Genomic DNA, 72089 nt, shown 5'->3' with positions numbered 1-72089 from the left:
ATACTTGACTTATACTGACAGAAAAGTCGGTAACACTTTACAATACGGGTGCACTAGTAAGCATTAATTCATACTTAACTAATGCACAGATAATCATGAGTTAATGTATGACTCATGAAGAACTAAACCATTAATTAATTATTACTGCATCAGCAACAAATAAAGAGTCTATATGATTAATAGATTAAGTAATACATGAATTGCTATTAATTAAACGTGTCATCGTGTACAGGTCCTTCTCAAAAAATTAGCATATTGTGATAAAGTTCATTATTTTCCATAATGTAATGATAAAAATTAAACTTTCATATATTTTAGATTCATTGCACACCAACTGAAATATTTCAGGTCTTTTATTGTTTTAATACTGATGATTTTGGCATACAGCTCATGAAAACCCAAAATTCCTGTCTCAAAAAATTAGCATATCATGAAAAGGGTCTCTAAACGAGCTATTAACCTAATCATCTGAATCAACTAATTAACTCTAAACACCTGCAAAAGATTCCTGAGGCTTTTAAAAACTCCCAGCCTGTTTCATTACTCAAAACCGCAATCATGGGTAAGACTGCCGACCTGACTGCTGTCCAGAAGGCCATCATTGACACCCTCAAGCAAGAGGGTAAGACAGAAAGAAATTTCTGAACAAATAGGCTGTTCCCAGAGTGCTGTATCAAGGCACCTCAGTGGGAAGTCTGTGGGAAGGAAAAAGTGTGGCAAAAAACGCTGCACAACGAGAAGAGGTGACCGGACCCTGAGGAAGATTGTGGAGAAGGACCGATTCCAGACCTTGGGGGACCTGCGGAAGCAGTGGACTGAGTCTGGAGTAGAAACATTCAGAGCCACCGTGCACAGGCGTGTGCAGGAAATGGGCTACAGGTGCCGCATTCCCCAAGTCAAGCCACTTTTGAACCAGAAACAGCGGCAGAAGCGCCTGACCTGGGCTACAGAGAAGCAGCACTGGACTGTTGCTCAGTTTTGCATGTCATTCGGAAATCAAGGTGCCAGAGTCTGGAGGAAGACTGGGGAGAAGGAAATGCCAAAATGCCTGAAGTCCAGTGTCAAGTACCCACAGTCAGTGATGGTCTGGGGTGCCATGTCAGCTGCTGGTGTTGGTGCACTGTGTTTAATCAAGGGCAGGGTCAATGCAGCTAGCTATCAGGAGATTTTGGAGCACTTCATGCTTCCATCTGCTGAAAAGCTTTATGGAGATGAAGATTTCATTTTTCAGGACGACCTGGCACCTGCTCACAGTGCCAAAACCACTGGTAAATGGTTTACTGACCATGGTATTACTGTGCTCAATTGGCCTGCCAACTCTCCTGACCTGAACCCCATAGAGAATCTGTGGGATATTGTGAAGAGAAAGTTGAGAGACGCAAGACCCAACACTCTGGATGAGCTTAAGGCCGCTATCGAAGCATCCTGGGCCTCCATAACACCTCAGCAGTGCCACAGGCTGATTGCCTCCATGCCACGCTGCATTGAAGCAGTCATTTCTGCAAAAGGATTCCCGACCAAGTATTGACCATGGAGTGCATAACTGAACATAATTATTTGAAGGTTGACTTTTTTTTTTTTGTATTAAAAACACTTATTTTATTGGTCGGATGAAATATGCTAATTTTTTGAGACAGGAATTTTGGGTTTTCATGAGCTGTATGCCAAAATCATCAGTATTAAAACAATAAAAGACCTGAAATATTTCAGTTGGTGTGCAATGAATCTAAAATATATGAAAGTTTAATTTTTATCATTACATTATGGAAAATAATGAACTTTATCACAATATGCTAATTTTTTGAGAAGGACCTGTATTAATTCCTTAATAACATATTTTATTAACTAATAGTGTAAATTAATGTGTTAATTACCACAAGTAGTCAAAGCTACGCACTTCAACTTCCAGTTGTCTGCTTTAATTAATCATTAGCTAATGATTTGCAAATCTATCATTATGTTATGACTTTACTTGTTGAGGCACATGACTATTAACTAATTGTTAAGTAATATGTCATTATGGTCATGAGTTTTGTCATCCCCACGAAAGGTCTGTGGGGCAGTTGCACATGCAGTGAGTGTAATGTCAGAGAGTGTTTGAAGGATGGGTAAGTTGGGCCGCACACAAATATCAGCACACCAGAATCTGAAATACTGACGCTGTTACACCGTGTTTAAACTGGACGAGACCATTACAGCTGTCTACACTGGACATGACAGACCATTGGATGTCCATTTGTACGGTGGCCGAGAGAGCTCAACGCGCTGCAACTGAAGAAAACACATGCAAATAGAAAAAAACACATGCAAATAAAATAAAACGCATGCAAATAAAAAAAAAACACATGCAAATAGAAAAAAACACATGCAAATAAAATAAAACACATGCAAATAGAAAAAAACACATGCAAATAGAAAAAAACACCCGCAAATTAAGAAAACATCTTCATCAGTTTCACAACACACGTGTGCTCCAAATACTCACAACACCACCAAATACAAACGCGCTGCAAAAGCTCACAACACAAATACAGAAAACGCGCTGCAAATAACACAGAGCACAACGGAAATGTTTCCAGAGGAACCAAATAAGTGACGAACCCGGCTGGGACGTGCTGGCATCATAGACAGGCTGGCATAGATATCCATACATCTATGCGTCCATACATATAGTTTTATGTCTATATGTATGGACCCTCTTGAAAATGAGATGTTGCATCTCAAGGGGCTATCCATTAATAAAATTGAAATTGAAATTAATTTCCTCATTTTTTTCACCTGGGATGTTCCCATGACAACGCAGCACGGCGTCTTACCACAGAAATATAATGACGTTAACATAACGGATGCAAATACATTTTTATTTTTAGTTTACAAAAAAACTTTTAAAATATGCGTTATATATCTGTGTGTCTCAACTTTAAAATTTTGGACCCTACATTACCTAACATTTCTTACGAAACTTTTCTTTATGAAAATGTAATAACATGAAACAATTTGTACAGTGTAACTGATGTTTAGATAAATATCTTTCCTTCATGATTTTCTTCTTTATCTTTTTTATTTATTTATTTTAGTTTCCTGCTCATTGTTCTTTTCTCATTTGTATTCTGATGACATTGAACACATTGTTAATACATTTTGTACATTGTAGCTATTGTATGTCATAAAAAAATTAATCTCTGTATGTTTTGCACAAATAAATAAATAAATAAAGTATAATTTTAAGCTGTAAGCACCAGCACGCATAGATTTATGCATAGACATAATAAATACTGTCTATGGATTTATGGATATCTATGCCAGCACGTCCCAGCCGGGTTCGTCACTTATTTGGTTCCTCTGGAAACATTTCCGTTGTGCTCTGTGTTATTTGCAGCGCGTTTTCTCTATTTGTGTTGTGAGCTTTTGCAGCGCGTTTCTGAATGGTGGTGTTGTGAGTATTTGGAGCACACGTGTGTTGTGAAACTGATGAAGATGTTTTCTTAATTTGCGGGTGTTTTTTTTTATTTGCATGCGTTTTTTTCTATTTGCATGCGTTTTATTTTATTTGCATGTGTTTTTTTCTATTTGCATGTGTTTTCTTCAGTTGCAGCGCGTTGAGCTCTCTCGTCCACCGTACATTTGTCCTTCATAACAGAAGTAGCACAAGAGCTCGGAGTACGTCAGAAATAGAGTGGCATCAGTTTACTGTCGGGTTTTGTTGTGTCGTGTAGCATTGTGTCGCATCCATTGGCACAATGCATTGTGTCGCATCCAGTGACACAATGCACAATGCTATCACTGATTATAATGGGTTCTAGTTTCTTTGTCCGGTCTAGACACAGTGTTATGAAATAGCAGAGCCCGGTCGCATATTCTCAGTGTTCTTCCTTTAAATCCTAGAGCTCAAGCTTAACCTGACACACTCCTGTGCCATTAACTGTTGGATGCGGCAGTTCATCTGACACAGTGGAATCCTGGTTGTAGAAGGCGGGAAATTGAAATCCATAGTGTCAAAACCAAAATTACATATTACTTAAAGGGATACTCCACTTTTTTTGGAAATAGGCTTATTTTACAACTCCCCCAGAGTTAAACTGTTGAGTTTTACCGTTTTTGAATCCATTCAGCCGATCTCCGGTTCTGGCGGTACCACTTTTAGCATAGCTTAGCATACATCATTGAAGTGGACAAGACCATTAGCATTTCTCAAAAAAAAATGACCAAAGAGTTTAGATATTTTTCCTATTTAAAACTTGACTCTTCTGTAGTTACATCGTGCACTAAGACCGACGGAAAATGTAAAGTTGCGATTTTTTAGGCTGATATGGCTAGGAACTATACTCTCATTCCTGCGTAGTAATCAATAAACTACTGCTGTACCATGAGTTCAGCAGGCGTAATGATATGACGCAGCGCCTGAAAATAGTCCCCAGCTCGGTAACTTCCAACGTGACCGGGACTAAGTGCCTGCGCCTGCTGCACTCACGGTACGGCAGTAAAGTTTCTTGATTACTACTCAGGAATGAGAGTATAGTTCCTAGCCATATCAGCCTAGAAAATCGCAACTTTACATTTTCCGTCGGTCTTAGTGCACGATGTAACTACAGAAGAGTCAAGTTTTAAATAGGAAAAATATCGAAACACTTTGGTCATTTTTTTTTGAGAAATGCTAATGGTCTTGTCCACTTCAATGATGTATGCTAAGCTATGCTAAAAGTGGTACCGCCAGAACCGGAGATCGGCTGAATGGATTCAAAAACGGTAAAACTCAACAGTTTACCTCTGGGGGAGTTGTAAAATGAGCCTATTTCCAAAAAAAGTGGAGTATCCCTTTAACAATTAGTTAATAGTCATGTGCCTCAACAAGTAAAGTCATAACATAATGATAGATTTGTAAATCATTAGCTAATGATTAATTAAAGCAGACAACTGGAAGTTGAAGTGCATAGCTTTGACTAATTGTGGTAATTAACACATTAATTTACACTATTAGTTAATAAAATATGTTATTAAGGAATTAATACATGATGACACGTTTAATTAATAGCAATTCACGTATTACTTAATCTATTAATCATATTAATTAATGGTTTAGTTCTTCATGAGTCATACATTAACTCATGATTATCTGTGCATTAGTTAAGTATGAATTAATGCATATTAGTGCATCCGTATTGTAAAGTGTTACCGAAAAGTCCAAGTATATTTGGCATATACTTGTTGATGGAGATATACTTAAAAGTATAATTAAGTATTCTAAGTATTCTTGGCTTGTACTTGTGTTTACTATGTTGATTGAGTAGCTTATTAAATACTTTTTTTAAAACATACACACTGTCTTATACACTAACATTTTCAAATTTATATAGTAACAAGCTTTCGAGAGTAAATAAAATAAGCATGGAAATGAACCTGATCTTGTACACGATAATAATTACCCTTACGAACAATACGTTTATTCAAGTGTTCTATTAGTAAACTTCTTTTCAACTAAAAATAAGAAAGCATACTTTCAGTCTACATTTTATATACTTCTCAAAAATATACTTAAAATTACACTTAAGTGTACTTGACTTATTGTCAGGATTCCACCAGCTTCACTCACTCCTCCCACTCGTTCACAGTCCCCTGAGTTTTAATCACCATCACCTGCACCTCATCAGTTCACCTCCCTATCCACCTTTTTCCTGGTTAGCAAATTTACCCATGATTCATAGCGGATTTGAACCAGAAGTCGTTTGTCATTTTCCGGTTCGAAGCTTGTGTACGTTTGATAGCTTGTAGCCTGCTGCTGTAAAAGCCGGTGTTTCTCCATGGATGAAGCACAAATGGACAAAAAACGGAGGTGGATACACACCGTGGATTTTTTAACAAGTCGTGACGACAGTACCGTAACAGTCCCTCATCCATACCTTCTGACGGAGTGGCTAGATGACATGAAGCAATGGCCCGATGTTAGCTACATCGACGTTGTTAATTACCTTTTATTTTCTGAAGGTGTTGATGGCGAAAAATGCGTAATTACAAAAGCACAGAAGCATATACTTACTTGCATAGTAACAAAATAGGTACAGTATTGTTGAAGAAACACAGCGGCTTTATATTTTTGAAGGCAGCAGTAGAGCCCAGTCTGAGTGTCAATAAAGCTAAACATACAGCATGGGTTATGCTGAGGGAAAATGGAGTCATTGAGACAGTCGGCTGCTCTTGCATGGCCGGGTTAGGGAAGTCATGCCATGCAGCAGCTATTCTTTGGAAGGTAAAAATAAAAAAACTACATATGCACAGCACTTGACAATGTACTTTTACACTTGTAATTTAATATACTTATGTTCATGCTTACTGTATTTGTTATTTATCCACTTACTATTAACATTACTATTAATAATAAAAAATAACCAAGACAGTATTGATGCCATTATTGCAGGTGCAAAATGCAGTGATTGGTGGAAAGACAGGGCTTGCATGTACAGATGAGCAGCGCAGGTGGAATGCAGGGACAGCAAAGAACCTTGAGCCTAAATGTCTGAGTCAGATTAACTTCAGGCACCACAAGGCAGAACAGCAATACAGTGTTGGCTGTAGTCAGTCAACCACTCCCAAATACACCACATCATGTGTCACATAAAGACTTCAGAGACAGTGTTGACAAAGCCCCCCTCCAACCACTTTTTGTCCTGAAGAACACTTTATTCGGGAAGTGTTATAATGCCTCACCATCAGCAGAACAACCTAGTGTAGTGGGACATACTGCTGCGTCCAAATAACCTAATGCCTTCGGGCGTGAGTTCAATCATAACGACGCGGGACCATATAAAAGGGTTTCGAGTCACCGTTTATGTGTGGGTGTCGTCTGTGTGGTGCGTCATTGCTCGGGCACCGCCCCGCCTGGTTCCTCATCCGTTCTCGCTTGGAACTTTGAGGATAAATCGTGGCTGTGGGCTGTTGGCAGCTGCTACTCCCCTCTGACGTTCCCCTTACGCGGTCCCGTGTCTGTTGATGCGTTGAGCTTGAGGATAAATCTCAACTGTGGGCTGTTGGCAGTTGTTACTCTCCTTTGGCGTTATGGTGTGGTCTTGTGTGCGCATGACATGGACACGCGACTGTTATGAAATGAAGGAGGAATAGACTGGTCAGTGACACCTGCGGGGCAACGCTGTTTGACGCTGCTGCTTTATACACTCGGATTCCTGCTGTTTTGTACGTCCGGACTTTTCCCGGCAATAACATTTCGCATCAACACTTGCGCTCGATTTATGCGTCTTGTGTGACGTCTGCTCTACAGCACTCGTCCTTGTGATCGCTGGGTTGTTTCTCCAACTAGTCTTTCAAATGGTGTGATTTGCTGTTTATATATATATATTTTCTGTGTATTTATTTATGAATATTCTGGTTTGTTGATTTAAATGTTTATTTGTGTGTTTTCTTTTGTAGTTAAGTGTCCTTGTTGTATGTTGAGACCAGTGCAGTAATTTCTGCTCTCATTACAGGAGCCAAGGCTTCAAGGCAGGCCGCTGGTAGGCCTGCTGTGCGTTCATGCTTGACCGTACTGGAGTGTGTGTGTGATACCTGTGCACAGGGTGGTAAGAGTGATTATAGGGGCCTTGTGCTCACTAAAGTAGTGTACTTGCCATTGTTAAGCCTCGGCTTCCTCCTTGACTTCTTGAGTGTTGAGAGTGTTGCATGATGACCCAGTCTTTTCATGTTGTCTTAAGATTGTTGTTGACTATAATAAATCTTTTGTATTTTTGTATCCACGTCTCTGGCCCTTCCTCGATAATAACGTTCCTGTGTGTCCTTTTTGTGGGTTATTAAATTCATGAGTATTAACATTTCCCTGTTAAACAGGGTGGCGTAGTCGTGCATATGTAGAGGTAGTCATAGAGCCCCTCAGCTACAGCGCCCCCCCTAGATGGATAAGTGAGGAGTTGAAAAAAAAATAGCTAGAGGAGATTATAAAGTTGTCGACAATACTTCATCGAAACTCAAGACGGTGTATGTAGCGTTTAGGATTCGCATACAACTGGACTTTTCTTTCATTTAAAATTATCACATAGCCTACACTGTTGTTATTGTCTAATTTAAAACTGTTAACTAGGCCTATGTGTGGTGTGAAATTGTCTGATGTGCTAGACGAAATTGCATTGTTTTGTGGTAACGTTAGCCATGTTCTGTATAGGCTATCGGCTTTTTGACAGCTTCGGCTGTTGTCCTTGTCTTAAGGCAAGCCGCCAAAGGCAATACAAATTTGAAAAAAGTGTGTCTATAATGTGATTGGCTAAACTGATTTTATTTCGGGTGCGGGTCGGGTCTCGGTTCTATTTTAAGCGGGTCGGGTCGGGTTGCGGATTTTAATTAGTGCTGCTGTCGGAAAACGGTTCAGATGCGGTTTTAAGCACTGCGGGTACGGGCGGGTGCAGATTTACAAAATCGGACCCGTGCAGCTCGCTGTGACAATATTATTCAGCCACATCAGATACACAATAACAAGCTTAGCTGTAACTCATGCAAGGCCAAAATGTACAAGGCATACGTTGAAGTTAGTGATGCTCAAGCAGCTCAATTAGAATTAGAAACCAGAGAGCAAAGTGCCTCTGATTTGTGGCACAATTGTAGAAAAATCAGACTCACAGCAAGTTCTGCAAAAAAGGTTCCCGGCCATGCAACCACAAGCAGTGACAAATTTCTATGTGAGCACATATACCCCTCATTTCGTGGTAACTATGCGACTAACTATGGAAAAGCAAATGAATGTAGAGCTTGCCAAGAGCTAAAAGAAGAGGGCATGAGCATTACTCATAGGGGCACTGTTATAAGTGTCCAAGAACCATGGCTCTCTGCCAGTCCTGATGGGGTCATTGACTCATGTGTGCTACTGGAAGTAAAATGTCCAGTGCCAACCCAGCCCTCACTTACTGTACAGCTTACTCAGAAATGCAGTGATGTCAAACTAGTAGATGGAGAGCTGCAATTGCAGAAAACTGGCAGTAGGGGATATTGCATGCAAATACAGCTCACAATGTTTTGCACAGGTCTAAAATCTGCTACACTTTTGATCTGGACACCCAAAGAGCATGTTTCCCTTTCAGTGCAGTATGATGAGGCATTTGTGAGGGAGCAAGTCAAGCGATTGAGAGGTTTTTATTTCTCACGTATGCTACCTCGGCTTGTAGATGAATATGCTGCAGGACGTTTTAAGCTAAATAAAAGATACATTGAGGTAATGGACAAGGTTCAGTGAACATCTGCACATGTGGCATAACCTTACATGTGTGCCATACATTAAGAGAATCTGAGTAAAATTTGGAATACCTTTAGACTGTGCAAAGTAAACATTCTTTCAGTGTTAAGCAAAAACATGCTGCCAGTCTTTATTTTTTTTAATTAAGATATGCAATGTGATTCCAACCATATATTTTCCTATAAAAAGAAAAACATTCACACGTCATATTTGAAAAGTTGATAACATTTAATATTGTAAGTAGTTTAATATATATACAGTATAATACCCGTTTGTATTCAGATCAGACTCAGGTTGACACTTGTAGTTCTGAAAGTTAAGTTTGCACAACCTAAGGTAATGTTTATGTATGTTTAATGTATGCCTTAGTTTGATGTTGTTATTGCATTTCAGAAAATGTTTTCTTTAAAAACAATGTAATATGGCACTTAATAATAAAATATGTTAATAAAAATGTTTCCGAAAATTAAACTAGCTCTTCAATAAAACAAAAGTATTTCTTATCAGATAGATAAGAATAGGTAGATAGTAGAATCCTTAGCTGCAGCCCTAATTTCGAATAAGATCCTCCCTCAGATTAACAAGAGCTGCACACACTCTTAGAATCTTGTCAATTTTAGGAGCCATAGTGATCGGAACAACCTGGGACAGTATTTTGTAAACTTTCAAACGCCGAATTGCTTTTTCAACATGAATTCTCACATGTGCAATTCGTTCAGTACTTGTCACTCTTATCCCTCTGTTAGCTGTCTGAGTCCATAGTGATAAATTTGTCACTGCATCGCCCTCCATATGCTGCAGAAATTGAACATAATTAGTCCACATGGCGCAAATTTATCTGAGCTCATACAACACTGATATGTCAAACTAACGTTTCATCAGCATGTACAGTATTAAGAACTTAAGCAGAACACTAACGTCTGTAACGTTTTCTTTTTAAAATGGTGTTTATCTGAAAAATGTTTCAGCCGTCCGGTTCTGCGAAAAGGAAATAGTAGTAACGTTAAATTAAAAGTAAGTAAGTTTTGGCTTACGTTATGTCATTTCAGTTTCCAGCCCAACGTTATATAACTAGTATTTATATATATATATATATATATATATATATTACTGCATAAAACATGGAATAACTGTAAAGTTACAGTTTAACTTACGAGGTCTGCCTTCGATGTCTTCATTGCTGCTGCTAGCCGTTTCCGACACAGTTAGCCGGACTAGCTTTCTCCTCGTCTTCGGAGGTGGTCGGTCGTAGCCCAGATAAAGCTTTGGATCAGCAAAAAAGCCACGATGTTTTGCGTTCCTCATTCCTTGGCATTCCTTCGAAGCTGTTGATGTTCGAAGCAAGACGTTTCCGACAAAATCGAATCGGTTACCTAACGTAACCTCGGTTCTTTCTAGAAGAGGGAACGAGTATTGCGTAAGCTAGCTTACGCTGCGGGAAAGATTCATCTTTGCTGAGATATTGAAGCCAAAAAATTATTTCATAATTTGTATCCATACACAACGCAGTTCCTCTGCGGCAGACCTAGAGCAGGCTAGCTAGCAGCTCATTGGTTCGCTCAGAGAGAACTGCTTAAGCCTATGGGAGAGCGGGGCTGAACCCGCTTCCAATGAGAGGCGCCCGCGCGCTCATTGCGTCATGGCCCGCCAGAATGGGCGTGGCCATGGTGTATATAACAGTCTCTCCCAGGCTTATATGTTGATTTATTTCAGCGTGAAGCGAAACGCTAGTAGCGCAAGCACGGCCGGGAACGCAATACTCGTTCCCTCTTCTAGAGAGAACCGAGGTTACGTTAGGTAACCGATTCGTTCTCTTACGAGAGGTTCTCTCGTATTGCGTAAGCTAGCTTACGCTGCGGGAACACCTGGTCAACGCCGTGCGCGCTATGAATCCACTCATGAATCCCAGGGTGATACCGGGGGATTTTTAACGTGGAGTGAATGTATTATGAGGCCGGCAGAGCGGGCACATGAAGTGTATACATAAGCATGTATGAGGCCGGCAGAGCGGGCACATGAAGTGTATAAGCATTTAAGGAGAGCACAAGGGGCAAACCGGTTGTGTGAGGGACTCCCGGTAATGCAGCTTCTTAGGGAGCTGGTCGTTTAGACAGCTAGTAATTTTGCCTGCAAGGCGGGAACTTCCAAGTTGTAAAATCTGACAAAAGTGGACGGGGAGGCCCATCCCGCGGCCACACAAATGTCATGAATGGAAATTCCACAGGACCATGCCCACGATGAGGCCATGCCTCTAGTGGAGTGCGCCCTGATGCCCAGAGGGCAGGGCAGGCATTTAGATGCGTAAGCAGAGGCGATAGCGTCTACTATCCATCTAGACAGTGTCTGTTTAGAGGCGGCCAGACCTTTGGTGCGCCCCCCAAACGACACGAAAAGCTGCTCAGCGCGTCTGAACGCGGCATCGCGCGTAGTGTACAATCTCAGAGCCCGCACCGGGCAGAGGAGATTGGCGTCGCGCTCACTATCGGATGAAGGGGGTGGTGATGGCGCAATGGATAAGACACATGCCTTTGGTGTGAGAGACCCGGGTTCGAATCCACTGTGAGACACCAATGTGTCCCTGAGCAAGACACTTAACCCCTAGTTGCTCCAGAGGCGTGCGACCTCTGACATATATATAGCAATTGTAAGTCGCTTTGGATAAAAGCGTCAGCTAAATGAATAAATGTAAATGTAAATGTAAATGTGAAGGCAGAGCCGATAGGGAAATAATCTGAGCCCTGAACGGGGTACCAATCGCCTTCGGGACATAGCCATGTCTAGGTTTGAGAATGACAACAGAATCATTCGGACCAAACTCGAGACACGCGGCGCTGGATGAGAGCGCGTGAAGATCCCCCACGCGTTTTACTGAGGACAGAGCCGTCAGAAAAACGGTTTTGAGCGAGAGGTATTTTAGGTCCACAGACTCGAGCGGTTCGAACGGGGGTGCTTTCATAGCTTCGAGAACTATAGAAAGATCCCAGATAGGAACCGAAGGGGGGCGCGGAGGGTTCATCCTCTTAGCTCCCCTGAGGAAGCGGATGACTAACTCGTCTTTGCCCAGGGACTGAGCGCGTCGGGGTTCAGAGAACGCCGCGACGGCTGCCACGTAAACCTTGAGAGTGGAGGGGGACCTGCCCTTGTCCAGCATCTCTTGAAGGAAAACAAGCAAAGACGGCACCTCGCATGACCGTGGGTCCAGATGTTTGTCGGTGCACCATTTTGAGAACACAGACCATTTAGACGCATAGAGCCTTCTCGTGGAAGGTGCTCTAGCCTGTATGATAGTGTTTCTTACTCCTGGCAAATCAACGAATAGTCGTTGATCACCCATGCATGTAGCGCCCAGCGCTGTGGATGGGGGTGCCAGATCGTGCCGCGAGCCTGAGAGAGGAGATCTGCTCTGACTGGGATGGGCCACGGGGCTGTCTGCGACAGCTGAGTGAGCTCCGGAACCCAATTCTGACTCTCCCAACGCGGGGCTATGAGGAGCACCGAGTGGCGTGTGTCCCTGATCCTCTGAATTACCTGTGGTAGCAGAGCGATCGGAGGGAATGCATAGAGCGGGCGGCGAGGCCATTCCTGGGCTAGCGCGTCGTTCGCTCCTTGAGAAAAATATTGGGCAGTGAGCGTTCTCTTCTGACGCGAAGAGGTCCACCTCTGCTCTGCCGAATAGCCGCCACAGTATTTGGACCGTTTGTGTGTTCAGGGACCATTCTCCTGAGGAGATGAGGTTCCTGGACAGTATGTCTGGACCGTCGTTCAGATGGCCCGGCACATGCGTCGCTCTGAGCGAGAGCAGGCGGCTCTGAGACCAAACTAAAATGCGGTGTGTCAGTAGGAAGAGATTCCTGGACCTGACACCGCCCTGACGGTTGAGATAGGAGACCACAGCCATGTTGTCCGAACGGATCAGGACGTGGTGTCCCCGAATGAGCGAGAGGAAGCGCGAAAGCGCGTTCTCGACCGCAAGCATTTCCAGACAGTTTATGTGTAAAGGGCTTTCCTGTGTCGACCAATGGCCGAAGGCCGGTGAGCCCTCGCAGACTGCACCCCAACCCGTGTTGGATGCATCTGTCGAGATGACTTTTCGGCGAGAAAAGGTCCCCATCGTGACGCCCTGTCGAAACCATTCTGCTACTGTCCATGGCTGCAGCGCCGTGAGACATGTCTGCGTAACTCTGATCAGCTGGCGGCCCGTGTTCCACGCGCGGTGGGGTACACGGCTGTTTAACCCTCTGGGGTCCAAGGTGTTTTTGGGGTCCTTGAGATGTTTTGACATACTCTGACATTTGTGCTTTTTTCAGTTGCTTATAAACAAATTACTGGCAAAGGTGTAATTACACTCTATTTAGCACAAACAGGGCTACCATAATGTGTTATCAACATGTATGTACATGTTTGTATTTTTGAGAGAATATTGTTTATGCGTGGTTATTGAAAAAACTAAAACTTAAAGTTTCTGAAATAAGGCCACAAAACACATACTAAATATCTGTCCACAAGACTTTTGACTAATGGATGTTGTGGCCTAGAGTTTTTTCTTCAAAATGATCTGAAAATCATCCTGCCTTATCATTCACATAAAACAATAGATTGGTTTAAATTTTAAAATGACACTTTTTGTTTGGAAAGGCAATATGCGCAGGGGTGTGACCTGCTGTGATTCACACCTGAGAAGACAATGGGCCCGCATATTGAGCGCATAATGGGGCTGCATACTAATGACCCTTTCATTCAGTTGTGTCACTGAGCCACAAGAATGCAATGACAATATATATATATATATATATATATATATATATATATATATATGCCTATATAATACAAAATTGGTTCACAGTTCCAATTATTTATTTATTTTTCAAATTGTGCTTGCAAATTGTATAATATCAAATGTAAAAAAAATTAGTAATTGTGCAGTTAATTATCATACTGTTTTTACAGAAAGTTTGGGAATGTATCCCAAATGTGTCACTAATAAAACACAATACAAATAATTTAAAGAGGAGGCTTATATTGAGCTTTTAAGATTTACCTAAGATTTATTTATATGTAGCCTACATATATTTTTGCTATTTTAATAAAAAGGTTACAATTACAACAACAATTAAAATTTAACTATATTTCAAATGTAATCTTTCTTTGTATTATATACTAAAGTATACATTTTATCATACATATTTCACAGTTGCGGATTAATTAGTTTGAATATAGCTTACAATCGAACAAATACTATAATAACATCTTAGCAAACAAGCTTATTTGATGTGGCAGTATTTTACAGTAAAAACGACATCTTGTCTTTCATATGTAACATATCGTTTTTATGATTAGGACATATAAATGTTAATTTGCAGTTTAATACGTTGCTTATACAAAAATATTTTATTTCAACATATTTCAGTCGATTTTTACTCATCTCAGTATTGGAATATAGTTAGGTAAAAGCTGTTCATTCATTCACACACAAAAACGCGATTCAAACAGTCTTTTTGTTTACAGACACTATTCCATATCGCGATTAGCACAAAGCACTTGAAAATAAAGAATGTACCTATTTCCTCGGCTGGATCCGTTGCTCCTCCAAATGAAACTACCTGTAGCCTACTTCTGAGGTAATTTTTTCCAGGATTATTATTAAGATAGTACTATTATTCCTCACAGCGTCGTAAATCTGAGTCTCTTTCGGTGGTTATCCAGTTGATGTGGGCGTGGATCGCCTCAGAGCATTTGTGTTTGAATAGAGCGCGCGCTCCGTGGGCGTGGTCAAATTAACTTTAATGAGCTGAGACGGGAACGACTATCATCTCTCTCTTTTCGTACAGATTACATAATCGTACAGATTTTTTTTTAATATAAATTACTTCATTTAAAAGAAGACAATTCAGGCTTCATGCCTGTGTGCCTGTATACCTGTTTGACTGAGTATTTGCAGAGTTACAGATGATTTTTCGGACGCGTTTCAGAATGGACTTCACTGACAGAGAGAACGCAGAACGCGCATCATGTTTATTTTTCTTTATTAGGCGAAAAGCACAACACTTTGTTTTTATTATGAGGTTCCACAAAAAAAAATACAAACTTAACAGGATCGAATGATGTACAACACTTATATGTAAGATCAAAATTAACAGAGTAATTTGAGTCTCTTTTGCACTGATAAGGAAAAAAGTGAGCTGGTATCGCCGGCGAGACCGCCGACCCCAGAGAGTTAACCAAAGCTGAAGCGGACGCATGTGCAGAAGGCCCAGCTGAAGCACAGCGGAGGCTGAGGCCATGTAACCCAGCATCCTCTGAAAAGTTTTCAGAGGTGAGCGGGTGCCCATCTGAAACGAGGCGGCCAGTCGCTGTACACTGCGACTCGCTGTGTAGACAGGCGAGCCGTCATCGTGACCGAGTTCAAATCTATTCCTAGAAAGGAAATCGATTGACTGGGTTGAAGGGAGCTCTTTGTCCAGTTGACAGAGAGGCCCAGCGTTTTCAGATGGTCGAGGAGAACTGCGCGGTGCGACAGAAGCTCCGTCTGTGATTGGGCCAAAATCAGCCAGTCGTCCAGATAATTCAATATGCGCAGCCCCTGGCTCCGCAGGGGGCGAGCGCCGTATCCATGCACTTCGTAAATGTGCGGGGCGCCAGAGATAAGCCGAACGGGAGAACGGCGTATTGATAAACATGACCCTCGAAGGCGAAACGTAAGAATGGCCTGTGACGGGGATTTATCTGGATCTGAAAATAGGCGTCTTTCAGGTCTAGAGAGATGAACCAGTCCCCCTGGCGCACCTGCGCGAGGAGTTTCCTGGTAGTGAGCATCTTGAACGGTCTCTTCATGAGCACTTTGTTCAAAGACCTGAGATCTAAAATCGGTCTGAGGCCGCCGTCTTTCTTGGGAACCAGAAAATAACGGCCGTAAAACCCCGACTCGGTCATAGATGGTGGGACTCTCTCTATGGCGCCCTTTTGCAACAGCGTCGCAATTTCTGAGCGGAGCGTGCCGGCGGCCAGCGGGCTGACAGTAGATTCGAGCCGCGCGAGCGCACGAGGCGGGCGGCGGCGAAACTGTAGCAGATAGCCGTTCTTTATAATGCTTAGTACCCACGGGGAAATGCCTGGAATGGCTTCCCACGCTTTGGAGCATGCGGCTAGTGGCCGAATGGCTATATCGCCCTGATTGCTGCACATAGCGGGCTGGACACAGTGTGTGGGCGCGCTTTGAATGTGTGTGGCAACGGGATTTGCACTCAGAGAGGAGTCTATGGGCCGTGAAACAGAGCGAGCAGAGAGGGGACACGCGCACGAGCTCGTGGGCGTGTTTATCTTCTCTGATATTAGAGCGGGCTGTGCCCGTTTCATGTGATGGGGCTCTGATAGAGACACGGGATATGTTATGCTTGTGTGTATGGGTGAGCACATGATTGTGGGCACATTTTCTACACAACTGGCAAATTTTCTCTTTTTGAGATTTCTCTGGGTAGCAGTAAAAACGGCTTTTTGTCGCTCGCAAACGGGCTGGGACACCGGCTTGTTTGTGGCGGTCAACACTACAGCAGTCGGCAAAATAACGGGGACTGGCAGAGGGCGAAGCTTTGACGGCGGTCCGGCCGCAGCGGGAGAGCACCGTCGTTTTCTTGACTTTGCTAGGCAGACTTCTGATGATCAGGCTTCAGCGTGATCTTAGGTCGCGGGCCTCGTGGGGGCGGCGGTCTGCGGCGGCTGTCAGAGCGAGAGCGAGGGCGGCCGCCCTGTCTGCGCTGGGCTGTTTGAGTCTGCGGAGGGGGGCGCTGTGGTGGAGCTCTGGCAGGAGGCTCGCGAGAGCGGCCCGCGGAAGAGCTAGCGCGGGGGGGCAGAAACAAATTCATCGCCTGAGTAGCTTTCTGGACCTCAGAAAAGCGATCGACGATTCCCGTGACAGCAGATCCAAAAAGGCCCGTCGGGGAGAGGGGCGCGTTAAGAAACGCGGCGCGCTCAGAATCTCCCATGTCGGCGAGCGTGAGCCATAAGTGTCTCTCGGCAACACAAAGGCTGGCCATGCATCTCCCCAGAGCTTGTGCGGCGGCTTTAGTGGCGCGAAGGGCGAGGTCCGTAGCACTTCTCAGATCCGTGACAGCGGGGGAGGGGTTTCTACCGCCTTCGGCCCACTCACGGAGAATATCGCTCTGTAACACTTGGAGGACAGACATAGAATGTAGCGCTGCGGCGGCCTGACCGGCGGCGGCGTAGGCGCGAGCATGAAAGCTCGAGGTCGCTCTGCAAGCTTTCGAAGGAAGCGTGGGGGAAGAGCGCCATCTAGCAGAGGGCGGGCAGAGGTGTGCGGCGACCAAGTCCTCGACGGGCGGCATGGCTGAGTAGCCTTTTTCGGCGGCTCCGTCCACCGAGCGCAGCGAGGCGGATATATCAGAGCGGTTTCTAGCCGAGAGCGGGGCATTCCAGGACTTCGTCAGCTCTGCGTGAAGTTCAGGCAGGAATGGAGCGGCCCGGTTGCACGCGGGGGTCGAGCGCCGATGAAAAAAGCTGCCGTCCATCCGGTTCGGGGCCTGCTCGGGTGGAGGAGACCACTCGAGACCGAGGCGTTCGACGGCCTGTGAGAGGAGGCGCATTAGTTCCTCCTCTATCCCGGCGCGGATCCCCGCCGATTCTCTCGTGGATCCGAGAGATGACCATTCTTCACTGTCTGATGCGAGCAGTGAACAGGAGTCCTTCTCCTCCGCGGCGTCATCGGAAGCGACAGAGCGGCCACTCGGCGGCAACTGTATGTCCGGCAGGGGCGGGGAGGGAGAGCGGGAAGCGGGAGGCAGCGGCGGCGGCCCGCATTGTTCCGCTGGGGGCTCCGGCGGCCTCTGGGAGCGGCGTTTCTTCTTACGCGGCGAAGAGGAAGGCGGCGCGGGAGCGGATTTTGCTGCCAGAAGTCGTGCCCGCAGGGACGACAACGGCAGGCTCTCACAGAAGTCGCATCCTCCATCCGCGAGGGCGAGTTCTGCGTGCTCGAGTCCCAGGCAGAGAGCGCAGATGACATGGCGGTCTCCGTCCTCGAGACGAGCGCGGCAAGAGCCGCAGGAAAAACGAGACATCTTTAAAAAGACGCTCGGCTCTTTTAGATATAACAGAGAAAAGAGAAGGATACAGTCGTCGGATGGCGCTAGCTTGCAGGGCGGCTGAAGGTGGCGAAGACGGCCGGCTTCTTCAGGGTCCGGGAGCTCGCTAGAGTGATGCCTTCTCGACGGCGACGGCTTTTCTCAGGACAGCAGAAGCGTGCAGCTTGCTGAAGATGAAATGAATCAACATATAAGCCTGGGAGAGACTGTTATATACACCATGGCCACGCCCATTCTGGCGGGCCATGACGCAATGAGCGCGCGGGCGCCTCTCATTGGAAGCGGGTTCAGCCCCGCTCTCCCATAGGCTTAAGCAGTTCTCTCTGAGCGAACCAATGAGCTGCTAGCTAGCCTGCTCTAGGTCTGCCGCAGAGGAACTGCGTTGTGTATGGATACAAATTATGAAATAATTTTTTGGCTTCAATATCTCAGCAAAGATGAATCTTTCCCGCAGCGTAAGCTAGCTTACGCAATACGAGAGAACCTCTCGTAAGAGAACTTCAATTTTCTTGAATTGTTATGGCAACCAACAACGGCACAAGTTGAACCTGAGCTCATGTTAACAACATTTAAACAAGTTGTAATCTAATGTTGGTACGCTAGAAACTTAACTTAGCAAGCACAGACAGTAAAGTAGAGGTTAGCAAGTAGAGGTTAGCCGCTGAACAGGAAACACAATACCGGAAAGCGGAAGTAGTTCAGCACCCATTGGTTGCTGGAGAAACAGGCGGAGATATTCAACTCCTCTTCACACACTCATTGTCTGGTCTCGTCTCTACATGACACTACAGACTATCACGCTACTTACCTGCAACTTACCCGCTACCTACCTGAGTTCCATCGATCACCTGCTAACCTTCACACGGAAGTTCAGTCTCCAGTCTCCGGTCATCAGCCTGTTCCCAGTGACTCTCCATCCGCATCTGTAAACAAAGACTCTGGTTATCCTTCAGCTAATTTCCATCCTGAATATCGTCTGCTTGCATACTCACCATATCTCTGTCTGGATCTGCAACCTGTAAATAAACACTATTTCACTTACCACCTGTTTGACTCCTGTTCCATCTGTGATAGAAGACCAGACCAACGAAATGCAGTGTCCAGCGGAGCCCGTGGAGAATCCATCTTGTGATCCATTCGCGGAACTGGTTCAGGCTGTTCGCCAGTCCTCACTTCCTTCTCCACCAGCTAATCCATAATTTGTTAACCTCCAGTGTATGTGTCTCAGCACAAGCCTTCCTCGACTCCGGCTCGGCGGGGAACTTCATTTCCACTCAACTCCTACAAAAATTGAACGTTCGTAAACGCCGAAGTCATCAAGATCTCCGAGTCCAAACCATCCAGGGTAGACCGCTGGGTCGAGGTCGAATTCGTCACTTCACCCCCACACTGACGCTCCGCATCGGCTGCCTGCACTCGGAAGAGATCTCCTTCATGGTGCTGGAGGAGTCCACTGCTGAGCTCATTCTGGGATGCCTTTGGATGGTCCAACATCAACCCATCATTGACTGGAAATCCGGGGAGGTCCTTCACTGGGGAGAAGACTGCTCGCATTCCTGTCTAGCTTCGGTTGAGAAGGTCCAGAAAGCCCCCTCTTCTTCATCTTCGGTGGGAAAGTCCGAGTTTCCCGTGTGTTCCACGTCCATTGAGAGTCCGGAGGTCCATCACCAGGTGGAGATTCCTGCTGAGTATAGGGCGTTCCAGGATGTGTTTAGCAAGCAGTTGGCAACCAAACTACCACCTCACCGGCCATGGGACTGCGCTATCGACCTGCTACCTGGAGCCACCCTGTCTAAAGGCCGCGTCTATCCTCTGTCCATCCCGGAGCAGAAGGCCATGGAGGAGTATGTGGAGAAGGCTCTTCAACAGGAGTTCATTCGACCATCTACATCCCCTGCAGCTTCCAGCTTCTTTTTCATGGCTAAGAAGGACGGAGGCTTGAGGCCGTGCATTGATTATCGTCATCTCAACTCTCAAACTGTGAAGTTTAGTTATCCCCTTCCTCTGGTCCCAGCAGCATTGGAGCAGCTGCGTGGAGCCCGCATCTTTTCTAAGTTCGATTTACGCAGTGCGTACAACTTGATTCGCATTCGACGAGGTGAAGAATGGAAGACGGCATTCGTCACGCCCTCAGGTCACTACGAGTATCGAGTCATGCCCTTCGGACTGTCCAATGCCCCAGCTGTCTTCCAGGGTTACATGAACGAGGTCTTCCGAGAGTATCTCAACAGATTTGTGGTTGTCTATATCGATGATATTCTCATCTACTCCTCATCTCTTGCTGAGCATCAGCGCCATGTCACTCTAGTTTTGGAGAAACTGAGAGCTCATAAACTGTACCTAAAACTGGAGAAATGTGAGTTTCACACCACCACTGTGCATTTCTGGGCTACATCATAGACCAACAGGGAGTGCAGATGGACCAGAGGAAGGTGGAAACTATCCGGAACTGGCCCCTGCCCTCTACTGTGAAGGATCTTCAACGGTTTCTCGGATTCGCCAATTTCTATAGATTCATCAATAACTACAGTCACATCAGTTCTCCTTTGACCTCGTCTCTAAAGGGACGAGGTCAAAGGAGTCTTACGGCAGGGCTTACTGCCCTGCCGTAAGCCCAAGTCTCTGTCCTTATCTCCTGAAGCCATCTTAGCCTTTCAACAACTGAGAGAAGCCTTCCTGACTGCTCCCATCCTGGCTCAATCCTAACCCAGATATACCGTTTGTTGTTGAGGTGGACGCATCCTCAACAGGAGTTGGAGCAGTTCTATCACAGCGGCAGGGTGATCCTCCCAAACTCCATCCATGTGCCTTCTACTCTAAGAAGCTGTCCCCGGCAGAGCGGAACTATGATATTGGGAATCGGGAGCTGCTCGCCATCAAGCTTGCGTTAGAGGAATGGAGACATTGGCTGGAGGGAGCTAATCACCAGTTTGAGGTTATAACCGATCATCGCAACCTGGAATACCTCAGAGAAGCGAAAAGGCTGAATCCCCATCAGGCTCGATGGGCTCTCTTCTTTACCCGCTTTGATTTTACCGTGTCATACCGACCTGGAAGCAAGAATTGCAAAGCGGATGCTCTCTCTCGTCTTCATCATGCTTCAACTGAAGATTCGCTACCAGAACCTATCCTCCCTCCAGCCATGATCATCAGCCCCATCATCTGGGACATCGACGAGCAGATTTCCCAGGAGAACCTTCGTCATCCCGCTCCGCCGGGAGGTCCAGAGGGGCGCGTCTTCGTACCTCTCCATCTTCGTGCCGCCCTTCTAGACTCAGCTCATTCCGCTCCGGGCTCTGGACATCCAGGTAGCAGGCGTACCCTCTCGCTCCTCAGTAATCGGTACTGGTGGCCGTCCATCTCACGGGATGTTTCCAGGTACGTTCGGGGATGCTCAGTCTGTGCCATTACCAACACCCCCAGAAGACTCCTGGAGGGCAAGCTCGTGCCACTTCCTATCCCACAACGACCGTGGTCCCACCCTGGAATAGATTTCATGACGGACTTTCCCAGATCCAGTAACCACACTTGTGTCCTCGTCGTTGTGGATCGCTTTTCGAAGGCTTGCAAGCTGATCCCATTGCCTGGACTTCCAACTTTGAGGCCGCAGAGGCCCTCTTCAATCATGTGTTTCGAAACTTCGGCATCCCCGAGGACATAGTGTCGGACAGAGGTCCACAGTTCATTTCAAGGGTTTGGCAAGCCTTCTTCAGACTCCTCGGGGTTACTGTCAGCTTATCTTCTGGATACCACCCTCAGACAAACGGCCAGACTGAGCGGAAGATCCAGGAGATCGGACGACATCTCAGGACCTATTGCCACCAGTACCAGGACAGCTGGAGCCGGTTCCTTCCCTGGGCGGAGTACGCCCAGAATTCCCTTCGGCAATCCACCACTGGGCTCACCCCCTTTCAGTGTGCCCTGGGTTATCAACCTCCACTCTTCCCTTGGTTGGGTGAGCCCTCTGAGGTTCCTGCTGTCGATTACTGGTTCCATCAGAGCGAGAGGGTATGGGACTCGGCTCACGTGCACCTCCAGCAGGCAGTGCGGAGGCACAAGGACCAAGCGGATCGTCGTTGTGTTGAACCTCAGCAGTACCAGCCTGGACAAAAGGTGTGGCTTTCGACCAGGGACATCTGCCTCCGCCTGCCCTGCCGTAAGCCGAGTCCTCGATACATCGGTCCTTTCACCGTGCAGAGGCAGCTGAACGAAGTCACCTACAGGCTTGACCTTCCTCCACAATACAGGATTTCACCATCTTTTCATGTGTCACTGTTGAAGCCCTTCATTGAACCTGTCACTTCTCCTCCCACAGAAACCGTCCCAGAGGACGTACCTCCTCCTCCGGTTCCAGTCGAGCAAGAGCCCATCTACCGAGTCCGCACCATCATGGACTCACGGCGACGAGGTCCTCGGCTGGAATATCTGGTTGACTGGGAGGATTATGGTCCAGAGGAACGGTCGTGGGTTCCTCGCGATGATATCCTGGATCCAGATCTCCTCACTCAGTTTCACGTCGACAATCCTGATTGCCCCGCTCCCAGGGGTCGTGGTAGACCTCGTCGCCGTCTTCGTCCCTCGTCTCAGGCATCGAGAGCCGCCTCGGAGGAGGGGGGTACTGTCAGGATTCCACCAGCTTCACTCACTCCTCCTACTCGTTCACAGTCCCCTGAGTTTTGATCACAATCACCATCACCTGCACCTCATCAGTTCACCTCCCTATATATTCAACTCCTCTTCACACACTCATTGTCTGGTCTCGTCTCTACATGACACTACAGACTATCACGCTACTTACCTGCAACTTACCCGCTACCTACCTGAGTTCCATCCTTCGATCACCTGCTAACCTTCACACGGAAGTTCAGTCTCCAGTCTCCGGTCATCAGCCTGTTCCCAGTGACTCTCCATCCGCATCTGTAAACAAAGACTCTGGTTATCCTTCAGCTAAGTTCCATCCTGAATATCGTCTGCTTGCATACTCACCATATCTCTGTCTGGATCTGCAACCTGTAAATAAACACTATTTCACTTACCACCTGTCTGACTCCTGTTCCGTCCGTGACACTTATACTGAGAGAAAATTCCAAATATATTTGTCCTGTACTTGTAGTCAAACTTTTGATCGAGATATACTTAAGTATAATTAAGTATTCAAAGTATACTTGGCTTGTACTTGTGTTAACTCTTTTGATCGAGTAGCCTATTAACCCTCTGGGGTCGGCGGTCTCGCCGGCGATACCAGCTCACTTTTTTCCTTATCAGTGCAAAAGAGACTCAAATTACTCTGTTGATTTTGATCTTACATATAAGTGTTGTACATCATTCGATCCTGTTAAGTTTGTATTTTTTTTGTGGAACCTCACAATAAAAACAAAGTGTTGTGCTTTTCGCCTAATAAAGAAAAATAAACATGATGCGCGTTCTGCGTTCTCTCTGTCAGTGAAGTCCATTCTGAAACGCGTCCGAAAAATGAACTGTAACTCTGCAAATACTCAGTCAAACAGGTATACAGGCATGAAGCCTGAATTATCTTCTTTTAAATGAAGTAATTTATATAAAAAAATAATTTTCTCATTTTATGTAATCTGTACGAAAAGAGAGAGATGATAGTCGTTCTCGTCTCAGGTCATTAAAGTTAATTTGACCACGCCCACGGAGCGCGCGCTCTATTCAAACACAAATGCTCTGAGGCAATCCACGCCCACATCAGCTGGATAACCCACCGAAAGAGACTCATATTTACGACGCTGTGAGGAATAATACTATCTTAATAATAATCCTGGAAAAAATTACCTCAGAAGTGCAGGTAGTTTCATTTGGAGGAGCAACGGATCCAGCTGAGGAATAGGTACATTCTTTATTTTCAAGTGCTTTGTTCTAATCGCGATATGAAATAGTGTCTGTAAACAAAAAGACTGTTTGAATATGAATCGCATTTTTGTATGTGAATGAATGAACAGCTTTTACCTAACTATATTCCAATACTGAGATGAGTAAAAATCGACTGAAATATGTTGAAATAAAATATTTTTGTATAAGCAACGTATTAAACTGCAAATTAACATTTATATGTCCTAATCATAAAAACGATATGTTACATATGAAAGACAAGATGTCGTTTTTACTGTAAAATACTGCCACATCAAATAAGCTTGTTTGCTAAGATGTTATTATGGTGTTTGTTCGATTGTAGGCTATATTCAAACTAATTAATCCGCAACTTTTTATGTATGATAAAATGTATACTTTAGTATATAAAAAAGAAAGATTACATTTGAAATATAGTTAAAATTTTAATTGTTGTTGTAATTGTAAGCTTTTTATTAAAATAGCAAAAATATATGTAGGCTACATATAAATAAATCTTAGGTAAATCTTAAAAGCTCAATATAAGCCTCCTCTTTAAATTATTTGTATTGTGTTTTATTAGTGACACATTTGGGATATATTCCCAAACTTTCTGTAAAAACAGTATGAGAATTAACTGCACAATTACTAGAAATGTTTACATTTGATATTATACAATTTGCAAGCACAATTTGAAAAATAAATAAACAATTGGAACTGTGAACCAATTTTGTATTATATAGGCCTATATACACTCACCGGCCACTTTATTAGGTACACCTGTCCAACTGCTCGTTAACACTTAATTTCTAAGCAGCCAATCACATGGCGGCAACTCAGTGCATTTAGGCATGTAGACATGGTCAAGACAATCTCCTGCAGTTCAAACCGAGCATCAGTATGGGGAAGAAAGTTGATTTGAGTGACTTTGAACGTGGCATGATTGTTGGTGCCAGAAGGGCTGGTCTGAGTATTTCAGAAACTGCTAATCTACTGCGATTTTCACGCACAACCATCTCTAGGGTTTACAGAGAATGGTCCGAAAAAGAAAAAACATCCAGTGAGCGGCAGTTCTGTGGGCGGAAATGCCTTGTTGATGCCAGAGGTCAGAGGAGAATGGCCAGACTGGTTCGAGCTGATAGAAGGGCAACAGTGACTGAAATAACCACTCGTTACAACCGAGGTATGCAGCAAAGCATTTGTGAAGCCACAACACGCACAACCTTGAGGCGGATGGGCTACAACAGCAGAAGACTCCACCGGGTACCACTCATCTCCACTACAAATAGGAAAAAGAGGCTACAATTTGCAAGAGCTCACCAAAATTGAACAGTTGAAGACTGGAAAAATGTTGCCTGGTCTGATGAGTCTCGATTTCTGTTGAGACATTCAGATGTTAGAGTCAGAATTTGGCGTAAACAGAATGAGAACATGGAACCATCATGCCTTGTTACCACTGTGCAGGCTGGTGGTGGTGGTGTAATGGTGTGGGGGATGTTTTCCTGGCACACTTTAGGCCCCTTAGTGCCAATTGGGCATCGTTTAAATGCCACGGCCTACCTGAGCATTGTTTCTGACCATGTCCATCCCTTTATGGCCACCATGTACCCATCCTCTGATGGCTACTTCCACCATGTCACAAAGCTCTAATCATTTCAAATTGGTTTCTTGAACATGACAATGAGTTCACTGTACTAAAATGGCCTCCACAGTCACCAGATCTCAACCCAATAGAGCATCTTTGGGATGTGGTGGAACGGGAGATTCGCATCATGGATGTGCAGCCGACAAATCTGCTGCAACTTTGTGATGCCATCATGTCAATATGGACCAAACTCCCTGAGGAATGCTTCCAGCACCTTGTTGAATCTATGCCACGAAGAATTGAGGCAGTTCTGAAGGCAAAAGGGGGTCCAACCCGTTACTAGCATGGGGTACCTAATAAAGTGGCCGGTGAGTGTATATATATATATATATATATATATATATATATATATATTGTCATTGCATTCTTGTGGCTCAGTGACACACCTGAATGAAAGGGTCATTAGTATGCAGCCCCATTATGCGCTCATTATGCGGGCCCATTGTCTTCTCAGGTGTGAATCACAGCAGGTCACACCCCTGCGCATATTGCCTTTCCAAACAAAAAGTGTCATTTTTAAATTTAAACCAATCTATTGTTTTATGTGAATGATAAGGCAGGATGATTTTCAGATCATTTTGAAGAAAAAACTCTAGGCGACAACATCCATTAGTCAAAAGTCTTGTGGACACATATTTAGTATGTGTTTTGTGGCCTTATTTCAGAAACTTTAAGTTTTAGTTTTTTCAATAACCACGCATAAACAATATTCTCTCAAAAATACAAACATGTACATGTATGTTGATAACATATTATGGTAGCCCTGTTTGTGCTAAATAGAGTGTAATTACACCTTTGCCAGTAATTTGTTTATAAGCAACTGAAAAAAGCACAAATGTCAGAGTATGTCAAAACATCTCAAGGACCCCAAAAACACCTTAGACCCCAGAGGGTTAAATATACTTTTTTACATAGTTTTTCATATACAGTCTTATGAAACTTACATTGTTTGAAAATATTGATTAAAATATTGATATAAAATAGATAAGTTTTTAAAACTGCGTATCTGAATTTTTGTGTAGGCTTAGGCTAGTCCACTGGTAGTGTACAAGAATTTACTTTAATTCTACTTTACTCTTTCCCCACCATTGACTGAATTTTCCAGCTATCCATGTTTTCAGTTATATGGTAGGGGGCGCTATGACATCTTCTAGTGCAGAATCTCCGGATTAAAAACACAGGAGAAGAAGAAGCTGAAACAAGTGAAAGAAGATTGCTCACGCAAATGTAAAATAACGTGATCATCAAACATTAAACTGAGTGTAAATCAAAACTGCTTAATGTTAACATGGAGAGCTGTTAGCATGGAGAGCTTACCAGGTTGTGGACGGCACCTTTCTCTGCCAGAAACTGCCTGAATAGCTTTTCCCTCACGCTACCCTTGAGGGAGGAGCGGTGAAGGGTTATGAGGCTGTCCCTCCATTGGAGCGGTCTGTCGCGACACAGGTGCACCTGTGATGCAGATGCAGCCATCTGGGGGATCCTTGTCTCCCCTCGCAGGCCTGTAAGCTCGCGTCAGGTTTGGCGGTCAGAGCTTACAAGGCCTGCGGGCAAGCCGCCTCCTCTTTGCATACCATGGCGTTGTTGCAGGTCTATCAGGCCAAAACACTCATGGACATGCACGACGGTAGTCTAGGCCGTGCGCTCATGAGTGAGCTCCGCACTGCTACCGACCTCGCCCTCCGGGGCACGAGTGTCGCAGCATGCATGGTCGGTCTAGCGGTGTCCACATTAGTGGTCCAGGTGCGCCATCGTTGGCTCAGCCTGGTTGAGATGGCAGATGCGGACAAGGTTAGGTTCCTGGACTCCCCAGTTTCCCAGGTTGGGTTGTTTGGCGACGTGGTGGAGAGCTGCACCCAACAGCTCTCTGCTGCCCAGGCGCAGATGGAGGCCTTCCGACACATCCTGCCCCGGTGGCCCGCTGCTGCCTTCACCCGTCCGCCGGGGACAGATCCTCCGCCTGCCCGTTGCCGAGGGCGTCCGCCTACAGACCAGGGTTCGCCTGCAGACCAGAGTCCGCCGGACCATCGCAGCACCTACACCCAGGTCTCGGCCCAGCCCGTCCCAGGCGCTGCCAAGCCAGGTGGTAAGCGACAGCAGAAACGTTGAACCTGGACGGGCCCCCCAGGGATGCAGAAGTTGCTCTTGGAGTGGCCACCGATCCACTCCCTCCAGCCGGTTGGAGTTTTTTAATTATGTGTGTATCTGTTCCGCCGCTGGCTCCCGGTCAGCGGTACCCATATTTTCATAAGGAGCAAACTTCTCTATTCCTGGGTCCCCAAGAGGGCCAGTCTGGCGGTGTGTGACCCTGTATAAAAGCCTTACACCCCTCAGCCCCCTCTTGGTCGCAAGCAGGCAGCTTGGTGCGGTTCGAGGACCCAGTCATCCGCCTTCTCACGCATCCCCTGCCGCCAGTGGAGACAGATAAGTGTTGCACTGCACACTAACACCATTGTTCTCCACTTTGCTGCCCCACCTTGGGTACGTCTGTGGTTTTCTGCGCCTGGTCTAGTTGTAGAAGCAGAAAGTGCTCCATAGCCAGTTGGGTCCTCAGGTCAACTGGGAGAGAGTCAAGTCAAGTCAAGTCACCTTTATTTATATAGCGCTTTTTACAATGCAGATTGTATCAAAGCAGCTTCACAGTGATAACATGAAAATAATACAACAAAGTTTGTTTCTAGAAGAAAATTGCGTCAACGTCCTCCTTAAGTAAGGCAGATCAATAATATTGTTGAATATTAAATGTCCCCAACTAAGCAAGCCAAAAGCCAAGGCAACAGTGGCAAGGAACCAAAACTCCATCAGATGACAGAATGGAGAAAAAAACCTTGGGAGAACCCAGACTCAGTCGGGGGCCAGTTCTCCTCTGGTCAACGAAGGAACAGTGTATGATTCGGGCAGCATTACAAGTCAGATTGGATCGGAACATTTAGAGTATTTATCCATTTCCATCTGTTTGGAAATCGAAGTAATCACGCCGGTATGGAGACGAGTTGTTGAGGATCAGTGCTGATGGCTGTCGTGTCGATGAGGCATTCACAGGGCTGATGAGGCTGGCACTTCAGTATGAGTTGGGATGCGTCCAGGCGCAGGTCCACCATAGAGGGTCCCTCGGGATAAACAGAGAGACTAATATTAGCGTAGACGCCATCCTTCTTATGATGTACCAAGTACATCAGCATTTACGGGACGTGTTCCCGGTTCCGGCTGATCTAAACAATGCAGCCTAATTTTGAATTAAGGAAGTCTATAGTGTGTTATGTGTATGCTAGGCCAAAGAGATGTGTTTTTAGTCTAGATTTGAACTGACAGAGTGTGTCTGCTTCCCGGACAATGTTAGGAAGATTGTTTCAGAGTTTTGGTGCTAAATAGGAAAAGGATCTACCGCCTGCAGTCGATTTTTATATTCTAGGTATTATTAACTGGACGGAATTTCGAGAACGCAATAGGCGTGAAGGACTATAATGCGCTAAGAGCTCGCTCAAGTACTGGGGAGCTACACCATTAAGTGCTTTGTAAGTAATCAGCAATATTTTAAAATTTATATGATGTTTAATAGGCAGCCAATGCAGTGTTGACAGAACCGGGCTAATAAGGTCATATTTCCTGGTTCTGGTAAGAACTCGAGCTGCTGCGTTTTGAACTAGCTGTAGTTTGTTTATTAAGCGTGCAGGGCAACCACCCAATAGAGCATTACAATAATCTAGTCTTGATGTCATGAAACGCATGAACTAATTGTTCCGCATTTGTCAATGAGAGCATACGGCGTTATTTAGATATAGTTTTAAGATGAAAAATTGTGTTTTTTTAGATACTAGACACGTGATTTTCAAATGAAAGATTGGTATCAAAGAGCACACCCAGGTTCCTAACCGACGACGAAGACTTAACAGAGCAGCCATCAAGTGTTAGACAGTATTCTAGGTTATTACGTGTGGAAGTTTTTTGTCCAATAATTAGAATCTCTGTTTTTTCAGAATTTAGTAATAGGAAATTACTAGTCATCCAATTTTTTATATCAGCTATGCATTCCGTTAATTTTGTGAATTGGTGAGTTTCGTTAGGTTTTGAAGAAATATACAGCTGAGTATCATCAGCATAACATTGAAAACTAATTCCATGTTTCCTAATGATATCTCCTAATGGTAGCATGTACAGAGTGAACAACAGCGGTCCTAGTACTGAGCCTTGTGGTACTCCATACTGAACTTGTGATCGATAAGACATCTCTTCATTTACTGCTACAAACTGATAATGGTCAGATAAGTATAATTTAAACCATGCTAATGCAATTCCACTAATGCCAACATAGTTCTCTTACGAGAGTATCTCTCGTACTGCGTAATATCTTACGCTATGGGGAAAACCTCTTTTCCACGAGATATTGAAGCCAAAAATTATCCTTAATTTTGAATTAATGTAAAACGCTGTGCAGCAGCATGCAGACATAGGCAGGACGGCTCGCGCGCCTATTTGCTGCCCTGCTGCAACAGCAGCAGCCTATCGAGAGAGGCGCTGCGTGACACCATATCCAATGGGGGCATTTCGCGCCCATTTCGTCACGTCCCGCCAGAAAGGGTGTGGTCTCGCCCTATAAATATAGCTCGATAAGGCTGGTACACTGATTTTCATCTCTTCAGCGAAGTGTACGCATCGCTGGATCCGGAGTGAGAAGCCGCGCCGTCAACGCAAGCCTTTCAGCGGGACGAGCTTCTGGAGTCGCTGGCCTCGCCGCCTTCAACTGCCGTACCTGCTGCGCTTTCCGGCGTACTATGTATCCTTTACTCTGCTCTGTGTGTATGTGTGTGTGTGTGTGCTCGCCCCGCGACTCACACGTCTATCATCTTTTTAAAGATGCCATCCTCCTGTGGCTCGTGCCGAGCCACACTCAGCGACGGGGACCGCCATGTGATGCGTTTCCTGCCTGTGAGAGGATCATGCAGCTCTCGCGCTCGCCGACGGCGGCTGCCCTCACTGCGAGCGATTGCCTACGGTGACTCTGAGGACTCGCCTGGCATCCTTCAGCGAGACTGCACTTCCACCCGCTGCAGTGCCGCGCCGTAAAAAAGCGCCGTACTCAGCGGGTCCCCGAGCCTTCTCCAGCCCGTGAAAGCTCGCCGGTTCGCCTGCCAGCTTCACCAGCTTCACTCGAGTCGCTCACTGACGGATAACGGCCGCCGCGCGCTGCCGCTTCCGCCATTAATGACGACGAGATAGCTGCATCTGTAGAGGAGACCTGCTGCTCTATCCTGGCGTCGGACAATGAGGACTGGGCGAGCTCTGTGGACCTCCCCCTTCTGTCCGCGAGTCGTCAGGGAAACGGGCCAGCATCAAGACCGCGAGCCCTAAAACCGCGGCTAGCTTTCTTTACGTTATAAGAAATCTACCCCGCCCCCCATGGGCGTGCGTCACCGGCAAAATGAGAAAAGAGTGTGTTTTAGTCCCGCCGAGGCCGGACTAATCTCCATTTCTCAAACATTTCTCAGCTCCTAGTTTGAGCGGCTGAAAATGTCATTATTGCAGCAATGAGCCTGTTGTATAACACGCACACCTGCATACAAACGCCGACACACACAAAACTGTGATGACGCTCTCTTATCTGCTTGCGCTAGTGTAGTTCTCCCTGTGGCTTAGTGGCGGAACCTGAAGCCTTCGCGCGAGAGACCCGTGTTCGATCCCGGCTCTCGCAGCAGATAAAAATTTTGTCTCGCCGCGGCCAGACTTCCACTGAAACTTTTCGCTCGTTCAGTTCCAGAAAATGCGACTGTTCCAGTGTATTTTGCAGTAAACAAGCCGGTACCACGGCCCGCTTGCCTGCACATAAAGGCCGTTTCCACGGCGACCCAGAAAAACATGTAATCATTGTATTTTCTGGTTTCTGTAAAACGAAACCAACACAAGTCTTCCTAGCCTCCTAGGAAAATGCCGGTGTTTCAGTCTCGCCGCGGCCCGACTTCCAACGAAACTTTTCGCTCGTTCAGTTCCAGAAAATGCGACTGTTCCAGTGTATTTTGCAGTAAACAAGCCGGTACCACGGCCCGCTTGCCTGCACATAAAGGCCGTTTCCACGGCGACCCAGAAAAATCATGTAATCATTGTATTTCTGGTTTTCCGGCCACAGCCGATGGTGTTATGAGTGTAATAAAATGCTCACAGCCCAGTGTTCATTTCTACACACAAACACAGCCCGCCACGGTACAGGGCTCGCACAAATGAAATCCACCCATGTCAATTGTGCATTAAATGTAGTGAATGTGCCCACAATCCAGTGCCCACAAACACTACCACGGTTTCTGTAAAACGAAACCAACACAAGTCTTCCTAGCCTCCTAGGAAATCGACGGTGTTTCAGTCTCGCCGCGGCCAGACTTCCACTGAAATTTTCGCTCGTTCAGTTACAGAAAATGTGACTGTTCCAGTATATTTTGCAGTAAGCAAGCCAGTACCACGCCCGCTTGCCTGCACACAAATGCTGTTCCCACGGCGACCCAGATAAATCACACATGTATTTTCTGGTATTCCGGCCACAGCCGATGGTGTTATGAGTGTAATAAAAATGCCCACAACCCAGTGCTCATTTCTACACACAAACACAGCCCGCAAAAATGCAGGACTCGCACAAACAAAATCGCCTCATGTCGATTGTGCACTAAATGTAGTGAATGTGCCTACGTCTCAGTGCCCACAAACACTACACACCACATGTCCCACGGGTTCTGTAAAAACGAAACCAACACGCATTCAGTCAGCTCAGGCCGACGGTGTTTTTCAGTGCAGTAAATGTGCCCGCTGTCCTGCGCCCACATTCACTCACAGACATGTTAAGCCCCACGGGGCTCGCCCCGCTCTCTCTCCCTCAGCAAACTGCTATAAGGGTTTTGAGCGCGGCCAGGCTGCCCGCCGCGATCGGCGCGCCCCCCGCCTCACACACTGTAAACACAGTGTCTGCGTTACAGCACGCCGGAGCTCCCTTGCCATCACTATGTCACGGCCAGAGCCCAGATCTCATTCTACCCCTAGCTATTCACGCGAAAGTGTGGGCACAGCTTCCTGGGGTATCAGAATGGGTGCTGAACACTATAAAAAAGAGGCTATTCGCTACAGTTCGCTCGACGTCCCCGCCGTTAGACGGCGCGCGTCGAGACGACGGTGAAAAAGTATCTCATCTACTTCGAGCCGAGATAGCGAAACTACTGAGCAAAGGTGCTATAGAACCTTTATCTCAAGCTCAGAGCGAAGGGGGCCTACACAGCAGATATTTTCTGTTACCGAAAAAAGATGGAGGTCTCAGACCCATTTTAGATCTGCGACAGCTGAACAGAGCGCTTGTGAAGCACCAGTTCAGAATGCTTACAACCAGGAAAATCATCGCGCAAGTTTGCCAAGAGGACTGGTTTATGTCAATAGATCTGAAAGACGCCTATTTCCAGATACAAATAGCGTCCCATCACAGGTGATTCTTGAGATTCCCCTTTGAGGGCCAGGCATATCAATACACAGTCCTGCCGTTCGGCCTGTCCCTAGCACCCCGTACATTCACGAAGTGCATGGACGCGGTTCTCGCACCCCTGAGACTCCGGGGCATGCGAGTTTTGAACTACTTGGACGATTGGCTGATTCTAGCTCGATCTCACTCAGAGCTCATAGAACACAGGGCCACATTACTCGAGCACCTCGAGAATCTGGGCCTCACAGTCAATCGGGCTCTTGCTCACTGTCCCCCAGTCAGAAAATTTGTTTCTGGGTACAGTGCTGGACTCGCGATCCATGACAGCACGCCTGTCATCGGAGCGCGGACTAGACATTCAGCGCGTCGCGAAATCCTTCCGCCACGGCTCTATAGTCCCGCTCAAAAGGTTTCAGAAAATGCTGGGCCTGATGGCCTCAGCAGCCTCTGTGCTCCAGCTGGGCCTGCTTCACATGTGCCCACTGCAGATGTGGCTGAAATCGCGAGTTCCGCCCTGGGCACGGACCGCTGGTCTGTTTCGCCTCAGGGTCGATCTAAAGTTTCAGCTCTGAAACCTTGGAAAGTAACCAACTGGTGTCAGTCAGGTGTGAGTCTGGGGACCACCTCGAGTGTGCAGGTGGTGTCTACGGACGCCTCCACCTCGGGATGGGGAGCGCTGCTCAAGGGCAGACCGTTCGCTGGCCTGTGGTCAAAACGGGAAAAGCTCCTTCACATAAACTGCTTGGAAATGATAGCAGTCGACAAAGCGCTACGGTGCTTCTGTCCCCAGATAAAAGGTCACCACGTCCTGGTCCGGTCGGACAACATGTCAGTGGTGGCACACATAAATCGCCAGGGCGGCGTCAGGTCCCGAAACCTTTACAGGTTGACGGAACGCCTTCTGGTCTGGGCTCAGCACAACCTGCTCTCGCTGAGAGCAGCGCATGTGTCTGGTCACCTGAATGTGGGACCAGACAGACTGTCCAGAAACAATGTCCCAGCAGGGGAATGGTCGCTGCACCCGCAAGACGATCCAACTGCTGTGGAAAACGTTCGGCAGAGCGCAGGTGGACCTGTTCGCGTCCCACGAAAACGCTCACTGTCCGAAATATTTCTCCAAGAGCAAGGACGCGCTGGCCCACGTCTGGCCCCGCTGTCCCCTCTATGCTTCCCCCCCCCCGTCTCGCTCCTGCCTCAAGTGCTGGAACGAATCAGGGAAAACGGATGCCCAGTGCTGCTTGTGGCTCCGCTCTGGACAAACCAGACTTGGTTCCCAGTCCTGATGCGGCTGACCAGCACTGCCCCGTGGCCAATACCGTTGAGGAAAGACCTCTCTCAGGCCAAGGGCTCGATTTGGCATCCTCGCCCGCAACTATGTTCCCTACATGCATGGGCCATCAACGGGTACCCGCTAACCTCCTGGAGGGAGTGTTAAACAAGATCACGCAGGCGAGAGCCCCGTCTACTAGACGGCTCTACTCCTCGAAGTGGTCTGTGTTCTCTGCCTGGTGTCAAGCTCAGGGCTTTTCACCCGTAGACTGCGGGGTCACGGAAGTACTCTCCCTCCTTCAAGAGCTGCTGGATAAGGGCAGGACCCCATCCACGCTCAAAGTGTACATGGCGGCCATAGCAACGTTTACAAAACCTGTGTCTGGCCAGTCACTGGGGAAAAACGACCTAGTCGTGCGATTCCTTAAGGGAGCTCGGAGGCTGAACCCTCCCAGACCTCCTTCAGTCCTGGTGTGGGACCTTTCTACGGTTTTGGAAGCCATGAAAGGTGCCCCGTTCGAGCCAATCCATTTGTCAGACATGAAGCATCTGTCTTTCAAAACGGTGTTTCTTTTGGCTCTCGCTTCAGTGAAGCGCATAGGGGACATACAAGCACTTTCAGTAAGCGCGTCATGTATGGAGCTTGGGCCTAATGACTCAAAAGTCATACTCAAACCAAGGCACGGGTACGTGCCCAAATCCCTCAACACACCGTTCAGGGCCCAGGTTATTTCCCTGTGCGTTCTTTCGGTTCATGATGAGGAGGAGGATGCGAGTCTCCTTTGCCCTGTCAGGGCACTGAGAGCTTATGTGTCCCGCTCGTCTGTCTTCAGACAGACCGAGCAGCTCTTCGTTTTGTTTGGCGGACGCTCCAAGGGACTGGCCGCATCAAAACAGAGCCTATCCAGATGGATAGTCGACACCATAGCACTGGCTTACACTTCTAAGGGCCTGCAGTGTCCTTTGGGTGTCAGAGCGAACTCCACGAGAGGCGTGGCCTCGTCGTGGGCGTGGTATAGTGGGGTTACCTTGCAAGATATCTGTACGGCCGCGGGCTGGGCCTCGGCGTCTACATTTATAAGGTTTTATAACCTAGAGGTTCCCGCCTTACAAGCCAAGCTTCTGTCCGTATAGAATTCAGTGCTATCTGCCCCGCTGTACCGGCCCAGATGCTGAGTTTTGCTTGTGCATCGCTCACTGAGCGATAAAACAGCTCCATGGGTGTTGAATAACCCGTACTGTTACCCATGTAACATGATGCTTGCAGCCTCTCTTCTCCGACTCTCTGTGAGTCTATGGTGATTATGCACTACATGAGCCCCGGGCTACTGCCCTTGGGACTTTGGTGTCGGATCCCAGTACGCACGGCGTCTTGCATTGTGTTCCCCATAGCGTAAGATATTACGCAGTACTCGTTCCCTCTCTAGAGAGAACCGAGTACGTTTTTTAGTCTATTTAAAAGAATGTTGTGGTCAATTGTGTCAAATGCAGCACTAAGATCAAGTAACACTAATAGAGAGATACAACCACGATCGGATGATAAGAGCAAATCATTTGTGACTCTGATGAGAGCAGTCTCAGTACTATGGTACGGTCTAAATCCGGACTGAAAATCCTCACAGATATAATTTCTTTCAGTTGTCGACCACAGTTGTGAGGATACTGCTTTTTCCAGTATCTTTGACAGAAAAGGCAGATTCGAGATCGGCCTGTAATTGACTAATTTTGTATGATCAAGTTGCGGTTTTTACACAAGAGGTTTTATCATAGCCAGCTTAAATGTTTTTGGTACGTATCCTAGAGACAGAGACGAATTAATGATATTGAGAAGAGGATCTATGACATCTGGAAGCATTTCTTTCAGTAGCTTAGTCGGAATAGGGTCTAACATACAAGTTGTTGATTTAGATGAATTAACGAGTTTGCAAAATTCTTCCTCTCCTTGAGCAGCAACCAAATTTTTCCTCAGGGAGACTACAATGCACTCCCTGTTGCGATACTGTAGTAGACGGTTGCATAATTATAATTTTGTCCCTGATATTATCAATCTTATAAGTGAAGAAATTCATAAAGTCATTACTGCTGTGTTGCTTGGACACTTCTGGGCTTGAAGCTTTCTTTTTCGTTAGTTTAGCCACTGTTTCAAATAAATACCTAGGATTATATTTATTTTCTTCTAATAGGGTTGAAAAATAAGCAGATCTAGCAGCTTTTAAGGCCTCTCTGTAAGCAATCAAGCTCTCCTTCCATGAAATCCGAAATACCTCTAATTTAGTTTTCTTTCAGCTACGCTCCATTTTTCTGGCTGCTCTCTTAAGGGCCTGAGTGTGCTCGTCGTACCATGGCGTTGGACTATTTTCTTTAATCTTCTTTAAGCGCAACGGAGCAACGCGTCTAAAGTGCTGGAAAAGAGAGAGTTAAAAGTTTCTGTTGCAATATCGAGTTCTTCTTAGCTATCTGGGATGCTGAGATGATGAAACTGATTAGGAAGATTATTGATAAAGCAATCTTTAGTGGCAGAAGTTATAGGTCTAACATATTTATAACACGGAGTCGGCTTTGCTGCTTTGGCTAAATGAAGTTTACATGAGACTAGATAATGATCTGAGATGTCATCGCTCTGCTGCAGAATTTCAACGGCATCAACATCTATTCCATGTGACAGTATTAGATCTAGAGTATGATTACGACAATGAGTAGGTCCTGACACGTGTTGTCTAACTCCAATTGAGTTTACAATGTCTTTAAATGCCAATCCCAATGCATCTTTTTCATTATCTACATGTATATTAAAGTCACCAACAATTAGTACTTTATCTGCAGCCAATACTAGTTCTGATAGAAAGTCTGCAAATTCTTTGATAAAATCTTTATGGTGCCCTGGTGGCCTGTATACAGTGGCCAGCAGAATTATCAAACATGATTTATCATTTACACTATATATTTTTACATTAAGCACCAATACTTCAAAAGAAGTATATTTAAAACTAGATTTTTTTAGTGGTTTTGATGATATTACTATAAATTACAGCAACACCTCCCCCTTTGCCTTTCAGACGAGGTTCATGTTTATAACTGTAATCTTGTGGGGTGGACTCATTTAAAGTAATGTAATCGTTTGGTTTTAGCCAGGTTTCTGTCAAACACAGCACATCTAGATTATAATCTGAAATAATATCATTAACTATGAGCGATTTTGAAGTAAGGGATCGAATATTCAGCAACCCAAGCTTTATCATTTGCTCATCTGTATTATATCTGTTTTTTATTTGTTGAACATCAATTAAATTTTTTATCTGACGTTTTTTGGATATCCAAATTTGGGGAACAGACACAGTCTCTATATGATATCTAGGTGAAAGAGCCTCTATGTGATGGGATTTATCTGACCTTGGTGACGCTAGGCCGCTAGCAGACGGTCGGTTTAGCCAGTCTGTCTGCTTCCTGACCTGGTGCCAAATTTGTCATGTTTTAGCTCTAAGACTATGAGCCAAATTACTAGAGAGAAGAGCAGCACCATCCCAGGAGGGATGAATACCATCTCTTTTTAACCCTCTGGGGACCAAGGTGTTTTTGGGGCCCTTGCGATGTTTTGACATGCACTGACATTTGTGCTTTTTTCATTTATTTATAAACATGTTAATGGCAAAGGTGTAAATTCACTCTATATAGCACAAACGGGGCTACCATAATATGTGAGCAACATGTATGTACATGTTTGTATTTTTAAGAGAATAATGTTTATGCGTGGTGTAATGGAAATTTTAGATTTAGATGTGTTTTCTACTTTTAGATGTGTTCTTTTATCTTATAGATGTGTGCAACTTTTATTAACGTTAAGGATTTATGTACTCATACGCATTTAACCCTCTAGGCGCCACGGTCGAGTTTACTCGACAAGATGCGGCACTGAATAAAACGGCCGATTTTGTCAAATTGGGTGTCAAATTTCGTTCGACCTCCCCTCCACTGGATGGCAGACATGTCATACTTCATCCCCGACTCAAAAAAACCTCATGTTTCTATACAAAATGTTCGAGTTAGAGCGCATTGAATCAGTGCGATCAAAAGCGGAGCTAGTGTGAGAGTGAGCCATTTTATCAGAGCCTCTCCGCAATCGCGGCGACAGTATTGTGGTGGAGACTTTGTGTATTATCACTGGGTATGTTAGACGAGGTCGAAGTATTCATAGTACAGTTAGGGGACGACGTGAAGGCAGGGTGGGGAGTCGCAATGACAATGTGCATACTCGGCGCGCGCGCGAGGCAGATATGGCCGCGCTCGCGCTGCTCGTATCATGTCACTCATGATATGTGTCGTTGCGAGTGATCTTTTGAACTAAACAGGTCTTGTCTACTTGTCTTTGTGTGTCATATGAATAATATATGCCCCATACATGGAATCAGAGTGCCTACTGTATGTAGTAAATGGAAAATCTCTACAGCAAAAGGCCAACCACTACATGCATACGGTTTGTTCTACCATTTATTAGTAATGATTTACACCGTTTGTTTACTACTTCCTGAGCATTCAGTATTGTGCAATATAGCATACAGAAGGTGATGGACATTTTGGGGGGAAAGAAGTGCTGCATTTTATCATTTAAACATGTGACTTTTCATGAAAATTCTATAATCCAAGATTGCTGCCACCATATGACGTCATAATATGCAAATTAGATGGAAAAATGTAATCCCTACATAAACTTTGGGTCATCCTTAATATTTCTCTAATTTACAGAAAGTATCTATCTTTTTTCACTTTTAAGATATAGCCTTTTGAAATTAAGATGTCAAAATCGAACGTTTTTGGAAAAAACCTCTGGCGCCTAAAGGGTTAAAGGAAGATGTTCATATAAGCTAAAGGACATTATTAAAGATATAACCAAGCTGTTAGAAATGCATAAGTTAAGATAAGCTTTCTGGAACAAAATGTATGTGTGACAGAAAACCAAGTAGCAAAGGGACTATGTGTACTCCAAGTGACCTATTGTGTACTTCAAGTGTGAAATGTATGTGTGCAGCTTTTGATCAAACCAGAGATAGGCAAAAGGTGTGAATTTCGAACAGTAGCTGAAAACAGGAAACTTTAACGAAGATGTCATTGTTCTGTCTAGACGAATTTATGTCCGACAAGAGATCTTGAACAAACACGTTTCCTTTTAAGGTAACAAAGGCAATCTTCTGAAACAGATGCAGCCTACTCAGGAACAGATGCAGCCTACTCAGGATGTGTTAGGGTATATAACCTGGCGAAAGGGATCAGCCCTTGGCCTTGTCATATAGATGCTGTCTGTATGTGAATGCCAATTCAATTTTACTTCTTGCAAGAAATAAACATTTGATACTTTGACTTTTCAAAGGTTTCCACTTGTCTCCTTCCTCCTAACTTTTCGAATAGAATTATTTCCACAACAAATGGCGATGAGGTTGGGATGCATTAAACCGACGATCGGAGTGAGGAGAAGAACAATGGATTGATCACCCCGTGAGATCACACTCTGCGGCTCAAAATCCTCAATCTTAAGGAGAGAGAATTGTTCTGCTCATCACGACAACCGAGGTGGACGCACTCCTAGAATTGAACTCACAAGGTCATCGAAAAGACGGTGAGAGAAAATTATTTACGTGGTAAATAAGAAAATTATTTGCGTATTGAATATTTTTCCTAGAAGGGTCAGAGCTTTGGAATAAGCCTGAAAGTAACTTCCAAGCAGAGTTTGAGAATAAGCCTGATAGTAATTTCTCAAACACCAGATAGGTGCCTGTTTGAAATAAGCCTGATAGTAATTTTTCAAACAGTACAGAGGCACTTGTTTGGGAAAGACCTGCATCGACGGATGCAGGCAGTTTGAAAGTCCTATATTGACGAATATAGGCAGGTGCGTGGTGGCCACGCGGGGGAAAGAATTAATACAGTGAATATAGTGCATGGTGACCACGCGGGGGAAAGATTTAAATACGCAAATATAAACACTGATGAGTAAAAGAAATAAGAGAAATGGGTAATGAAAATTCGAAAAGAGAGGAGGAACAGGTTGATTTTCTAAAGGGCTCGTATAAAGCCATGGATAAAATAATGGGAACTTGGTATCATGCTTATGTGCCGTTTTTGAAAAACCAATATGGGTTTAATGGGAGTTTAAGTGTGTCACATTTGACTCAAACCAAAGTGAATTGGGTGACTCATATTGTCAAGAGAAAAGACAAAGACCATTACAAGAAATGTGGTGAAATCATAGTAAAATGGTTAGAAGAGGCAACACGCAGACAACAAAGACAAGTCTGTCGTGCCATTGCACCATTATACTCTGATCAAGAAAGACAGGACGCATCAAAGAAAGCATTACAGAATCTTAAAAATGACTGTTCTGACATTGCTGACTCTTCTTCTCCCTTTTTCGGTCAATTCATGAGAATGATGGTGGAAGACGGGGGTTATCCGGCTCATCGCCCACCTGCTCTCAATCCTGATCAAAGCGGAGCTGCTGCAGGAGGACTACAAGCCAGTGCACCATCTGGAGCGCAAGCCAGCGCACCAGCTGGTCAACCGCCCGGATATACTCCGTCAGAGAAAGAGACAGAGGCAATATCGACGACACGCTCTGGGACAGCATATAATGAAAAAGGGGGGAAGAGATGCAGCAAAGAGCTAGAAGAACTGCTAAGCACAAACCTGAAAGACTTAACTTTGCACTCACGAGAAAATGCGACAAGAAAACTCAGCCAAAGTTCGACCAGGTCAACGGGAAAACGACGCCGAGGGCAGCAACCGTACCCGCGAAATCAACGCAAGAGATACCAGCCTGATGATTCAGAAACTGAAGTAAAGAGTGAGAGCGACGATGACGATGAAAGTCTCCTAAATCTTCAGGCACCGATGCTTGAAGTAGCAGGACCAGAAGGAGCAGTTCTGGTAATGCGACCATGGACCCAAGAGGACCTGAAACAAGCTTCTGCACACCTGCCAAACATCGAAACAGGTGGGGTAAAACTGGGTGCTGATTTAGCTGTTTTCTGCAGAGAATTCAGACCGACTCTTAATGAACTGTGGAGGTTGATGGTTTTGAAATATGGACCAGTGCAAATGGCTAAATTGTCAGACAAGTGGCCAGTAGATTCACGTCTGAAACACATCAACTACAACGATCCGAGCAACAACGACTACACAAAGAAAGTCGAAGACATAGTCAAAGCTTTGAAGACAGCCTTTCCACGCACGATCGACATTCACAAAGTTCGTCAATGTATTCAAGGAAAAGATGAAACAACAGAAGCGTATTTCCTACGACTGAAAGAGTGCTTTGATCGACATGGTGGTATGGACAAAACACAACCGCCAACGGACCAGGATGCGGAACCCATGGGATCTGACCCATATGATGACTATTTAAGGACTTTGTTCATGGATGGGCTGGATAAAGAAATTTCCAAAGCGATTCAGAAAACCTGTGTTGGATGGCAACTGGCCTCCACAGCGGAAATCAGAGGGCATGCGAGACATCATGAGGAAATGATAAAGACGAAACAGACAACCAAGACCGCCAAGCAAGACAAAGATCTTTCTCTAGCTCTGATAGCGCTGCACATGTGCGACAACAACAACCCCAAACCAAACCACTACCACTATAACCAAAGAGGTGGTGGAGGAAGAGGCAGAGGACGTGGTCGTGGCAGAGGTAGACATTTTTCACAAGATCAACAACGTCCAGATCGAGACACTTATTTCATTTGTGGACAGAAAGGACATTGGCGTGACACTTGTCCGCAAGCAGCCTACAAAGCAGATCAGGCGGATTGAGAGGGGGAGGGTGCGAGCAATGGGTTTCCTGTCTCTCCATCAGATAAGTATCATTTTCCTTTAATTTCTGACTTTGCTCTGTGCAATGAAGACGGGCTTGCTAATGTTTTCTATAAGGCTCATAAATCTTTACCTTTGATAGAAGTAAACGTTCTTGACAAGACACTGTTATTTTTAATAGACACCGGTGCAACATTTTCATTAATAAAAGAAACAGAATTGACACAGTCAGTTTCACTTTCTGGGAAAACAACTTTTTCCATAAGTGCCACGGGTCATGTGGTCAAGGAATCATTCTCAACGCCGCTTGAGTGTTCAATCGATGAGAAAAAATTTGAGCATTGTTTTTTGATTACTCAAACGTGTCCAGTAAATCTACTGGGTCGAGATTTACTTTGTAAGCTGGGTATTTCTGTTCACTGTACTGCTGAAGGGATTTCTGCTGACATGAGAATGCTGTACGAAGCTACAGGGGAAAACCCTTAGTTTGTGTATGAATGGCAAATTTCTAACACATGTCTGACCACAAAGGCTCACGACAGAGTGTTGCCATCTTCTGAATTTATGAAGGATACCGATTTGCACTGTACTTCACATGTCAGCACTGACCCTGATGATGAATATGCACAGCGTTGGTTTAATGTTGATGTAGAAGATGTAAAGACAGATTGTCTTTATTGGACAAACCACTGGTGTGTTTTGAATGTGAAACTGACTGACAAACAGGCAATGTTTTATGACGTGGAAAATGCACAGCCTCATATTTCACTGGCCAAACCAGTGAAGGCTGAATGGCGTGACGCAGGTCCCTTCATGGCCAAGTGCCATGAATTGACCGACTGGGTCATAATAGATCAAAAAAGACTGATCTGCCAAAGCGAAAGTACCGGTTGGTTCAAACAGCCGTGTCATAAAACATTGGGAGGTTTGAGAGCAGTCACAGTGTTGGAAGAGGAAATGAGTTTTGGCAGTCTGACCTTATCGCACCTCCCTGTCATCCCGGACGGGTTGGAGGGAGTTCCGAGTTGTCTACAGGCTAAAGATAAACATGATGTAGGTCTGATTGCTGATTGTGAGCCGTGAGCTGATTGTGAGCCGATTCAAATTAAGCCTAAATCTGACTACAGGCCAAAGAAAATGCAGTATCCGTTGAAAAAGGAAGCAATTGAGGGCATTACTCCAGTGTTTAATTCTTTGTTGGAAAAAGGGGTCATTGTTGAGTGTCCGGACTCGCCTGTCCGAACGGCAATTTTTCCAGTAAAGAAAATAAGAGACCACAACGAAGCCGCTGAATATCGATTAGTTCAGGATTTAAAATCTGTTAATGAGGCAGTTTTCGCGAGAACACCACACGTTCCAAATCCGTACACGATTTTATCTCAAATTCCAGCTGGAACCAAGTGTTATACATTGGTTGACATTTCAAATGCGTTCTTCAGCGTTCCAGTACATCCTGACTCACAATTTTGGTTTGCATTTAATTTCAATGGTAAGGCGTACACCTTTACACGTTTGTGTCAGGGATATTGCGAAAGTCCAACAATTTACAACGAAGCTTTGAAACGCAGTTTAGAAGGTTTGGTTCTTCCGCCTGGCGTGGCTCTGTTACAGTATGTCGATGATTTGTTACTTTGCTGTCCAAATGAACAGATCTGTAAGCAGGCTACCATCACATTGTTAACTTACTTGGCAGAGCGGGGCCACAAGGTCAATCCAAGTAAGGTAGCTGTAAATCAAACCAAAGTCACCTTTTTAGGTCATGTGTTAACACCAAATGGGAAATCATTGTCTGACAAAAGAGTCACTGCCATACAGAACATTCTTAAACCGACCACTAAAAAGCAAATGATGTCATTTTTAGGAATGACTTCGTATTGTAGGACATTCATTCCTAGCTACAGCGACAAGGAAGGGCCTTTGTCAGCGTTAATTTATGGCCAGGATATGACAGCCTCTGACAAATTGACATGGACCGCAGAGGCAGAAAGTGCTTTTTGTGAAATGAAACAGGCATTGCTGAGTTCACCTACGCTTGGCATTCCAAATCCTGATAAATCATATACACAGACAGTTGCGGAGAAAAATGGTTACATGTCTTTTGTCCTGTTACAGGAGCATGGGGGCAAATTAAGACCAGTGGCATATTTTTCAACTAAGTTAGACGCAGTAGCGAGAGGACTTCCTGCTTGTCTGAGGGCTGTGGCTGCAGCTGAGAGAGCTGTGGTAGCCTCTAGAGATTTTGTAGGTTTCAGTGATTTGACAATGCTGGTGCCACATGCTGTGTCAATGATTTTATTAGAACAAAAGACTTCTCATTTATCCACAGCACGGTGGCTGAGATATAACTTTGTGCTGTTGGAAATGCCTAATGTTACGGTTAAACGTTGTAATGTTTTAAATCCAGCTACTCTGCTCCCAACGGAGCAAGACGGTGAACCTCACTGTTGCGTTTCAGCCTTGGAACAGATATGTAGTCCGAGACCAGACTTGACAGACGAGGCTTTACCCAACAGTGACATGATTCTTTTTGTGGATGGGTCATCCAGCAGGGATGAACTAGGCAAAAACAGAGCTGGATATTCAGTAGTTTCCTTAACTGAGGTTCTGGAACAACAACCACTGCACATTTTTCTGCACAGGCTGCTGAACTGGTTGCTCTGACTGCAGCATGCAAAAATTGGCAAGTGGCCAACGTGTTACAATTTACACTGACTAAAGGTATGCTTTTGGTGTTGTGCATGATTTTGGGGCATTATGGAAACATCGAAAGTTTCTGAAAGCAGATGGCAAGCCGATATTGCACCACCTGCTGGTGAGTGAACTGTTGGATGCTCTGCTGTTGCCAAAGGAAGTGGCCGTTTGCAAGTGCCAAGCTCATACTACGGGTAGTGATGATGTTTCTAAAGGAAACAGAGTGGCTGATTTAGCTGCGGCTCTGCTTCCTGTTCAGATAACCACTGCAGCGCGGCTAAATGAGGAACTAGGTGACATAGACATGATGCAGCAGCAGGCTTCATCCTCTGACAAGGAGAAATGGAGAAATGCAGGGTGTGTGTATGAGAATGGACAATGGAGGGGCCCCAATAATAAACCGTGTTTGCCTTCTCATTTCTTTCAGGCTTATGCTAAGTTGACGCATGGATTGGACCATACGTCAAAAAGCGGGATGTTTACTGTTATGCAAAATAACTGGTTTACAAAAGGTTTTTCCACAGTGGCAGCAGATTTTTGCAGCAGATGTCTGATTTGCGGAACTAACAATGTCGGCAGGGGTCAGGCAATGAGACAGGCGGGGCATCCCAGGCCGCCAAGACCATTCTCACATGTAATGTTTGATTATATTGAATTGACACCATCTGACAAAAAGAAATACTGCATAGTTGCGGTGGATATGTTTTCAAAATGGGTAGAAGCAATGCCAACAACAAAGGCAGATGCAAAAGGGGTGGCAAAACTACTCCTACAGGAAATTGTCCCACGATGGGGTATTCATGAAAAATTATCAAGTGACAATGGTTCACATTTTGTAAACAGCGCGATCTCAGCGGTTGAAGCATTCCTGGGTACTTCCTGGAAGTACCATTGCTCTTATTGGCCACAGGCAGGGGGCGCTATTGAACGTGAGAACGTGAGAACCATTAAGAATAAATTGGCAAAACTGTGTGATGAAACAGGGCTTTCATGGCCAAAGGCCTTGCCCATTGCATTGACTTACATGAGAATGAGAAAGAGGGGACGCGCACAGCTCTCTCCATTTGAGATTCTGTTTGCTCGTCCACCTCACATGGGCTGGGAACCACATAATCCTAGACCACTGCCTGACACCACTCTTTGTGAACATGACAAGTTGCAATATTGTGTTGAACTGGATAAGGTGTTTGCTGATATCTCAAAACAGGTCAAAGCAGCAGTTCCAGAGCCAGCTGAGACGGCCCTGCACAGCATCAGGCCAGGAGATTTCGTACTGATAAAGGATCTGAGGCGGAAACACTGGAAAGCGAAGAGGTGGCAGGGGCCATTTCAGGTTTTGCTGACAACTCACACTGCGGTGAAAGTCGAGGAGAGGGCTCCGTGGATCCATGGGACGCACTGTCGAAAAGTGCCAGCTCCTGCGGTAGCTGCAACGGTGCCAGCTCATGCGGTAGCTGCAACGGTGCCAGCTCATGCGGTAGCTGCAACGGTGCCAGCTCATGTGGTAGCTGCAACGGAAGAAGAATCCCATTCACAGCTAACGAGTACCAAACAGGTGTCAGACTAACCAAAGTTGCTTGTCAGCCTGTCGGTTACTCACTAGAAGACCATCGTCATTGGAGAGAGGACGAATCAATAGTACAGGATGATTCTGCAATTTTAGGAGTAGTACGTACCGCGTCAAGAACACTGTGGTGTTTTGACGGAGTGGGCATTGCAGTTAACTGTCTAATAATATCTACTAGACCTGCCCTGAGACCAACGATACATAGGGAAACGGGACTCATATCATTTTCACAAGAACATTTTCTTGCCTGACGAGGTTGCACTGTGTGGCAATATGTTACTAAATCTTATCCTCTTAACTAGCCTGGCCATAGGCCTAGCTCAGGATAGTAGCATAGAGGTGAAAATGACAAGAGGAAAGGTGAGTGAGATAAATATAATATGTGATCCTATTGCAGCAGCAGGACCTGGGTATAATCCAGAGCGTTTGTACAAATGGGGTAAAGCCATGTATTTTTGTAAGGATACATGTGGATGGCAAGATGTGTATGGAGGTAATAAGGAGGCTATCAGAGAGGGTCTCTTGAGCAAGGTGGGGTGTACCTCAAGTAATGGTTATAGCGAACGGGTGATGTCAGGTCTTATAAAGTTCGAAGAAATCACTGAAAATTTTAAAATCAAACTGAAAGTTACTTTGTCAACAGGAAATGATGGCGCGACTCAGTGGGGAGGAAAATTTTTCTGTGTTTGGTGGAACGCAGGTACCGACACTTATGTTCCAATTGAAATTAAAATGGTAGATCCGCCACCAAAAACTCATAGCCTGTCTGAACTAATAACTCATACTAGCATACCTGAAGAAGAGGACGCTGAATTAGAAAAACAGTTTAATTTGCATCATGAAGACGTAACTATAACACAAAGCAGAATTCAATGTGGGGGCAACAAAGCATGCATGTTAAGTTTACTTCAACAACAAGCTTTGCCCATCAACCAATCATGTTGGTGGTGTCTGCAAATGGATAGAACTTGGAGGGTCCATCCATTAAGATCGGCAAATTTAGGAGAATTAAAAGGATTAATACCGTGTGCTATGTGGAAATTACTGAATGCAAAAAAACTCTGGGGAGATCAAATCAATATCTCCACAGAAGGTCGCGTGTCAAAACCAATCAGAACACAGTACTAGAGGCTATGACAATGTATGGGTAGTAAAACCACAATTGGGCGATGTGTGTCTATGTAAATTAGAGGCCCAACGGGGTACAATAATGATTGGTACATCACACTGTAAAACCACGATAATCATGAATAATGACAAATGTATAACATCAGATGGTACATTTATCACGTGTCCAGGTGACAACGATGAACTTGGAGAGACAGCGGCTGGAACAGTATGGGTCTGCGGTCAAACCGCTTTCCACTCCCTTCCCAAGAAATGGATTGGGTGCTGTTATCCAGGACTTTTAGATGTAGGGACGGAAGTTTATGTCAATGATAAAAATGGAAACGATAAGCAATCTTCTATGAGATCGAAAAGAAGCTTAGCTGATGAAAAAATACCTATTATGTTTCAAGGTACCAAACTTTGGGATCCTTGGACGAGCAGAATAGCTATGACCGGTTGGTCTTTCCTTGTGGGGGGAGGCACTGCTGCTAGCTTGCTAAAAATAAATGGCTTAGCCTGGCAGGTATTACGCTTAGCAAACGAGACTGAAGATGAGTTAAAACAACTGAACACTGAACTTAGAGGAATTAGGGAAGCCGTAATACAACATAGACTCGTTTTGGACATGATCACCACGGAACGAGGGGGCGTGTGCAAAATGCTAGGAACCTCGTGTTGTTTTAGTCTGCCTGACGTCTATGAAAACGTAACCAACATAATAGAGCACATGAAACTGGCCGTGGCCACTCCAGGAGAAATGTCATCTTCACTGGATAAGTGGTTCTTGAGCCTGCAGGGGTGGACGAAATGGCTGATAAGTACAATTATGCCAATAGCATGTTTAGTTTTGATTTTGCTTCTGATGATTCCATGCTTTATGAATTGTATTTCTACAATCACTGCTAAAGCAGTGTCTACCACTATGGTTAGAATGACTGCAAGGGAATGCGTAACGATGATACGTAGGGCACCAGAGGATGAAGTTGAGGTTACAGTGCCTGAAGCTGAGACATACGAGAACGAGAGCGAACATGAGTTTGACTAAGAAATGAAGTAACCATGGGAAAAATGTACCTGTTGTAAATTACTATGATTATGGAGAAGTAAATGTCAAATTGTATGTATGTTCTTTGAATGAACATGGGGTGGAATGTAATGGAAATTTTACATTTAGATGTGTTTTCTACTTTTAGATGTGTTCTTTTATCTTATAGATGTGTGCAACTTTTATTAACGTTAAGGATTTATGTACTCATACGCATTTAAAGGAAGATGTTCATATAAGCTAAAGCAGGGGTTCCAAACCTTTTTTGTGCCAGGGACCAGCATATTCATAAAAAAAATTCTAGGGACCAGTTGTCAATTTTAATGCCTCAATTTTAAGATGCATCGTTTGGATTCGGAACATATCACGGTGTAAAACAGTAACAGCCTATCATTTATTTGCATATAATGAACTAGGTGGCAACAAAGCAGAGCCGGCCGAGCCACTAAGCGACCGTTGCAATTGCAAAGGGCCCCGTGGCCAGCAGAGGGCCCCCTAGAGTCACTGCTAGCTAGTGGGGGGAAAAAATCGCACAACGAAAGTAACATAAAAGAAATAAATAAAAAGAAATGGACCTACAGCGCTCTTTATCAGGCATCATGATAAGCACAGAGTTGTTATTTATTTAGTTCTGTATTATGGAAAATGCAAATCAACCGGGAGCTCCCCGCGAAGGCGCGCGCGCGCGTCTTGATCCCGACTGCCCCTATGATGTCACTCGTTGTCACTTGGTCAGTCAGTTAGCGACTCCGACGAATCGACGATGTCTGACAAGAAACGAAAATATCTTTCTGGCCAAGAAAAACGACAAAAAAGAGCCTGGAAGAAGAGAAGAAGCAAGAAGATAAAGGTACGTAAGCCTGTAGGCTTAATTTTCCGATTTCTGTAATATGGATAATCTGCACTAAAAGTCTTAACATTAGCCTAAATCGTGCTTGTATTAATTTTCTACAGTTGTTTAACTTACATGCTAATAACATGCTGCATAAAATTGGTTTAGTATTAGGCCTATACCATTTGCTGTGGTGTTACTGTTAAACCATTTAACAGAACAATATAACAATATAAACCCAGTTTGGATTCTACACTAAAGGGCTAACATTAGTTTACTCCTTATGTCCCCTTAGGAGCACTATTAAAGTAACGTTATATGCTGCCAGTAAGCAAAGCTCCAGCTGTTGGTGAGTATAAAGGGGCTGTAAAATGATAACCTTCTGCATTTTAAAAATTAAGTCTAACTTTATGTATAATTATTTTCTTTATTTGGATTGGATTTTAATAGTTATATTAAAATGTTACCTTATTCTTAATATTGTTACTATTGATCTTCTTTGTGGTGTTTTAGATGTTATTGTTAATTTTGTTTATTTGAAAAATCTATTTATTATTTTATATAATATTATATTTAAATGTTATTCTATTTGCTCTATTTAATTTAAATTATATATATATATATATATATATATATATATATATATATGTGTGTGTGCTGTAGTTTGTGACTCTTAAACTCTGGTGTCAATAAAAATGTATCTTTATTCAGTGATAATCACTTTATCTGTCTTTTTATTCAGCAAATGAATCAGTGTGTGTGTGTGTGTGTGTGTGTGCTTGTGTGTGTGTGTCTTGCACTGCCATTCAGCTCAGTGGTATCATAATTTTCCTGTTAGACATCAAACATAGTATATACTATAGTTATATAGTATGGTATAGTTATAAGGTAGTCATTGCTTTTCTTTAGGCCTTAAAACGGTCAAAGGGGCCTCCAACCAAATTTTGTTTAGGGCCCCCAAAGGTCTAGGGCCGGCTCTGCAACAAAGGCTACTTGTATGAATATACCAATCTTTTTAAACTTTCAGACCGGTTCACAAAATGTTTCCCTTTTCTCCCATACAATTAGGTCTACTTCAAAAGCAACTCACACAGCACTCACTCACTAGCAGTCCATTTCACCTGTCAAATCTCTCTAGAACCACTAAAGACAATCACTTCAACAGCAACTTAGTTTTCACTCACCAACAGGTGACAACAAAGGATAATTGTATGAAAATAAGAGCCAGTTTCAACAGTCAGACAGTTTCAGAATACAATAGCAAACACACAGTGATTTCAGCCAATAATTTTTAAAAGTATAAAATTAGAGATTAAGCTTTAACCTTTAACAAAAAATACCAGACCAGACCAATGAGAACAAAACTATTTTAATGTGAGCATGAACTGCTTATTGATATTACTATATTTGTAGCTGTGCACAAGACAAGCTGTTCTTCCTGGGCATCCATAAAAAAACATATATGCATCCAAAACAATGCACACAAATTCCAGGATACAATAAAACGAAATTTAAAAAGGTCTGCTTCACAAATATGAACGAAAACCAGCTTACGTTTACTGATGTTGAGGATATCAAAACTTGCCGCTGAGCGTCCAACTCACGTTTCTTTCTTTCGAAAAACTCCTCCGTTTTGTCTTTGAGAGTTGGGTGTTTGGTGGTTAAGTGCCGCTGAAGTTTTGACGGCTTCATTGCTCCATTGCAGAGTTTTTCACCACAAATAACACACAACAGATTTGGCGCCACGGAATCGCCAGTTGTCATAAATCCATACCTAATGTATGAGGTATCGTATTTACGATTTCTCTCTCTCTCTCTGGCTATTTTCGAGTTGGTCATCGCCTTTCCTTTTACCTGAACTGTCCGCAATGAAATTAGCCATTGAAGTTTGCTGAGGCCCGCTCATCTCTCCACATACTTCTCTGTCACTTCAGGTGTACCGCGCTTTTTTTGCAGTCCGTTCAGATACGACATGTTGCCAAGCAATCGCAAGGCGCTCAAAGAAACACATTTTAATCTATTTTAATCTATTTATTGTTTATGTTTTGGATTAAATAACATGACATGTTAAAAAGCATTTAAAAAAGACAATTATTATTATTTAAAAAAAAATGTATAAAAAAAAACATTATTCTGGGAATATTTCAAGGCCCGGTACTAACAGGTCCACGGACCGGCACCGGTCCGGGGACCGGGGGTTGGGAATCACTGAGCTAAAGGACATTATTAAAGATATAACCAAGCTGTTAGAAATGCATAAGTTAAGATAAGCTTTCTGGAACAAAATGTATGTGTGACAGAAAACCAAGTAGCAAAGGGACTATGTGTACTCCAAGTGACCTATTGTGTACTTCAAGTGTGAAATGTATGTGTGCAGCTTTTGATCAAACCAGAGATAGGCAAAAGGTGTGAATTCGAACAGTAGCTGAAAACAGGAAACTTTAACGAAGATGTCATTGTTCTGTCTAGACGAATTTATGTCTGACAAGAGATCTTGAACAAACACGTTTCCTTTTAAGGTAACAAAGGCAATCTTCTGAAACAGATGCAGCCTACTCAGGAACAGATGCAGCCTACTCAGGATGTGTTAGGGTATATAACCTGGCGAAAGGGATCAGCCCTTGGCCTTGTCATATAGATGCTGTCTGTATGTGAATGCCAATTCAATTTTACTTCTTGCAAGAAATAAACATTTGATACTTTGACTTTTCAAAGGTTTCCACTTGTCTCCTTCCTCCTAACTTTTCGAATAGAATTATTTCCACGACAGTGGTTATTGAAAAAACTAAAAATTAAAGTTTCTGAAATAAAGCCACAAAACACATACTAAATATGTGTCCACAAGACTTTTGACTAATGGAAGTTGTGGCCTAGAGTTTTTGCTTCAAAATGATCTGAAAATCATCCTGCCTAATTATTGACATAACACAATAGATTCTTTTAAATTGTGAAAAAAAATTTTTGTTAGCCAAGGCAATATGCGAATGGGCGTGAACGGCCCAACCCCATTGTGAATAATTAGGTGGTTCTCACCTGAGAAGACAAAGACCCGCATAATAATGAGCCTCTAATTCAGGTGTGTCACACAAGAAAGAATGCAAGGACAATATATATATATATATATACACACACATACACACACACACACACACACACACATATATATATATATATATACATATATATATATATATATATATATATATATATATATATATATATATATAAAATCAAAATATAAATGAAAGTCAAAAGCACATTTTTAGTCATACCTGGAAACAAATCCTGTTCAAATAGGTTATATGGGCCATTCTACAGAATTAGTTCAAAGTTAGAGTTGGAAACATCTTGAAAATAAAATTGTCTTTTTCCATAAATGTCTTATTAGGCCAATACATTTTATCATACATATTTCAAAGATTCATTATTTTGATATAGCTTGCATTGGAACAAACACTATAACATCTTAGTTGATTAGTTTATTGACAAAACATACTATATGGAGAAACATATGAAACATCAACATATGAGCAGAAACTGCTAACAAAAGCTTATTTGATGTCTATTTTAGAGTTAAAACTTTATAATCTATCCAAAACTAGTCACACACACACACACACACAGAAACATGATTCAAATTTAAACAGTAGGCTATTTTTGCGTTTACAGACACTAACGTTATTATGTATCGCGATTAGAACAAAGCACAAGAATACAGCTCAGCTCGCTCCTCGAAGTGAAAATAAACCAGCACTTGTTCTGAGGTAGGTAAATGTCCCAGGATTATTCCTCACAGCCGTGCAAGACGACAGTACATTAATCTGACTAAATATAGTGTGTTTACCGAGTTTATGTGGGCGTTTACACGCCTCAATGTGTTGCTTCAGATCATTAGCGTTTGAATAGCGCGCGCTCTCCGTGGGCGTGTCACATTAGGAAAATAATGAGCTGAGAGAACGATAATGAGAACGGCTGACACCTCTCTCTTTTTATATAGATTACATAAACAGAGAATATTTATTTTAGTTTTAAATTAGATCATTTAAAAATACAAACTTAAATGATCATAAACATATATTGCTCATGTCTGGGTGAATAGTATTCGCTGAGTTTTGTTTAAGTTTAGAGACGTGCTCCAGAAAAAAAGTTCACGGACACGGAGAGGCAGAACGCACACCCTGTTTATTTTCTTTATTTTACAGAAGCACAATATTTTATTTCGATTGTAGGTGGGCACATAAAACAGTAGACATTTAACAGTTTATTTTTTCATATTTCTTAACTCTGTATGACCAGAAATGAGGGAGTAGTTTAAGTCTATTTTTCTGCTATGTGAAAAAAATCTGCCAAAACGCGCCGGTGCGTTTGCCGTCCCCAGAGGGTTGACAGGTCAGGCTTGCCCCAAAAACTTTTCCAATTGTCTATGAATTCTACATTATTTTGCGGACACCACTCAGACAACCAGCGATTTAGTGAACACAATCGACTAACTATCTCATCACTGCTGTGAACAGGAAGGGGGCCAGAGCAAATTACAGTGCCTGACATCGTACTTGCGAGTTCACACACCTGTTTAATATTAATTTTGGTGATCTCCGACTGGCGGAGTCGAACATCATTAGTGCCGACATGAATAATGATCTTAGAGAATTTATGATTAGCATTAGCCAGCACTTTTAAATTTGTTTTGATGTCAGGCGCTCTGGCTCCCGGCAAACATGTGACTATGGTGGCTGGTGTCTCTATTTTCACGTTCTGTGTGATCGAATCACCAATTACCAGGGCACAATCAACAGAATTCTCAGTGGGTGTTTCACTGAGTGGGGCAAATCGATTTGTTATGGGAATCGGAACGGAAGAGTGGTTCTTTGATCCACAACTAGAGCGGCGATCCCTAACTGTCACCCATCTGCCCTGCTGCACGGGCTCTACTTCAGCCGGAAGCGAATCATGTAAAGAGTTCACTATGCTAGGCGCATCTAAAATACTATCTTAAGATCTAACGTTAGCATTCTTACCATCCTCAATTAAAGTTTGGATGCGTGTCTCTAGTTCTGAAATCTTCTCCGTCAGCCTGACTGTCTCCTTGCATTTATCACGTATAAATCCTATATTGCCATCGGAGAAGGCTATACTAAACATATGACACAGGTGACAATAACAGGACAAGACATTACTTACCGTGTTTGTTGACTGATTCTTACTCACTGTGTTTGTTGACTGATTCTTACTCACCTGGGCTTTTTCTGAACTCAAAGGCGCGCGAGAGAAAATAAATAAATAAATAAATAAATAAATAAATGAGCGCACGGGTGCGTTGAGTTTTTCTGAACCCAAAGGCGCGCGAGAGAAAATAAATAAATAAATAAATGAGCGCACGGGTGGCGCGTTAACAGGCTAGCGAGTTACTAGTGGGTTGTGCTAACAATAACGGAAGCTAGCGGTGTAAGGTTAATCTGAGATGTTGGGTAAGATGTATTTAGTAGTATAAACTAGAAATGATGGTTCAAAACAGAAAGAAATACGAAGCTAATACGAGGTTTAGACGGAGCGTACAGCCTTGAAGCAAACAAACACACAGCACAGCAGGCAGCGAGGCAGACAGGAGCAATCGATCCAATCAATTGCTGCGAGCAATCTCGCCCACGGGCTGAGTATCTCTTTTTCAGTTAGGAGAAAGACTCGGTCCAACACGTCTCTTCAAAAGGAGAGTGTGTTGGCTAGTGCTATTTAGAAGTGAGAAAGGGTCCCACTGAAAGAACTTTCAGAGGCTCCTGGGGCATATGGCAGACGCAGCCGCTTGGCTTCCTCCATATGAAGACCGCTTCAGCACTAGCTTCACGATTGAGTCCCGAGGTGACCGTGGCAGAGCAGCACGCCCTGTGTGACAACAGTTCACCCCGGCCTGCTGCCAAACCCTCACCGACTGAGGGGCCATGTATAAAGGGCTTGCTTTAACGGAGGCCTGGGCGACCTCCAACTGCATGGGCATTCGTGCCTTGAGTTGTTGCAGTCCACCTCGCTTTGAGCCACCGCTGCTCAGCGAGCTGGTACTGGTCTGAAAAGACAACATCGCGACCGTTGCGCTAAGCTTCCCTCGCATGTCACAACTCACCTGTCACCTTGTCCTTGGAGTCAGAAGCTTCAGAGGTCGCTTCTCCCACTATGTCTTCCGGTCTGCTCATTCGTGCCGCCAACTAGCCTCACGACAACTATGGCCAAGGAGAGTAGAGACTCCATCCCCTGGCGCTGGCTCCCAGCTGGCCCGGGGGCCACGCAGAAATGCGTTCCCCAGTGAGCCTTTTAAGAAAGCGGCTATGCGGTTCATTATCGCTGTGCGCAGGCTCAAGTTCAGTGATTTTCGTCACACTCACGTGTTGAGCAGAAATGCTCCTGAAGCTCAGTGAATTTCATCACACTCAGGTGTTGAGCAGAAATGCTCCTGAAGCTCAGTGATCTTCACATGTAGTGTTGAGCAGTGCTCCTGTCTTGTGCGCGCATGTCGCTTGCACCTACTGTGCTAAAGTCAGGAGTGGAACAGGTCTTGATACCAACCAGACCTAGTTCCCCTCGACAGCCTTCCTGACTTCCCCGAGTACATTTCAGGGACGGGGCATGATGCCCCGTTGAACGCGGGTGCGGTACGCCCCGCACCCGCGTTCAACCCCTGGAGAGATTCCAGGCCGGTCCTAACTGGACGCGTAGTTACCATCACTTCGGCAAGCACTCCCTGAAAAGAGGAAGTTGTGCTCACGCCCAAATAGAAGTGGAACCTATTCGTTGAGTGAATCTTCTCTCCATTGAGAAGATCCTGAGAGCGTTCTGTCATTTCTGTGCTCTCTTTCCTGCAAGATGGGTTGGAGTAGGCTGTTTTCCTCCACCCTCAAAGTGATGTGCCTCTGTTATTACTTGACGCACATCATGATGCAGAAGCATGGGAAGCACGTCCTAATCGTCAGGTTTCTGAGGAAACAAGGCTATAAAAAAGCCTTGCGCCCCTCTTTATCCTCATGGGACTTATCTCTGGTGCCATTGCACTGCAGAGACCGTCCCTGAGCCACTGCAGGCAGTGAGTTGAAAAATTCTGTTTTTACAGTTCTCCTGCTCGCATGGTCTCTACTAGAGGGTAGGGACTTGCTCGCTTTCCTCAGGCTCTGCCGTCATTGGCCGGTTGAGTCTCCCCCCTGTCATAGGCTGGAGCTACCCCAGTGACCTTCCATATGTTGTACTGCCCGGTCTCCGCCCAGTTCATATGTGTATTCTCCACGTTTCCTCCCTTCGGGCAGAATGTGGCTTCCGCAGCGTCCCTTCCTTCCATGTCAGGGAACGCTTTCCCAGTGAGCCTGTAGGAACAGCAGTGACTTCAATGGCCTAAAGCCCTGTCCCTGCTCCGCCTTAAATTGCGGGGGGATCAGGAGGCTTTTGTCTAGGCACTGGAAGGTGGCAGTTTTAGTGGCGTTTTCAATGGTTGATCCCATTTCAGTTGACGTCACCTACGTCTGATGTTCTCGACTGAAAGGGAACGTCCTGGTTGCGTATGCAACCCACTGTTCCCTGAAGGAGGGAACAGAGGACGTAGTCCCCTTGCCACTACCGCTGGACCACCGCTGACTCCGAGTTACGCTCGGCTCCTCAGCGAAAAGCAAATGGTGCGTGCATCTACTTCCGTATTTATACCCGCGCCGCGGGGCGGAGTGTGAGATGCATATCACGCACGCCAATGTGCATTGGCTCGTTCTAAGATACTCGAAGACAATAGGCTCCCTAGCGTGATCCCATTTCAGTCGACGTCGACTACGTCTTCCATTCCCTCCTTCAGGGAACGGTGGGTTGCATACGCAACCAGGACGTTTCTCCTCCTAACTTGACGAGTGGAAAGTTAGCACCCTAATGGGTGGAGCCAGGAGAGACGGTGAAGGAATATTTTTTACAAGAGAGAGAACGGCTGGTGAATCTGCTCCTGGTGTACTGAAAAGATCATCCTGAAAAAGAAGAGGAAAATAGAATTAAAATGAACAAAACTAACAGTTTTATTAGAGAAATAACCGAGATTTTGAGATAATAGTGTGGATTAAATGTCATCAATCAATGATCACGGGTGAATGTTAGTGTGAATGCTACGGATGAGAAAAAGACTTCTTGAGGTCTGGAGTTTTGCCTTTCTGAAAATTCCAATTTATTCTGAAATTGCTATTGTAACCAGTTAATTTGATTTATTGTGATTTTCATTTTTGAAATTTTATTGTATTCTATTGTATTATTTTTATTTTCCTTTTTCTGGTTGTTTATAAACGAAGAACAAAAGGAGAGTTATAAAAAGGGTATTCCAAAGGGTCATTAAATGAAAACTGTATTCAAATATAAAGTCATTTTCTACAAAAAACAAACTGAATAGGAATTTAATAAATCAGTAAAGAGTAATTAAATACACATATTAGCAGAATAAAGGCAAGTCAATTTTATTTGCTTGAATCTAAATAGGTCAGAAAGAGTTAACATAGCTGATAATATTTAAAGAACTAAATAGGAAAAAATAAATTATAATAAGGTCATATTTAATTTGTTTGGAACAGGTCTTTATTTAAATTGTGTGTTATGTTGTGATGTTGTTTTAAATTTCACTGCTTTGTTTTCCCCCCCAATACATCTTACCTGTTTCTAACACAGCCATTGTTGTTTCCATTTACTTTTCCCCTTTTTGTTGAGCCTGTCTCTTGAGTGAGTTTATTCTTCTGCTTACTGGTCCAAATCTGGAAATAGTGCACCCTCTTCACGCTCATTTCCGTTGGTCACTGCTTCAGAGGGAGGGTTGCACTTGCTTTTTAGGGAGTCTGTTAAAACTCAAACTCAAGGGGAGGCACGAGAGACGTGGACCCCAACTGCAAATTTATCTGCGGGTGTCGCTGTGGGACAGTGTTTCTTTAGAAAAATGAATGATTTATACACTTTTAAGGTCATATAACGTAATATTTGCGGTGTTTTATTTTTGTACTGTGGATTGTTTTTTCAGCCAATTGTTTTGAGGAGGCACTGCCTCCCTTGCCTCCTCGGAGGAAAAGCCCCTGGTATACAGTATATGTATACAGGTGTTGGACAATGAAACTGAAACCCTTGCCAAAATAGTGGCAAGGTTTCACACCTATATGTCAGTCTGGTCACCAATATTCACTGATTTTACATTCTATCAGTATTGGCAGTGTGAAGGTTGAATTAGCAGAACAATATCACAGCTGTACATAAAATATTGCAATCCACACAACTAATTGGAGATATATCAGAGTTTACTTCAGAGACCAATTGTTGGTGTGCGTCTCATCTGTGACCAGGACAGCAAGTCTTTGTGGTCTATCAAGCTATGGTATCCAGGGTAATGTTAACATACCCCCACGTAGGACGAACCACATCGACGCAAGAGGAAGTTGTCTGCAATCGATGTCCAGGTACTAACCCGGATTGTTTCCAAAAAACATAAAACCACAGCTGCCTCATTGCAAAATTTAATGCGCACATCAACTCCTGTTTCCACCAAATCTCAGTCAGTAGGCCTATTCAGGGTCAGGCTGCTAGTCAAACCTTTGGTCACCCGTGCTAATGTTGTTTCATTGGTGCCAACAGTGCAAATCTTGGGCTGTGGACAATGTGAAACATTGATGTAGTGTTCTCTGACAATTTCACTTTCTTTCCCACATTCGTGGGAGTTATGATGTCGAGAAGCCCCAAAGAAGCCTGCACTGAAAAAAATATTTAGTCAGTTCAACTTAAAAAATTTACTTCTGTCAGGTCCATTAAGTCAAGAACACACATGACAATAAAATGATTTAGGAATTTTATATGAATAAATTGCAATCAAGTTGATCATTCAAATTTGGCGGTATGGCTCTGTTCAGGGAGTCATCTGACCTTTCATGAGCACCATGAAATAGCAGAGAGTCAGAGGACAGCAGCAGCATTAGGGAACGCTCACAGTTTAGGACTGGGAAAGCTGAACTATTCCCCCCCCAAAAAAACACACCTGGCAACCTCTTGTGAATAGACAACAGATGCAATAGACAATTAAAATGCTAGAAATCTTTACGAATAAATACGAATTAGTTGGCAATATATTTCAGTTCAGATGAGTCTCCTGACCATTCATGAGCACCATGAATTTAGCAGAGAGTCAGGGGACAGCAGCAGCATTAGGGGACACTCACATGAATTAGGACTAGGAGAGCTGAATTATTCCCCCCAAACAGACCATAACAGCAACCTCCTGTGATAAAAACGAAGATGAATTAAGCAGCCAGTAAGCGCATCCAGGGGCAATGTAACTAAGCAGAAGAAAGATAAGATTAGACCAGATTAAGTGTGAGCCCGAGGACAGAGGTACAGCGGTCGCCAGGGTCCTTCTAGGCATGAATTCTGTAGTGTCGTCATCACACTGAGCCCGGTGCAGGTGTTGTCGCATGTCGAAGACGGCGGAGACAGCCGAAGCAGAGGTGGGCGCCGATGGAGCAGAGACCTTGACCAGACGTTTGGGGCTAAACAACAGCATGAGCGTTTTGATGATCGGACAGAAAACAGATTGCAGAGAGCGAGCAGCAAGCAGTTAGGAGCGAACTGAATCTGCTTAAATAGGGCGCCCTGATATGAGCGTAGTCATTAGCAGTGAGGGGAGATTAACAGCAGATGCGCTGATGCAGCTCAGCTGAGCAGATCACTGATGAGACCGTGTTGTCGGCCAATATCTTGACCACTGTAAAAATAAAAGGTGCCTGGAGGAACCTTTTGGGGTTCTTCACTTTGCCACACCGGCGGAACCGTCTGTAGATCCTCTAGGCACCCTTTAAAAAGGGGCGGTTCTCTGAGGAACCACCCAGGTTTCCTGAGGAACTCTTATATAAGGCTAGCCTGGTTAAAACCAGACCATTCTCAGTTGTAACTGAGTTATGGTCTGGCAAAGCGTCATAGACAAATCATTTCCAGAGGGGCGTCACCAACGGACGTCGCGGATAGACCTAAAACCAATGAGAGCGATGAAGGAGATGGCGTATGCAGAGTGGCAGAAACATCTCCGAGTGTGGTTCTTTGCTCGGTTTTTAACAAAAAGGAAACGTTCAAATCGCTTAAAACAGACGCGATAGCTGATTCGAACGAGTGATGTTCGACGGCGGCATCCATCTTTGTAATGTAGGCTACAAAATCTGCTTCAAAATCCCAGCGCTGTCGTCATCGTGTAAAGCCCGCCCCAACGTTTCTGATTGGTGCCTCGATTTCGGCGGATTGGAAATGAGCTTGAATGAGCTCTTTGCCAGACTAACTTTCAGAGCAAATCTAAATTTGCCGGAAGTTGTCTGGGTTTTCCCAGGCTAATATAAGGCACTATGTGGAACCGCTTTGGGTGCCTCCAGGAACCAATTTTTATTTATTTATTATTATTTCATGTTGTTACTATGGTTACCATTAACTTATATTATAATAAACAAACTGAACTGAATACAAAATAAGAATTGTTTATAACATATTTTAGATCCATTTTAATACATACACTTCCATGCACTTGGGAAAAGAAGCTAGTAATAGATTAATATCAATTAATAGAATACACAAACAAATAGTATAATACATAAGCAACATGAATAATCAACCATGTATATACAATAGGCTATACAAGAAAAGACATCTCAACAAAATGCATGGAAACACATATGTTCCATGTAATAAATCAATGTAAAAAGAAAAAGTTAAGTTAAGTTGTTGTGTTAAGCTTGTTAAGTCTGATGTCACTGTTTCCAAATCGAAAAGCTCTATCAGATGCCAAAAACAAACAACAAACGGTGCTAATATACACTCATTGTGCTGTAAAATTCCTGAAAATGATGATCCTAACTTTTATCTCTATACTGAAATCTCAGATGGTTAGTTATTCAGCTATTTTGAATCGTAAAATATTGAAGCCTGTGATGCCGTGAGACTGGAGACTGTAATGAACACTATGGCTTTTTAAAAGCTTAAATATGTGACCTGAATCAACAGGACTCATAAATGGTTGTTGAGTATTCTCACTAGAAACAAGATAGATAGTTATTGCAGTATAATTACCCAGGTAGAAGGTGACGTTCCCGCGACCATGGGTAACGTTTCCTAAAAGTTCTCTAAAGGTGACGAACATTCCGAACCTTTACAGAACATTAGGGACGTTCCTGAAACGTCCTCTTTTGTTAATGAAAGTGCTGCAGTTCAACGTTCGTTAAATGACTTTAGGGGGATGTTCCGTAATGGTAATCTTATGGTCACATAACAACGTTACAAAGAGAACGTAATCAAAACGTTCTCATTTGGGTCTAAGTTGGTCCTATTATAACGTTCCTTATAGGACTTTAGGGGGACGTTCCGTAATGGTAATCTTATGGTCACATAACAACGTTCCAAAGAGGACGTAATCAAAACGTTCTCATATGGGTCTAAGTTGGTCCAATTATAACGTTCCTTATAGGACTTTAGGGGGACGTTCCGTAATGGTAATCTTATGGTCACATAACAACGTTACAAAGAGGATGTAATCAAAACGTTCTCATATGGGTCTAAGTTGGTCCTATTATAACGTTCCTTATAGGCCTTTAATGGTAATCTTATGGTCACTTAACAACGTTACAAAGAGGATGTAATCAAAACGTTCTCATATGGGTCTAAGTTGGTCATACAATGACGTTCTTTATGTGACTTTAGGGGAACATTCCATATTGGTTATTTTATGGTCACATAGCAACATTACAAAGGGGACATAATAAGGACGTTCCCATATGGTTCTCTGTTGACCATATGAGAACGTTTTGTGACTAACTTAATGAGAACATTCTAATATGGGTCTAAGTTGGTCATAAAAATAACCTCCCTTATAGGACTTTAGGGCGACATTCCATATTGGTTATTTTATGGTCACACAACGTTACAAAGAGGACATAATCAGAGCGTTCGCATATGGTTCTAAGTTGGTCATATTATAACGTTCCTTATATGACTTTAGGGGGACGTAAGGGTAATTACGTAAGGGTAATCTTATGGTCACACAACAACGGTACAAAGAGGATGTAATCAAAACGTTCTCATATGGGTCTAAGTTGGTCATACAATGACGTTTTTTATGTGACTTTAGGGGAACGTTCCATATTGGTTATTTTATGGTCACATAGCAACATTACAAAGAGGACATAATTAGGACGTTCCCATATGGTTCTCTGTTGACCATATGAGAACGTTTTGTGACTAACTTAATAAGAACATTCTCATATACATCACATTTTGTGCGCGGTGACGTGGGACGAACCGAGGTTCAACTTCCGTCAAATTCTGTCACGTTTATCTGGTTTGTCTGCGGGCTGGACCCTTCTTGGACGGACACCTGACGGCAGTCTTTTTCCTGTTTTCTTCACTGACAGCGAGCCAGAAAAAGCCAATGTATCATGTAAAGTTATTTTAATGAACCATTCTCGCGTAGATGGTCAGGCTATATTGGCTTTTTTTTTTAGATAAACAAGCTAACGTAAGCGCTAGGCCTATTCCAATTTGCTTATTTTAACTCTTGTTTACATAGCCTGCAGGGTCTCCTCACGAAATCTAAGCGGCATAAAGTTCAATGCGAGGGTCTTTAGAATATGTTTGTATTATTTTTGTCTCTTTTCTTTTATTGTAATTTTTCCTATTATTTGGTAAAGGCTACACCACTTTTCCATGGGAAAAAAGTTGTGGTGATCCCGCTATTTGGCTCGTTGATGTAAAACAGTCTTTTACAATTGTTATTATAAAAATCAAGAATGCAGACGTTTTAAGCTCAGCAACAATGGCAGCAAAATGTACACAGTATATTAAAAAAAAACTCCTGTCACACACACAGAGCCTGCAGATCAGGTTGAAGCGGAGAAGCATCAGCTTCTTATTCTTTAAATATAACAGAAGACCTTAATAGGACAAAAAAATTATATTCTAAGTTGGTCCCTAAAAGTTCTGCAGGACGTTCAAAGAATGTTTTGGAAACATTGGATTTGTGAATTAAATATGGTCTTCTAAACGTTCCCAGAACGTCCTGAATGTTCCCTGAATGTCCTCCAAATAACGTCCCCAAACCCTTTAAAGAACTCCACATCGTGACTGTCTGGGAACGTTGTGGGAACGTTACCAGGCGACGTCCTTGACACCAGCGGGACGTTCTCAGAATGTTTTGGAAACATTGGATTTCTAAATTAAATATTGTCCTCTAAACGTTCCCAGAACATCCTGAATGTTCCCTGAAGGTCCTCCAAATAACGTCCCCAAACCCTTTAAAGAACTCCACATCGTGACTGTCTGGGAACGTTGTGGGAACATTACCAAGCGACGTTCCTGACACCAGCAGGACGTTCTCAGAATGTTTTGGAAACATTGGATTTCTAAATTAAATATTGTCCTCTAAACGTTCCCAGAACATCCTGAATGTTCCCTGAAGGTCCTCCAAATAACGTCCCCAAACCCTTTAAAGAACACCACATCGTGACTGTCTGGGAACGTTGTGGGAACGTTACCAGGCAACGTCCTTGACAGCAGCGGGGACGTTCTCAGAACGTTCTGGCAGAGGTGGGTAGAGTATCCAAAAACTGTACTCAAGTAAAAGTGCAAGTACTTATAGAAATATTTACTCAAAGTAAAAGTAAAAGTAATAATCTCAAAAGTTACTTGAGTAAGAGTAAAAAAGTATCCAATGAAAAAACTACTCAAGTAGTTAGTTACTAGTTACTTTGGATCACATTGGCCTATATATATAGCCTATATATCATGATATTATTTAGATATTTTTTCATTTAAATGACTATTATCATCATAATTAGATAAGCTATCTTTGCAACAAAAACAGAAGAGACAAACATTATTTCTGTATATCTGTATATTATAGCCCGAAAACCATTGCCTGTCCTTTGGTTTGTATAATAGTATAGTAACTTATACAACTACATTTGGATTATTAGACAATGTCGGAATAAAGTGACTCTATGGAGTTTTGCATTCGTAAAGGGATGGGAACCATTGACACAGATTAGAAAGAGTTAAAACTCTTCACATGTGCTCGCAGTCATGTCATGCCCAACACAAACAACGATCATTTACACGGATCTTCTTCTGTCTGTTCTCCAAAATGTATTTAAATGTAGGCTATATTCATGGGCGAGGCTAGCCCCTTTTTAGGGGTGCTTCAGCGCGAAACACACGCAGAGTTATGAGAACCCGTTATGTAGTGTTGTGAATCAACTAAGATGCTCCAAAGCTGTCTCACACTTCAAAGGAGCTCACACCCCTAAAACTTGGAGTAAGAAATGTTGTTATTCTAAAATTTTTGTTCGTCTTTGACAAGGTTAAATAATGTCCAAAACATACTCTGTAGTTTGTGGTTTAAAATGTATGTGTTAAGGATGAAAATGAAAACATCCCCTTCTCTTCTTCTACTTCTCCTCTGTGCCTGCACCGCTCAGCACGACCGTCATCCAGCGCGAAACACACGCAGAGTTATGAGAACCTGTTATGTAGTGTTGTGAATCAACTAAGATGCTCCAAAGCTGTCTCACACTTCTTTCCTTCTAGCTAGAGTTGTTTCGATTCCGAAACCATATCGGTGAGTAGCTACTGGAGTCAGTATCCTGAATCCTGAATCACCATGGTACACCTATATTAAGTGTTTATTTTCTGACTATTTTAGTCCAGCGGGTCGCCGCCGCTGTGGAGTAGCACAGGACCTGGGTGACTCGTCCATAGTCATAAACGGAGAGAAGTAGCACCGGTTACAATGTTCTTCCGCAAGACGCATGTAGTTCTGTTTATTAACTGCTAGAGCGTGAAACAAAACCAGCAGCGCGACAAATAAACTGCATACCTGTGTAGCGCGTACGTGTGTCTCTGTTGTTTATCGTTAATTTGATACTAATTTTAACAATCGGGAGTCATGTAAACATGACGTCACGTGGGTCTTTTCTGGTCAGTCGTCATGGATTTTTTTATTTATTATTTCAAACCCACAATGGAGAATACAGCTTCTCTTGTAAAAGGAATTTGTGATTTAAAAAAATTTCTAAGCCCAATAATAATAATAATGACATTTAAAACTTATTACATTTAAAACAATCCTATACTAACTTATTGGCATTAAGTAGCCTATTACGTTTACTTTTTGTAACATTATTTTACACCACATTTTTTCATAATAAAGGAGGAGGAAAACAACAGGGAGAGATAAGGGATGAGAGGGAATTGACTAGTGAAAGAAATGAAGAGACAGAGGGAGTGCAACATATGGGTGTAAAATGTGGGCGGTGGCAGTGGGGCTCATTGGGCGCTCAGCACCCCTAAAGCTCTGACCCTAGAATCGCCCCGGCTATATTTATGAAAGCATCTTTAAACTGGTTAACTGAGTCTAATAAGGCAGGCAAAGGCATTCGTTTTCAAGTCGAGTTCGCACGCCACTGCGCAATACACACACATTGTGTGTGTACACACATTCATTAACTGGACGATGATAGCTTATTTAATGTATAAAGTAATGTATATGTCCAAAAAAAGGGTAATGCCATACTTTGTGGTAGTGCTATATGGCGTAATAATCTGTTTGGTTGTAAAATGTATTACCTGAATGAAATGAAATCGAATGTATCGTCGTGTGGAATAATTCATTCACAGACAGCTACGAAGTAACATACGAAGATGTTCAACTAATAAAGATCTTCATCGCTGGCAAAAAATATGATGCATTTGCAGATTTACTTTCTAGACTGTACTGTAGACTGTGGACCGCCACTTCATACAACTCTCTTGATGTTCTTAAATCTTCCTGTTACGACTCCGAGACGATTCAGTGCGTGAAGGAAACTGAACAGATCATTCAAACTGATTCACGAACCGATTTAGACAGATCTGCCCAACTTGTTTGATGAAGTCTTTGAACAGAATCGACTCAAAAGAGTGATTCATTTGTGAATTGAGCATCGCTCATGCCCAGAAAAAAGAGAGAGCACGCGCTTAGAATAAACTACGCTTTTAACAACATATTGCATTCAAATAAAGTAACGAGAGGAACGTCGCCCAACGTAACGAAGTAAAAGTACAGTTTTTTCATTAGAAATGTACTTGAGTTAAAGTAAAAGTACCCACAATTAAATCTACTCTTAAAAGAAAAAATTTCCAAAAAAATACTTAAGTAAATGTAACGAAGTAAATGTACTTCGTTACTACCCACCTCTGACTAGTATCTAATGACTTAGTACTTGTATTTATTGAATAAATACTAGTATCTAGTAATAGGTACTAGTATCTAAATAATAAGTACTAGTACTGTGCAAAAGGATCAAGTGATGTGAACCTGGACAGAGCATGTACAGCGAGTGTTCGATCAGACCACGCCCCCTTTTCTGACATGTTACGACATGCCCTGGCTTGCAGAGAACGGCATTCAGTTTAGTTTCAGTTTCTAAGTTAAGCTTCTGGTTGTGTTCATGTCCGTCAGTGACCACAAGTAAGTTACAATTATATTATATAGACAAGTTAATATTAGTTATTTATGGTCGAGCTTACAGTTAGTGACAGCCTTTATCTCTGTTGTATGTGTAGCTTGTATGGCATTCTTATTGTAGTTCACATTTCAGGACATGTTTAGCACTGTTTATTTAAATGACTAGGGAGAGTATTAGCCTCAATTGTGTTATGTTAGTTAACGTCAATGTTTATTTCCTTTTCTGTAGAACCACACCTACACTGTAAAGTATATACTAAATAGTGCCTGTGCATCTGTATTTCAAAGTATACATTAAACCTTTCAACAAGTATTCCTGCCTTCCGTGTCCTGACTAGACACCCCATATTGGTGACTAATTTTCATAACCAGTAGAGCCCCATTACAATTTATGGTCCTTCGAGCCGGATGTACAGTCAACGATATGGCAACCAGTAAAGAAGGAATCAGCCTCCCTGTTTCACCTGTGCGTCCCAAACGCTCAGTGCAACGCCCAAGATATCTGGATGATTTCTTAGTCGAATATACAGACCAGCATAGCTTAGCGCAGATGCACAGGCACGAAGAGGAAAGGAAGCTACTCAGTCCTGCTAAAAGCATATCCTCAATGACACCAATGCAGTATGCAAATGAAGCCATTGTTCATCAGGCTTTGGAGACAGTGCGGCAACAGAGTTAAACGGCCAAGAAACAAACAGAGCTTTTGGAGTTTTTCCTGCAGCACCATTCCCCTCAGACCTCAGCTCAGTGGTCAAGGAGGTCATCACGGCATCAGACCCCAGTACGCCAACTCTACCCAGACAGAGGAGGTGAACCACAGCCTTCCCCAGCCGTTGCTCCTCACCATCACAGAACTGAGGATCAGCCAAGCATAACTGCAGACCTTACCCATCAGCTAGAACAAATGACACTTCCTCCGCCTCTTAGCCGAGTCATTCAACCCCCTAAGCACACGCTCGATCCACGCTATGACGTTCAGGCTATCAAGCAGGATACTGAACATTATCCACCAGCTCACCTTCAGCCCAGCCATCCCAAAGGGTCACCCCAGGGCCTACAGCATTCAGTAGGCTTTTTAAGAAATGTCTCATCAGATAGCTCACTCTTGTCCTACCCCATTTCAGGTAATTGTAAGCCCAACGCAGTTGCAACCGGCAGCCAGCACAAGGAAAGTAGAGAGCCTCAGTTGGGAAATCCACATCTGGTGCCACCTGAGCCTCATATCTATCTCCCACATGTGGCTCCTCCCAGATCGCTACATGTAAATCCAGCTATTGATCAGATGATGCCTCTACCCGTGCACCAGTCAATACATCAGCCTCCTTATGTACCCCAACCCTTCTACCAAGGAAACCCAGCGACGTTGGCCCATTGTCCCTCCACCAGGTATCAGCATACACCCCTCAATATAGAAGGCCCAACATTTCCTGACTTCACCAAGGAAGATAGAGCTCAATATGTGGAGCTTCGCCTTTCCCTTAGCATTCTCCTTCATCCTTCTCAGTCCGAGCATTACAAGTATGCCATATTGCTGAAGCATGTCAAGGTGCCACAAGCACATCGCCTTGTGTTAGCTCATGCAGAGTCTAATATGCCCTACTCTGAAGCTCTGAAAGCACTGGATGAATGCTATGGACGTCCATATCAGTTTGAGCTGAAGGAGATAGAGGACATGGAACGCCTACCTCCCATCCAAGATGATAGGGCTCTCGACGAGTTCTCCATTAGAGTGCAGTCGCTTGTCGGGATGCTGAAAGCTCTCAGAGGTGAAGGCCATGAAGAACTCCACTGTGGCTCAAATGTGAAGCGCCTTCTAAGCAGGCTCCCCAAGCACCAGCAAGAGCGATTTCGTCGTCAACAGTATAGGAAGGACCCTGATAAATTGAAGCTAACGCTCACTGACTTTTCAGAGTGGCTGAAGGCAGAAGTCAGATGCCTGGACATTGAGCCCTCACTTCAAGCTCACAGTGAGAGGGACAGGAGAGAATTCAAGCAGCAGAAGTCCAAGGTTAAGATCACTACTGTTATGCATGGGACAGGCAGTTCCAGTAACCATCCATCCGACACGCCCTCCCAAGCAGCTCATTCTATCCGAACCCAAGTGAAGGGTAAGATATACTGCCCTTACTGCGAGGCAGAACACTACCTCAGCCAATGTGAGAGTTTTGCTAAGCTTACCAAAGCAGAGATGGTGGACTGGATTAAAGTCAAGAGAAGGTGCTGGAGATGCGGACGTTCTCACCTAGCCTCTGCCTGTGACCTCAAGAAACCGTGTCGCCTTTGTAAGTCTAAGCACCTTTCTGTTCTACATGAGGTCAACCAGAGGAGTGAGAACGAGCCCACCATCATGTCGACAGCAGAGACTCATTACCTGGATCAGCCAAATAGATATAGCCAGGTGCTGTTAAAGATTGTTAGAGTCAATTTGCAATACCAGGATAAAGTGCTCGACACTTATGCAGTATTGGATGATGGCTCTGAGAGAACCATCCTGCTTTCATCTGCAGCACGACGCCTGGGAGTACAGGGTCAAGCAGAAGACCTCACACTCCGTACTATCCGCCAAGACATCAAGATAATGTCAGGCTCACGTGTGTCATTTACGATTACTCCAGCTTCCCAACCAACAAAGAGGTTCTCCATTCAAGGCGCATTCACAGGTGAACACTTAGGCCTTTCTCAGTACAGCTACCCAGTTACCCAGCTCCAGAGAAGATATCGGCATCTACGAGGTCTGGCAATCCCAGCCATCGATGGAGCTCAGCCAACCCTCCTGATTGGATCGGATAATGCTGATCTGATCGTTCCGATTGAGCCAGTGCATTTAGGTCCCCCTGGTGGTCCTGCAGCAGTAAAGACACTCCAGGGCCCAGCAAAATACCTGCAGCAACAGCTTCCCACCACACAGTGTTTGTTCACCACAGTTTCCTCCCCTTCTGTTGAGCTGTTCAGTCAAGTTAAACGGTTGTGGCAGTTAGATACACTGCCTTTCAAAAGTGAGAGGTTGGTGACCAGATCCAGACAGGACAAGTACTCAGTGGACCTATTAGAGGCTGAGACCATCCGTGTAGATGTAAACGGAGTGCATCGGTACGCTACACCCCTTCTACGAGTCCCAAACATGCCCAAGCTGCAAGTTTCAAAGGAAGTTGTGATGAAGAACCTGCGAAACACAGAGAAGAGGTTAGTACAAGACCCACTGCGTGCATCTACCTACCAGAAGGAGATCAAGAAACTGGAGATTGCTGGGTACGTCACTAAGATTGACTCCTGCGAGGCGGACTCATCAGGGGAGTCTTGGTTTCTGCCCCACCACATGGTCAGGCACAATGGCAAGGAACGGATTGTTTTTAACTGCAGCTTCCAACTTGGCAGACAAAGTCTGAATAACTACCTCCTTCCTGGTCCAGCCTTTGGACCCTCACTCCTTGGAGTCCTCCTACGATTCAGAGAGCATCGAGTCGCAGTAAGTGGAGACATTAAAGGGATGTTTCACCAGGTCCGCCTGCTGGACAGAGACAAGCCCTTGTTCAGGTTCCTTTGGAGGGATCTGAAGACGGACGAACAACCATCAGTGTACCAGTGGGAGGTCTTGCCATTCGGGACGACGTGCAGTCCCTGCTGCGCGATCTTTGCTCTCCAGAAACACGTCAATGAGTCAAGTCAACCAGGGGAAAATGTCCGCCACAGTGTAGAACAGTGTTTCCACGTCGATAACTGCCTGCAGAGTTTACCCACTGTAGTAGAAGCAAGTAATCTTGTGACGAGGCTTAGAACCCTTCTAGCTGCAGGTGGCTTCGAAATTCGCCAGTGGGCCAGTAACCAGCCAGAGGTGATTTGCAACCTGCCTAAGGAGGCCAAGTCTGATAGCAGCGAAAGATAGGTTTCTGAGATGCATGGTGAAGCTCAAGAAATGACGCTAGGCCTCAGTTGGCACTTCATGGAGGACCCACTCCATTACAGGCATTGCCCGGTTGCCCCAAGCCAGAGCACCATGCGAAATATCTATAAGATACTAGCAAGCCAGTATGATCCCCTAGGTCATATCCTGCCCTTCACCACAAGGGCCAAAGTTTTGGTCCAGAGACTGTGGGCCAAAGACCGCGACGACCCAAACTTACCGGTTGACCTCCTGCAAGCCTGGACTATATGGGAAGAAGAGCTCCCTCAGCTCCCAACGGTCAGTCTCTCCCGGAGTTATTTCCCACTGGACGTGGATGTAAGTGCCATCACCCTCGAGCTTCACGTCTTTTGTGATGCATCAGAGTCCGCCTATGGGTCAGTTGCTTACCTACGTGGTGAGGATCCTCAAGGCCAAGTCCATGTAGCCTTTGTGCTGGCACGTTCAAGAGTGGCACCGAAGAAACAACAGTCAATGCCACGGCTTGAGCTCTGTGCCGCCCTTACCGGAGCTCAGCTTGCCCAGATGATCCAGAGAGAGCTAACCCTTCAGTTGAGGGACACAGTGCTGTGGTCTGACTCCACCACAGTACTTACCTGGATACAGTCAGAGTCCTGCAGATACTGGGACTCGTGTATCTGAGATTCAGGAGCTGACGGATCACCGGTCAAGGAGGTATGTGGACACACAGAATAACCCTGCAGATCCTATCACAAGAGGGATGACACTATCCAACCTAGCCAAGCCAAACCAGTTCAGCCAAGGTCCTGCCTTCCTCCGGCTACCACGTGAGAGTTGGGCAGCTACAAATTCTTTCGTGGAGGTCCCAGATGAAACAGAGATGAAGAGGTCTGCGTTCTGTGGATTCATGTCAGCCATTACTGCTCCAGAGATCCCAGCCGCTGAAGACCTCTCTACCTTTGAAGATCTCCTTGAGGCAACAAGTAGGTTACTGCATGGGGCGGCCTTCCAGACGAGCGCCCTCGGTGCAGATGACTACGGAGAAGCAGAACTCCGAATCCTTCAGACAGCACAATATGATAGCTTTCCAGACGAAGTTAAGTGCCTGAAAACAGGGAAAGCACTTCCATCTAGCAGTCGGCTCTTG

This window comes from Rhinichthys klamathensis, unplaced genomic scaffold (assembly GCF_029890125.1).
Source record: "Rhinichthys klamathensis goyatoka isolate OS25496 unplaced genomic scaffold, OSU_Roscu_1.1 h1tg000404l_1, whole genome shotgun sequence".
NCBI classification, from domain to species: domain Eukaryota; kingdom Metazoa; phylum Chordata; class Actinopteri; order Cypriniformes; family Leuciscidae; genus Rhinichthys; species Rhinichthys klamathensis.
This window is presented reverse-complemented; position numbering follows the sequence as displayed.